At 42.4% G+C, this 72089-nt stretch overlaps 5 protein-coding genes across 5 annotated transcripts in view; 2 read left to right on the top strand and 3 right to left on the bottom strand.

The window, feature by feature from the left end:
* Positions 1 to 18603: 18603 nt before the first annotated feature.
* Positions 18604 to 33755, bottom strand: sec62 (SEC62 homolog, preprotein translocation factor). The gene is made up of 8 exons (XM_083782589.1): positions 33681 to 33755; positions 30022 to 30130; positions 24554 to 24659; positions 24129 to 24354; positions 23708 to 23803; positions 23547 to 23607; positions 23309 to 23428; positions 18604 to 22390 (listed from the first exon to the last, which is right to left on the bottom strand). The coding sequence occupies exons 1-8, from the start codon at positions 33714 to 33716 to the stop codon at positions 21810 to 21812; spliced, it is 1335 nt and encodes a 444-aa protein (XP_083638715.1). The 5' UTR covers positions 33717 to 33755; the 3' UTR covers positions 18604 to 21809.
* Positions 33756 to 36302: 2547 nt separating this feature from the next.
* samd7 (sterile alpha motif domain containing 7) lies at positions 36303 to 41680 on the bottom strand (the record flags this gene model as incomplete). Its single annotated transcript, XM_083781546.1, has 8 exons — positions 36303 to 36542; positions 37031 to 37141; positions 37329 to 37444; positions 37541 to 38214; positions 39159 to 39240; positions 39516 to 39625; positions 40494 to 40617; positions 41578 to 41680. 8 exons carry the CDS (start codon positions 41678 to 41680, stop codon positions 36303 to 36305), a joined length of 1560 nt encoding a protein of 519 aa, XP_083637672.1.
* A 21448-nt stretch (positions 41681 to 63128) lies between these two features.
* Positions 63129 to 64464, top strand: LOC310871320 (apolipoprotein D-like; the record flags this gene model as incomplete). The annotated part of the gene is made up of 4 exons (XM_083782806.1): positions 63129 to 63248; positions 63622 to 63743; positions 63882 to 63967; positions 64223 to 64464. The coding sequence occupies 4 exons, from the start codon at positions 63129 to 63131 to the stop codon at positions 64462 to 64464; spliced, it is 570 nt and encodes a 189-aa protein (XP_083638932.1).
* Positions 64465 to 65929: 1465 nt separating this feature from the next.
* Positions 65930 to 67964, bottom strand: LOC310871318 (apolipoprotein D-like; the record flags this gene model as incomplete). The annotated part of the gene is made up of 4 exons (XM_083782804.1): positions 65930 to 66168; positions 66485 to 66573; positions 67129 to 67250; positions 67845 to 67964. 4 exons carry the CDS (start codon positions 67962 to 67964, stop codon positions 65930 to 65932), a joined length of 570 nt encoding a protein of 189 aa, XP_083638930.1.
* A 3076-nt stretch (positions 67965 to 71040) lies between these two features.
* Positions 71041 to 72089, top strand: part of apoda.1 (apolipoprotein Da, duplicate 1) — a 2051-nt gene continuing 1002 nt past the window's right edge. Inside the window, exons 1-2 of the mRNA XM_083782972.1 lie at positions 71041 to 71118; positions 71734 to 71870. Coding sequence (XP_083639098.1) covers positions 71754 to 71870 — 117 coding nt within the window. The 5' untranslated portion in view covers positions 71041 to 71118; positions 71734 to 71753. The remainder of the gene's footprint in view (positions 71119 to 71733; positions 71871 to 72089) is intronic.

Raw genomic sequence — 72089 nt, 5'->3', positions numbered from 1 at the left:
AATAATAACTGCAAAGAGCTGAACAGTTTGAAGTTTGAACTAAATTTCTAGCATAAAGTATGTGGAAGTAGTAGGGTGCCAAAAAAAGTGGCGGAAATTGGAATAATAAATATAAACTGAGAGTAACTAGTGTGTGCTCGCTGTGGCGAGCCCACAATAACTCATAAACTACAAAACATAAAAATAAAAAAAAGTTCCAGCATGTGTCTCCACAGTAAGCTGAATAATAAAAAGTGTGAATGGAGTTTCTAGGTGAAAGTGACTTTTGACGTGCCTATAGAGCTGCCATTGAGCCCTATGTTAAATGTCTCAAATTTGAAAGCACTATATTTCTAAAACTATGAAACATTTCAAAGATTCCTTTTCAGGCAAACATGTCCACCGTAAGATGAACCTAAGTAGGCTAGAATGGGGTTGCTAGGTGTAAGTATGTAGGACTAATAGCATGCCAAAGTTTGTGCTATTGCCATAGAGAATGCATTGGGAGTTTAAGTTAAATAACTCATAAACTACAAAACATAAAAATAAAAAAAAGTTCCAGCATGTGTCTCCACAGTAAGCTGAATAATAAAAAGTGTGAATGGAGTTTCTAGGTGAAAGTGACTTTTGACGTGCCTATAGAGCTGCCATTGAGCCCTATGTTAAATGTCTCAAATTTGAAAGCACTATATTTCTAAAACTATGAAACATTTCAAAGATTCCTTTTCAGGCAAACATGTCCACCGTAAGATGAACCTAAGTAGGCTAGAATGGGGTTGCTAGGTGTAAGTATGTAGGACTAGTAGCATGCCAAAGTTTGTGCTATTGCCATAGAGAATGCATTGTGTTGCGGAGGATGAGAGGAATGCTCTCATCCTCCGCAACACCCATTCTCATACACCGCTATACACCGCAAGGATATGGGCTATAGCCCATATCGTACGGCATACTATACTGTAGCACGCCGTTTTTCATCATTTTTGAGGATTTGGAAAAAATTCAAAAATTCAAAAAACGATGGGTTATAGCCCATTGTTTTTTTTAATTTTTGAAAAATAAAATTTACCTCGTTTTTCATCATTTTTGACCATGGGCTATGGCCCATACCGTACGGCATACTATAGCACGCCGTTTTTCATCATTTTTGAGGATTTGAAAAAAAGAAAAAAAACATGGGTTATAGCCCATCGTTTTTTGAATTTTTGAAAAAAATAATTAACCTCGTTTTTCATCATTTTTGAACATGGGCTATAGCCCATACCGTACGGCATACTATAGCACGCCGTTTTTCATCATTTTTGAGGATTTGAAAAAAAAGAAAGAAAAAAAAAACATGGGTTATAGCCCATCGTTTTTAGAATTTTTGAAAAATAGAATTTACCTCGTTTTTCATCATTTTTGACCATGGGCTATGGCCCATACCGTACGGCATACTATAGCACGCCGTTTTCATCATTTTTGAGGATTTGAAAAAAACAAAAAAAACATGGGTTATAGCCCATCGTTTTTTTAATTTTTGAAAAAAAGAATTAACCTCGTTTTTCATCATTTTTGAACATGGGCTATAGCCCATACCGTACGGCATACTATAGCACGCCGTTTTTCATAATTTTTGAGCATTAAAAAAAAAAAAAAAAAAAAAAACATGGGTTATAGCCCATCGTTTTTTGAATTAAAAAAAGAAATTAACCTCGTTTTTCATCATTTTTCATCATTTTTGACCAGAGAGAGAGAGCGATAGAGAGAGAGAGCGATAGAGAGAGAGCTATAGAGAGCGATAGAGAGAGAGAGCGATAGAGAGAGAGCGATAGAGAGAGAGCGATAGAGAGAGAGAGCGATAGAGAGAGAGAGCGATAGAGAGCGATAGAGAGAGAGAGCGATAGAGAGAGAGAGCGATAGAGAGAGAGAGCGATAGAGAGAGAGCGATAGAGAGAGAGCGATAGAGAGCGATAGAGAGAGAGAGAGATAGAGAGAGAGAGCGATAGAGAGCGATAGAGAGAGAGCGATAGAGAGAGAGAGCGATAGAGAGCGATAGAGAGCGATAGAGAGAGAGAGCGATAGAGAGAGAGAGCGATAGAGAGAGAGAGCGATAGAGAGCGATAGAGAGAGAGCGATAGAGAGAGAGCGATAGAGAGAGAGAGCGATAGAGAGAGAGCGATAGAGAGAGAGCGATAGAGAGAGAGAGCGATAGAGAGAGAGAGAGCGATAGAGAGCGATAGAGAGAGAGCGATAGAGAGCGATAGAGAGAGAGCGATAGAGAGCGATAGAGAGAGAGCGATAGAGAGAGAGAGCGATAGAGAGAGAGAGCGATAGAGAGAGAGAGCGATAGAGAGAGAGAGCGATAGAGAGAGAGAGCGATAGAGAGCGATAGAGAGAGAGAGCGATAGAGAGAGAGAGCGATAGAGAGAGAGAGCGATAGAGAGAGAGCGATAGAGAGAGAGCGATAGAGAGAGAGAGCGATAGAGAGCGATAGAGAGAGAGAGCGATAGAGAGAGAGAGCGATAGAGAGCGATAGAGAGAGAGCGATAGAGAGAGAGCGATAGAGAGCGATAGAGAGAGAGAGCGATAGAGAGCGATAGAGAGAGCGATAGAGAGCGATAGAGAGAGAGCGATAGAGAGCGATAGAGAGAGAGCGATAGAGAGCGATAGAGAGAGAGAGAGCGATAGAGAGAGAGAGCGATAGAGAGCGATAGAGAGAGAGCGATAGAGAGAGAGAGCGATAGAGAGAGAGAGCGATAGAGAGAGAGCGATAGAGAGAGAGAGCGATAGAGAGAGAGCGATAGAGAGAGAGCGATAGAGAGAGAGCGATAGAGAGCGATAGAGAGAGAGCGATAGAGAGCGATAGAGAGAGAGCGATAGAGAGAGAGAGCGATAGAGAGAGAGAGCGATAGAGAGAGAGAGTGATAGAGAGAGAGAGCGATAGAGAGCGATAGAGAGAGAGAGCGATAGAGAGAGAGCGATAGAGAGAGAGAGCGATAGAGAGAGAGCGATAGAGAGAGAGAGCGATAGAGAGAGAGCGATAGAGAGAGAGCGATAGAGAGAGAGCGATAGAGAGAGAGAGCGATAGAGAGCGATAGAGAGAGAGCGATAGAGAGCGATAGAGAGAGAGAGCGATAGAGAGAGAGAGCGATAGAGAGAGAGAGCGATAGAGAGAGAGCGATAGAGAGAGAGCGATAGAGAGAGAGAGCGATAGAGAGAGAGAGAGCGATAAAGAGCGATAGAGAGAGAGAGCGATAGAGAGAGAGCGATAGAGAGAGAGAGTGATAGAGAGAGAGAGCGATAGAGAGAGAGAGAGCGATAGAGAGCGATAGAGAGAGAGCGATAGAGAGCGATAGAGAGCGATAGAGAGAGAGCGATAGAGAGAGAGAGCGATAGAGAGCGATAGAGAGAGAGAGCGATAGAGAGAGAGCGATAGAGAGAGAGCGATAGAGAGAGAGAGCGATAGAGAGAGAGCGCGATAGAGAGAGAGAGCGATAGAGAGAGAGCGATAGAGAGAGAGCGATAGAGAGAGAGCGATAGAGAGAGAGAGCGATAGAGAGAGAGAGCGATAGAGAGAGAGCGATAGAGAGAGAGCGATAGAGAGAGAGAGCGATAGAGAGAGAGAAAGCGATAGAGAGCGATAGAGAGAGAGCGATAGAGAGAGAGAGTGATAGAGAGAGAGAGCGATAGAGAGAGAGAGAGCGATAGAGAGCGATAGAGAGAGAGCGATAGAGAGCGATAGAGAGCGATAGAGAGAGAGCGATAGAGAGAGAGAGCGATAGAGAGCGATAGAGAGAGAGAGCGATAGAGAGAGAGCGATAGAGAGAGAGCGATAGAGAGAGAGAGCGATAGAGAGAGAGCGCGATAGAGAGAGAGAGCGATAGAGAGAGAGCGATAGAGAGAGAGCGATAGAGAGAGAGCGATAGAGAGAGAGAGCGATAGAGAGAGAGAGCGATAGAGAGAGAGCGATAGAGAGAGAGCGATAGAGAGAGAGAGCGATAGAGAGAGAGAAAGCGATAGAGAGCGATAGAGAGAGAGAGCGATAGAGAGAGAGCGATAGAGAGAGAGAGCGATAGAGAGAGAGAGCGATAGAGAGAGAGCGATGGAGAGAGAGAGCGATAGAGAGAGAGAGCGATAGAGAGAGAGAGCGATAGAGAGATAGAGCGATAGAGAGCGATAGAGAGAGAGAGCGATAGAGAGAGAGCGATAGAGAGAGAGAGAGAGCGATAGAGAGAGAGAGCGATAGAGAGCGATAGAGAGAGAGAGAGAGCGATAGAGAGAGAGAGAGAGCGATAGAGAGCGATAGAGAGAGAGAGCGATAGAGAGAGAGAGCGATAGAGAGAGAGAGCGATAGAGAGCGATAGAAAAGAAAAAAAAAACATAAGTTATAGCCCATCGTTTTTTGAATTTTTTATATATTTTTTAATCCTCGTTTTTCGTCATTTTTGAACATCCCACTGAGCAATAGCCGGCTATTAGACGTGCGTCTAAAAATGGGATAAAAAACGTCTAAAAATAGACGTCTAAAAATAGACGTCTAAAACACGTCTAAAAATAGACGTGTTTTAGACTTCTATTTTTAGACGTTTTTTATCCCATTTTTAGACGCTCGTCTAATAGCCCATATCGTACGGCATACTTTAGCACGCCGTTTTTCATAATTTTTGAGGATTTGAAAAAAAAAAAAAAAACATGGGTTATAGCCCATCGTTTTTTGAATTATTGATAAAAAACATTATCCTCGTTTTTCATCATTTTTGACCCTGGGCTATAGCCAATACCATACGGCATACTATAGCACGCCGTTTTTCATCATTTTTGATGATTTGAAAAAAATGAAGAAAAAAAAAACATGGGTTATAGCTTATCGTTTTTTGAATTTTTTAATTTTTTTAAATCCTCGTTTTTCGTCATTTTTGAACATCCCACTGAGCAATAGCCGGCTATTAGACGTGCGTCTAAAAATGGGATAAAAAACATCAAAAAATAGACGTCTAAAAAACGTCAAAAAATAGACGTATAAAAAACGTCTAAAAATAGACGTCTATTTTTAGACGGTTTTTATCCCATTTTTAGACGCTCGTCTAATAGCCCATATCGTACGGCATACTGTAGCACGCCGTTTTTCATCATTTTTGAGGATTTGAAACAAAAGGAAAAGAAAAAAAAACATGGGTTATAGCCCATTGTTTTTTTAATTTTTGATAAAAAAAAGTATCCTCGTTTTTCATCATTTTTCACCATGGGCTATAGCCCATACCGTACGGCATACTATAGCACGCCGTTTTTCATCATTTTTGAGGATTCAAAAAAAAAAAAAAAAAAACATAAGTTATAGCCCATCGTTTTTTGAATTTTTTATATATTTTTTAATCCTCGTTTTTCGTCATTTTTGAACATCCCACTGAGCAATAGCCGGCTATTAGACGTGCGTCTAAAAATGGGATAAAAAACGTCTAGCGATAGAGAGAGAGAGCGATAGAGAGAGAGAGCGATAGAGAGAGAGAGCGATAGAGAGAGCGATAGAGAGCGATAGAGAGAGAGAGCGATAGAGAGAGAGAGCGATAGAGAGAGAGCGATAGAGAGAGATAGCGATAGAGAGCGATAGAGAGAGAGAGCGATAGAGAGAGAGAGCGATAGAGAGCGATAGAGAGAGAGAGCGATAGAGAGAGAGAGCGATAGAGAGAGAGAGCGATAGAGAGAGAGCGATAGAGAGAGAGAGCGATAGAGAGAGAGAGCGATAGAGAGAGAGAGCGATAGAGAGAGAGAGCGATAGAGAGAGAGAGCGATAGAGAGAGAGAGCGATAGAGAGCGATAGAGAGAGAGAGCGATAGAGAGAGAGCGATAGAGAGAGAGAGCGATAGAGAGAGAGAGCGATAGAGAGAGAGCGATAGAGAGAGAGAGCGATATAGAGAGAGAGCGATAGAGAGAGAGAGCGATAGAGAGAGAGCGATAGAGAGAGAGCGATAGAGAGAGAGCGATAGAGAGAGAGAGCGATAGAGAGAGAGAGAGCGATAGAGAGAGAGAGCGATAGAGAGCGATAGAGAGCGATAGAGAGCGATAGAGAGAGAGAGAGAGAGAGAGAGAGAGCGATAGAGAGAGAGAGCGATAGAGAGCGATAGAGAGAGAGAGAGAGCGATAGAGAGAGAGAGAGAGCGATAGAGAGAGAGAGCGATAGAGAGAGAGAGCGATAGAGAGAGAGAGCGATAGAGAGCGATAGAGAGAGAGAGCGATAGAGAGAGAGAGCGATAGAGAGCGATAGAGAGAGAGCGATAGAGAGCGATAGAGAGAGAGAGAGAGCGATAGAGAGAGAGAGCGATAGAGAGCGATAGAGAGAGAGAGAGAGCGATAGAGAGAGAGAGAGAGCGATAGAGAGAGAGAGCGATAGAGAGAGAGAGCGATAGAGAGAGAGAGCGATAGAGAGCGATAGAGAGAGAGAGCGATAGAGAGAGAGCGATAGAGAGAGAGCGATAGAGAGAGAGAGCGATAGAGAGAGAGAGCGATAGAGAGCGATAGAGAGCGATAGAGAGAGAGAGAGAGAGAGAGAGAGAGCGATAGAGAGAGAGAGAGAGAGAGAGAGAGAGAGAGAGCGATGGAGAGAGAGAGCGATAGAGAGCGATAGAGAGAGAGAGAGAGCGATAGAGAGAGAGAGAGAGCGATAGAGAGAGAGAGAGAGCGATAGAGAGAGAGAGCGATAGAGAGAGAGAGCGATAGAGAGAGAGAGCGATAGAGAGCGATAGAGAGAGAGAGCGATAGAGAGAGAGAGCGATAGAGAGCGATAGAGAGAGAGCGATAGAGAGCGATAGAGAGAGAGAGAGAGCGATAGAGAGAGAGAGCGATAGAGAGCGATAGAGAGAGAGAGAGAGCGATAGAGAGAGAGAGCGATAGAGAGAGAGAGCGATAGAGAGAGAGAGCGATAGAGAGAGAGAGCGATAGAGAGCGATAGAGAGAGAGAGCGATAGAGAGAGAGCGATAGAGAGAGAGCGATAGAGAGAGAGCGATAGAGAGAGAGCGATAGAGAGAGAGAGCGATAGAGAGAGAGAGCGATAGAGAGCGATAGAGAGAGAGAGCGATAGAGAGAGAGAGCGATAGAGAGCGATAGAGAGAGAGAGCGATAGAGAGAGAGAGCGATAGAGAGAGAGAGAGAGAGCGATAGAGAGAGAGAGTGATAGAGAGCGATAGAGAGAGAGCGATAGAGAGAGAGCGATAGAGAGAGAGAGCGATAGAGAGAGAGCGATAGAGAGAGAGAGCGATAGAGAGAGAGAGCGATAGAGAGAGAGAGCGATAGAGAGCGATAGAGAGAGAGCGATAGAGAGCGATAGAGAGAGAGCGATAGAGAGCGATAGAGAGAGAGAGCGATAGAGAGAGAGCGATAGAGAGAGAGAGCGATAGAGAGAGAGAGCGATAGAGAGAGAGAGCGATAGAGAGCGATAGAGAGAGAGAGCGATAGAGAGAGAGAGCGATAGAGAGAGAGCGATAGAGAGAGAGAGCGATAGAGAGAGCGAGCGATAGAGAGAGAGATCGATAGAGAGCGATAGAGAGAGAGAGCGATAGAGAGAGAGAGCGATAGAGAGCGATAGAGAGAGAGCGATAGAGAGAGAGCGATAGAGAGAGAGAGCGATAGAGAGCGATAGAGAGAGCGATAGAGAGCGATAGAGAGAGAGCGATAGAGAGCGATAGAGAGAGAGCGATAGAGAGCGATAGAGAGAGAGAGCGATAGAGAGAGAGAGCGATAGAGAGCGATAGAGAGAGAGCGATAGAGAGAGAGAGCGATAGAGAGAGAGAGCGATAGAGAGAGAGCGATAGAGAGAGAGAGCGATAGAGAGCGATAGAGAGAGAGCGATAGAGAGAGAGAGCGATAGAGAGCGATAGAGAGAGAGCGATAGAGAGCGATAGAGAGCGAGCGATAGAGAGTGATAGAGAGAGAGCGATAGAGAGAGAGAGCGATAGAGAGCGATAGAGAGAGAGCGATAGAGAGCGATAGAGAGAGAGCGATAGAGAGCGATAGAGAGAGAGCGATAGAGAGAGAGAGCGATAGAGAGAGAGAGCGATAGAGAGAGAGAGCGATAGAGAGAGAGAGCGATAGAGAGCGATAGAGAGAGAGAGCGATAGAGAGAGCGATAGAGAGAGAGCGATAGAGAGAGAGAGCGATAGAGAGAGATAGCGATAGAGAGAGAGAGCAATAGAGAGCGATAGAGAGAGAGCGATAGAGAGCGATAGAGAGAGAGAGCGATAGAGAGAGAGCGATAGAGAGAGAGAGCGATAGAGAGAGAGAGCGATAGAGAGAGAGAGCGATAGAGAGAGAGAGCGATAGAGAGAGAGAGCGATAGAGAGAGAGCGATAGAGAGAGAGCGATAGAGAGAGAGCGATAGAGAGCGATAGAGAGAGAGAGCGATAGAGAGCGATAGAGAGAGAGCGATAGAGAGCGATAGAGAGAGAGAGCGATAGAGAGAGAGAGCGATAGAGAGAGAGCGATAGAGAGAGAGCGATAGAGAGAGAGAGCGATAGAGAGAGATAGCGATAGAGAGAGAGAGCGATAGAGAGAGAGCGATAGAGAGAGAGAGCGATAGAGAGCGATAGAGAGAGAGCGATAGAGAGAGAGAGCGATAGAGAGAGAGAGCGATAGAGAGAGAGAGCGATAGAGAGAGAGCGATAGAGAGAGAGAGCGATAGAGAGAGAGAGCGATAGAGAGAGAGAGCGATAGAAAGAGAGCGATAGAGAGAGAGAGCGATAGAGAGAGAGAGCGATAGAGAGAGAGAGCGATAGAGAGCGATAGAGAGAGAGAGCGATAGAGAGCGATAGAGAGCGATAGAGAGAGAGAGAGAGCGATAGAGAGAGAGAGAGCGATAGAGAGCGATAGAGAGAGAGAGAGAGCGATAGAGAGAGAGAGCGATAGAGAGCGATAGAGAGAGAGAGCGATAGAGAGAGAGAGCGATAGAGAGCGATAGAGAGCGATAGAGAGCGATAGAGAGAGAGAGAGAGAGATAGAGAGAGAGCGCGATAGAGAGCGATAGAGAGAGAGAGAGCGATAGAGAGAGAGAGCGATAGAGAGAGAGAGCGATAGAGAGAGAGAGCGATAGAGAGAGAGAGCGATAGAGAGAGAGAGCGATAGAGAGAGAGAGCGATAGAGAGCGATAGAGAGAGAGCGATAGAGAGCGATAGAGAGAGAGAGCGATAGAGAGAGAGAGCGATAGAGAGAGAGAGCGATAGAGAGAGAGACAGGCAAAAGACAGGCAAAAGAAGGGGCAAAAGACAGGCAAAAGAAGGGGCAAAAGAAGGGCAAAAGAAGGGGCAAAAGACAGGCAAAAGAAGGGCAAAAGAAGGGGCAAAAGAAGGGCAAAAGAAGGGCAAAAGAAGGGCAAAAGACAGGCAAAAGAAGGGCAAAAGACAGGCAAAAGACAGGCAAAAGAAGGGGCAAAAGACAGGCAAAAGAAGGGGCAAGAGACAGGCAAAAGAAGGGCAAAAGACAGGCAAAAGAAGGGCAAAAGAAGGGCAAAAGACAGGCAAAAGAAGGGGCAAAAGAAGGGCAAAAGAAGGGGCAAAAGACAGGCAAAAGAAGGGGCAAAAGACAGGCAAAAGAAGGGGCAAAAGAAGGGCAAAAGAAGGGCAAAAGACAAGCAAAAGAAGGGCAAAAGAAGGGGCAAAAGACAGGCAAAAGAAGGGCAAAAGACAGGCAAAAGAAAGGGCAAAAGAAGGGCAAAAGAAGGGCAAAATACGGGCAAAAGACAGGCAAAAGAAGGGGCAAAAGAAGGCAAAAGAAGGGCAAAAGACAGGCAAAAGAAGGGCAAAAGAAGGGGCAAAAGACAGGCAAAAGAAGGGCAAAAGACAGGCAAAAGAAGGGGCAAAAGACAGGCAAAAGAAGGGCAAAAGACAGGCAAAAGAAGGGTAAAAGACAGGCAAAAGAAGGGGCAAAAGAAGGGCAAAAGAAGGGCAAAAGACAGGCAAAAGAAGGGCAAAAGAAGGGGCAAAAGACAGGCAAAAGAAGGGCAAAAGACAGGCAAAAGACAGGCAAAAGACAGGCAAAAGAAGGGGCAAAAGACAGGCAAAAGAAGGGCAAAAGACAGGCAAAAGACAGGCAAAAGAAGGGGCAAAAGACAGGCAAAAGAAGGGCAAAAGACAGGCAAAAGAAGGGCAAAAGACAGGCAAAAGACAGGCAAAAAAAGGGGCAAAAGAAGGGCAAAAGAAGGGCAAAGGACAGGCAAAAGAAGGGCAAAAGACAGGCAAAAGACAGGCAAAAGAAGGGGCAAAAGAAGGGCAAAAGGCAGCCAAAAGAAGGGGCAAAAGACAGGCAAAAGAAGTGCAAAAGACAGGCAAAAGAAGGGGCAAAAGACAGGCAAAAGAAGGGCAAAAGACAGGCAAAAGAAGGGCAAAAGAAAGGCAAAAGACAGGCAAAAGACAGGCAAAAGAAGGGGCAAAAGACAGGCAAAAGAAGGGCAAAAGACAGGCAAAAGAAGGGGCAAAAGACAGGCAAAAGAAGGGCAAAAGACAGGCAAAAGAAGGGCAAAAGACAGGCAAAAGACAGGCAAAAGAAGGGGCAAAAGACAGGCAAAAGAAGGGCAAAGGACAGGCAAAAGAAGGGCAAAAGAAGGGCAAAAGAAAGGCAAAAGACAGGCAAAAGACGGGCAAAAGACAGACAAAAGAAGGGCAAAAGAAGGGGCAAAAGACAGGCAAAAGAAGGGCAAAAGACAGGCAAAAGACAGGCAAAAGAAGGGCAAAAGAAGGGAAAAAGAAGGGCAAAAGACGGGCAAAAGAAGGGCAAAAGAAGGGGCAAAAGAAGGGCAAAAGACAGGCAAAAGAAGGGCAAAAGAAGGGGCAAAAGACAGGCAAAAGAAGGGCAAAAGAAGGGGCAAAAGAAGGGCAAAAGAAGGGCAAAAGAAGGACAAGGGAAGGGGCAAAAGACAGGCAAAAGACAGGCAAAAGACAGGCAAAATACAGGCAAAGGACAGGCAAAAGAAGGGCAAAAGAAGGGCAAAAGAAAGGCAAAAGACAGGCAAAAGAAGGGGCAAAAGAAGGGCAAAAGACAGCCAAAAGCAGGGCAAAAGACAGGCAAAAGACAGGCAAAAGAAGGGGCAAAAGAAGGGGCAAAAGACAGGCAAAAGCAGGGCAAAAGACAGGCAAAAGACAGGCAAAAGACAGGCAAAAGAAGGGGCAAAAGACAGGCAAAAGAAGGGCAAAAGACAGGCAAAAGAAGGGCAAAAGACAGGCAAAAGACAGGCAAAAGAAGGGGCAAAAGACAGGCAAAAGAAGGGCAAAAGACAGGCAAAAGACAGGCAAAAGAAGGGGCAAAAGAAGGGGCAAAAGACAGGCAAAAGCAGGGCAAAAGACAGGCAAAAGACAGGCAAAAGACAGGCAAAAGAAGGGGCAAAAGACAGGCAAAAGAAGGGCAAAAGACAGGCAAAAGAAGGGCAAAAGACAGGCAAAAGACAGGCAAAAGAAGGGGCAAAAGACAGGCAAAAGAAGGGCAAAAGACAGGCAAAAGACAGGCAAAAGAAGGGGCAAAAGACAGGCAAAAGAAGGGCAAAAGACAGGCAAAAGAAGGGCAAAAGACAGGCAAAAGACAGGCAAAAGAAGGGGCAAAAGAAAGGCAAAAGAAGGGCAAAGGACAGGCAAAAGAAGGGCAAAAGAAGGGCAAAAGACAGGCAAAAGACAGGCAAAAGAAGGGGCAAAAGAAGGGCAAAAGACAGCCAAAAGAAGGGGCAAAAGAACGGCAAAAGACGGGCAAAAGACAGGCAAAAGACAGGCAAAAGACAGGCAAAAGAAGGGGCAAAAGACAGGCAAAAGAAGGGCAAAAGACAGGCAAAAGACAGGCAAAAGAAGGGGCAAAAGACAGGCAAAAGAAGGGCAAAAGACAGGCAAAAGAAGGGCAAAAGACAGGCAAAAGACAGGCAAAAGAAGGGGCAAATGACAGGCAAAAGAAGGGCAAAGGACAGGCAAAAGAAGGGCAAAAGAAGGGAAAAAGACAGGCAAAAAGACCCATACCGTACGGCATACTATAGCATGCCGTTTTTCATCATTTTTGAGGATTTCGTTTTACGAGGTCCATTCGTTAAAATGTAAATTTAGCATTTCAACGGTAAAGTAATTTCACAATTTACATTGTAGGCAATAATTAATAACGGTATGGCACCAGGCCAAAGCCATGGGGAGAGAGTATGTTTTGCACTCTGAGTGTGTGTGTGTGTGTGTGTGTGTGTCCGTCAGTTTGTTAACAGCTAATCTCCAGCACCATTAACCCAGTCGATGCCAAATTTTGCACACACACTCCCTGGATGCCAATGATGAACCTCTGCCCCAAATTTTCTAGGACGGCCTGTATACTGTAGCACCACACATTTTTGTATGCCCTCCGAGACTATGGACTATAGCCTTTTGCTTTTCCGTGATTTTCACCTTTTTTTCAAATCCTCCGAAATCGTGAAAAACAACATACTATATAGTATGCCCTCCGTGACCATGGACTATAGCCTTTCGCTTTTCCGCGATTTCACCTTTTTTCAAATCCTAAACAATGATGAAGAATCGCGCACTATAGCATGCCACTATAGCATGCCACTTAATGACCTTGACCAATAGCAATGACCTTGAGCAGTATAAATGACCTTCAATAAGACTAGTAAATGACCTTGACCAGTACAAATGACCTTGACCAGTATAAATGACCTTCACCAGTATAAATGGCCGTGACCAGTATATGACTGTGACCAGTATAAATTACCTTCATGAGACTAGTAAATGACCTTGACCAGTATAAATTACCTTCATAAGACTAGTAAATGATCTTCACCAGTATAAATGACCTTGACCAGTATGCGGTCCGTGACCATGGAATATAGCCTTTTGCTTTTCCTTGATTTTCACCTTTTTTTTAAATCCTCAACAATGATGAAGAATCGCGCACTATAGCGCGCCGCTCAATGACCTGAGACCATGGACCAATGAACCATGTAAATACAACACATTGAGCAGGGCACTGCAGGGAGTTGAATCCCGTTCCGGTAAACCAGAAGTCCGACACCAGTGCCTTAGTTTTTGTGTTGTTGTTCATTTACAGGTCCAGGTGTGCATACGCATGTGCGCCTGTGCGTGTGTAGGTGCATGTGTGCATGTGTGTGTGCACGCTTCAATGACCACTGTTGGACCCCATGGGGATCAAGGACCTCTGGGAGCCAACCATAATTCACAACAGTCACAGCGAACTCTGTTGCATCACAACTGGTGGCCAACAGTCGTAACCAACACCGCCACCGACCCACAGGAGAATACCATCACACAGTGGTATCAGACCAACCACAATCAGCCAGCCCTCAAACCAAACAATTCGACCTAGAAGAACTCGAAACTGCAATGGGAAAGTTGAAACCCGGAAAAGCAGCAGGGATTGATGACATACTGGCAGAAATTATACAGCACCTGGAACCTAACGCAAAGACCTGGCTCGTGGGGATGCTGAATACATGCATGGCACAGAAAACCATCCCTTCTGTCTGGAGAAAGGCCAAAGTGGTTGCAATCCCCAAACCTGGCAAAGACCCATCATCCCCAAAGAGCTACCGACCCATTTCCCTCCTCTGCATCACCTACAAGAGAGGCTGCTACTCCAACGCCTCATGCCACTCATAGACACCAAGCTGACTAAAGACCAAGCTGGTTTCCGTCCCGGCCGCTCCTGTGCTGGACAGAGCTCAACCTCACCCAACACATTGAGGATGGGTTTGAGGGAAAAAAAAATAACTGGAGCAGCAACTGGAGGGCGAAGCAAGCACGCAGGCAGCTTGTGCCTGCCTGCCTTCCTGCCTGCCTCCCTCATGTGGAAGCTGCGTAGTTGAGTTTGTGTGTGTCTTTCTTTTTCTGTCTTTCTTTCTTAGGACGAAGATCAAGGTAGACGCCGTTGGAAGGCTCAACACAAGCCGATGCCCCTAGAGATCCATCCCAAAGCTTCCCTCAGGGAGCCCAGCAAGCCAGCTAGCCAGCAAGCCCGCCCAGTCAGCCAACGCAGCCAGCCAACTCCGCCAGTCAGCCAGTGTAGAAAGTCAGGCTGCTAACCCAGCGCACATCAGCCCTTGCAGTCAACCATTGTAGCCATACCAGCCTTGCTCAGTCAGCTCAGCCAGGCCTCTCTCGAGGCCTGGCTCTCTGTCTGCCTGGCCCGGTCTGCCCCGCCCTGCCTTGCAGCAACAGAACCAGCCGGGCTGGCAAGCCAGCCAGCTCAGAATACGAGCTCAGCAAGCCAGCGCAGCTGGCAAGCACGCAGTTAGTCTTAACCAGTTTCAGACCGGCAGGCCAGGGCAGACAGACAGAAGACAGAGGCGCCTAGGCAGGAAGACAGGCCAGGAAGGCAACAAAGTGCAGGCAGGGGGACTATCCGGCCTAAGGCTGCGCTGCAAGGGTTGGAGCCTGGCTTGCTCCTGCTGGTCTGGGCTGAGTGGCTGTGGCTGCACAGTAAGGCTGCAGTAACCTAGTCTGGGCTTGCTGCACTGGCTTGCTCAGCTCGCATTCTGAGCTGGCTGGCTTGCCAGAAAGGCTAGTTCTGTTGCTGCAAGGCAGGGCAGACCGGGCCAGGCAGACAGAGAGCCAGGCCTCGAGAGAGGCCTGGCTGAGCTGACTGAGCAAGGCTGGTATGGCTGCAATGGCTGACTGCAAGGGCTGATATGCTCTGGCTTGGCAGCCTGACTTTCTACACTGGCTGATTGGCGGAGCTGACTGGCTGCGTTGGCTGACTGGGCAGGCTTGCTGGCTAGCTGGCTTGCTGGGCTCCCTGAGGGAAGCTTTGGGATGGATCTCTAGGGGCATCGGCTTGTGTTGAGCCTTCCAAAGGCGTCTACCTTGATCTCCGTCCTAAGAAAGAAAGACAGAAAAAGAAAGACACACACAAACCCAACTATGCAGCTTCCACCTGAGGAACCGAGACGCGAAAAAAGAACTGAGCATCACTTGGGATGGTCACAAACTCTCCAACCATACCCACCCCATGTATCTTGGAGTTACACTGGACAGGACACTCTTCTTCAAAAAACACCTGGAGAACACAAAAGCCACGGTCAACACCCACAATAACATCCTGTGAAAACTAGTGAACTCCAAGTGGGGCGCAGACCCACAAACAATCCGTGCAACTGCCATGGCCCTGTCCTGTCACAACGGTCACAGCAAACTCTGTTGCATCACAACTGGTGTAGGCATTGGATGGAGCCCGCACACCACAGGTATAAGAAAGACGTTCTTTATTGAAATACTGACAACATTTCGATCCATTTGATCTTCATCAGGTCATGTGTACACAAAACACACACTTTTATACTAAGGGAGTGCCCCCATTAACCAATCAAAACACCACATTTTGGTGCCCCTCCCATCACTGCAGGTGTGACACGTCAACCCTGAGCGAGTAGGTGGGGACCCAGACATATTGATGTAAATATAGTCTGTACATCAGTAGCATTACAAAGTTATTGTGACAGTAATAATTGCTATAGTGTGTGTTCAGTAACAGTGTTAAGTGTTCAGTAACAGGAATATTCCTGTCTCTCCAGCTCTTTAATAAATAGAAAAGGGTTTAATCAGGAGTTGTAGTAGCCACAGGATAATCTAAGCGGTGGATATTGCTCTTGTCTTCATGTCTTTATGTATGTCAATTGTCTTGTTGTTTGTGTTATGTCAAATGCGTGTATATGTGTTCTGCATACTTGGCTGCTGTGTTGCAAGATAAATTTCAGTGTGAACTGACAATAAAGTACCATATCATATATATCATATCGTCACCTTATTAAACTAATGGCCTAAGTAATTATTGGCCTAAATCACCACCTGGTGATGCTGGACACCTCTGGTAAAATAGCCCAAGCCCTAATGTAAAAGGCCTTCCGTTACACCCTATTAAAACAATGGCCTATGTCAAGAGGGAGACTTAGGCCATATTATTTTGCCTAAGTCATAATAAAATGTGACTTAGGCCATTTTAACACACCTTTCAAAATGGGACTGAATGGGAGGTACTGTTACTATGGGACTGATATAATGGGAGTGAATGGGACTGAATAGGAGTGAAAGGGAGGTACTGTTAGTATGGGACTGATAGAATGGGACTGAATGGGACTGAATGGGAGTGAAAGGGAAGTACTGTTACTATGGGACTGATACTATGGGAGTGCATGGGACTGAATGGGAGGTACTGTTACTATGGGTAACAGTACCCGGCCAGGAGACAACCCACAGAGCCTAGTCCCTCCATGTGCCAGAAGTGTACCTCCCAGCCCTGGCAGAGTAGTTCTGGAATAGTTCCAACGGATTGTGTGCCCCTGGCTTTTCCCTAGTGGGACTGATTGAGGGTAGCTACTGGGACGTAAGTCGGGACTTGATCAACCCCGGCTGGGTCGCCTGAGTGAGGGGTATGATGTTGAGAGACCCGAAACCCTGTTGACCTCAGGATACATCACTGAGGATACGTTCCAGGTGCATCCATGCAATGTTTTTTAGTGATGGGACTGATACTATGGGAGTGCATGGGACTGAATGGGATTGAATGGGAGTGAATGGGAGGTACTGTTACTATGGGACTCATACTATGGGAGTGAATGGGAGTGAATGGGAGTGAATGGGAGTGAATGGGAGTGAAAGGGAGGTACTGTTACTATGGGACTGATACTATGGGAGTGAATGGGAGTTACTGATACTATGGGAGTGAATGGGAGTGAAAGGGAGGTACTGTTACTATGGGACTGATACTATGGGAGTGCATGGGAGTGAATGCGAGGTATTGTTACTATGGGACTGATACTATGGGAGTGAATGGGACTGAATGGGAGGTACTGTTACTATGGGATGATATGATGGGAGTGAATGGGAGTGAATGGGAGTGAATGGGGTGTACTGTTACTATGTGACTGAATGGGAGTGAATAAAAGTGAATGGGAGTGAATGGGGGAGTGAATGGGACTGAATTGGAGTGAATGAGAGGTACTGTTACTATGGGACTGTCACTCCCATTCACTCCCATTCAGAATGAAAGGGAGTGAATGGGAGGTACTGTTACTATGGGACTGTCACTCCCACTCACTCCCATTCAGAGTGAAAGGGAGTGAATGGGACTGAATGGGAGTGAATGGGAGGTACTGTTACTATGGGACTGTCACTCCCATAGTATCAGTCCCATAGTAACAGTACCTCCCATTCAGTCCCATTCAGTCCCATTAACTCCCAATCACTCCCATTCAGTCCCATAGTATCAGTCCCATAGTAACAGTACCTCCCATTCAGTCCCATTCACTCCAAATTCACTCCCCTTCAGTGTCAAATGTCTTTGTGCTCTGATATTATTTTAAACACTCTGTGACTGACCCTAAACCATGGTCTATTAAACATAATTGGAATAAAACATTTTGCCTAAGTCACTTACTGCAGAAGTAATTTGGCCTAAATAACGTTTATAATTGTCATTTTATCCTTACATGTTACATGATTGACATACACCTTTATTTGTATGTCAATAGTCATATTTTTAAATATTTTTTGGAATTGAAATAATTAAGAAATATAATATATTCTACATTTGGCACAGTTTTTTGTGTTTCCTGAAAACCTTGAAAAAATGACTTAGGCAATTAGTTTAATAAGGTGACTATATTTAAAATAAAATCAGGTAAGTGACACATTTTCAGCCAATCAGATGAAGGTAGCTATTTATGAGCTTAATGTTCCAGTTCTAATTTTGTCTGTTACACTCATTACAATTCCACTTGTTTAATCTGTATCCTGACTGCGTTCCTGATTGGATAAAATTGCAGTTTCAGAAAATGCTTTTTCTGTTGAACAAAAAGCTTGAGAGACCGGGAGACCTCTGTTACTGAACAAACACAATAGCAATGATTACTGTCACAATATCTATTTAACACTGTTAATGAACACACACTATAGCAATGATTATACTGTCACACTATAGAGCTATTTAACACTGTTACTGAACACACTATAGCAATGATTACTGTCACAATACAGAGCAATTTAATTTAGGTAACCAAATAAACCCCAATAGTAGATCTTTACACTCTCAATAGTTCAATTGTTGTTAAACATCTGCTTAATTTCCAAAAAACTACACAATTAGAGAATGTAGAAGATTGCTACTTTTGATCCTTTGATTTTATAATGCTGATTGTAGCATAGCCACATAGTGGTTAGTGACTGAGCTTTGTTAACATGAGTGCCCGGGATCGTTTCCCGCCTATTTCAAAGAATGTTTGTTGCTTCCCGCCAATTTTCACAGAATGTACCAAACAATACTCTTTTCACCTCTAGTCGATTATTTATTCAGCATTTGAGCCACGGACCATGAATGGGGTTTCTAGGTGTAAGTATGTAGGACTATAGTAGCATGCCGAAGTTTGTGCTATTGCCATTGAGAATGCATTGGGCGTTTAAGTTAAATAACTCCAAATTAAAAGTTCCAGTATGTGCCCACAGTAATCTGAATTATAAAAAGTGTAATTGGAGTTTCTAGGTGAAAGTGATTTTTTATCCTGCCATTGACGCAATGATTACTATCAGAATATAGTGCTTTAAACTTATCACTTCACATACGATATCCTACCTTACTTGATTTGAGTACATGTACTTAGTTACTTTCCACCACTGGACAAAATTCCACAAAACTTTATGCTTTCTATAATTTTATTGCAATGATAAGTTACAATTATATTTCCAGACATCCAGTTCATTAAATTATACTCCATGATGCGATCATCAAAATATCAATCCAAACATGGACGACTAGGTGGTTGAAATACTTTGTTTTGACCAGAGATAAAACATGAAGGGTTTTATTTCTTCCCCAAATGTGTGATGAGAAGCAGCAGCGTAAAGAGCAATACTATAATACAACAGACTTATACTGTGTGACACGCAACAATTTGATAGGTTTTTTTTTTTTTTTTTTTCGTTTTTCTCTTTAATGAAAAATAGTTTTGCCAATATTCAAGAGTACAGCTACTGGCACACTGGCAACTTTTGCCAGAAGACAAAGGAACACAGATGCAATTCACCTGTTGGGGGGGGATGGGGGTTAAAAAAATAAAAAGACTGTCATAACATGAGCAAAGAGCTAAGCCTCAGTGGGAACAGTCTGGGAGACTAGAGAACAAAGTTGGATGTCTAGAAAACGAAAAGGACTTGCAAACTCTTTCAAGAGTGAAAAAACAAACAGGCGGGACAATCAAGTGACTTAAAGCACAAGGTCAATTCTTGACCAGCAAACTGTGCGAAGTTAATTATCTTGCATACAAAACCATTGTAACCCAACGTAAGCTTGCCATATTAGGCACAATTTTGGGAAATTGAAGAGAACTCAACTAGTTTGTCAGTGTTATGCAACCCATGAGTTTCCCAAATCTCAGGTTAATGATTGACCACTTTACATGAGACATAGCCATGGTGTACAATTGTGTACTGTAATCCAGGTGCTGTGAATTAACTAGTCACATCACGTTTCTCACATTCAACACCATCATTTAACATGTAAAAAACAAAGAATGCAGAAGTCACCCTCTGTATTTCCACTGTTTAATGACACATCACCGTTTTCTAACAGGGGTGATGTCTTGGTAATGACTCATACACTCTTGAGTTGACAGTTTTCCAATGATGATTATACAGAAACGAAAATTGCAATTAACTGAAGAAAAGAACATCTCATAACAAAAAAATTAAAACGAAACAGAAAACGTTGTTCAAGTTGAACAAGTTGTTTCACAATTTATTGGACTGTTATGTATATATTTGATATATCAATAGAATTCATATATAAATGATACATTTCTTTGTGTTTACTTAAATATTATCCTCACTATGAGTAAAATGAGCTTCTAAAACAATTCTAGCCAGAAGATACTGTGAACATACGTAGAAGGGACAGCGTTGGACCATGACACCCCAACCAGTGCACTGATCCCACCTCCAGGGCAGTATTTGACTGCGGTCATGTTGGCTTTTGTTTTGAATGAGTGTGGCGTTTGTTTAACCGTAGGACTTGATGCTAGTCGACAGGCCCTGACCAGAATTCCAAAGATAGCATTGCAACAAAGCAATGAAGTTCCATTCACTAAGCAAAGAGCCCACTGTTTTCATATATGACAAGCTTGTGCAAGAAAGGTGCGTTCACACCGGACACAATACAAATTATTGCATCACTCTATTCACTTTTTGTCAATTTGGTTGGGGCAGTATCGGCACCATGTATGTAAAACAAGCAAGTACAATGTGATAACCAGAGACAATTATCTCTCTCTCACTAGCAGTAGCCAGCCCATTCATATAGCTCAGAAAATCCACACTCTGCAACAACAAACTACTTGGATCCCGTCATTTTGTTCCCTTCAGCGAAAATCAAGCTGCTAAAAAAAGAAAAGAAGAAATGTGTGGCAGCCAATGTGAACGCACCTTTAAATGGGACATTCTCATTCCGCTTTCGGATGGCTTCCATATCTTGAGCCTAGTGTCAATGGTTTCATTGAGACCAAGAGCACGTATTTAGCTAGATACCCAACACTCTGTTGCTGTGCTTTTCTTGTAGGACTTTGCAAAGGGTTTGGTGTTTGACACTGTTATTACAAAACAAATGGAAAATGTAATAAAAATCCATCACTGAAACCTTTTTCTGTGTATTTTGTGTGTATGAAATCAGCATGCATACAATAACATTGTAGTGTGTTTTTTGGCACTGGAATTTGTCTTAACTTTATATCTGGTTCTGTGTAAATAGAAACATTGAACTGTACATTTTGCAGCTTCAGTTGTACAGCTTTGCTGAAAAGAAATGGCCACCTCCCATTGCTGAGTTTTACAGTAAAAATAAAACGTCCCGCTGTTTGAACATGAACTATAAATCTACATTTGAGACTGTGTTTAGGATTGCACAATGATAATCATATCAGCCATACAAAAAAGATTTCTCACTGAAAATAGCAATTACCTCAGAGAGCCACTGGCTGCTCACAAGCTCTACCCAGCCACGGATCTCTGGATTCCGCAGGTAAACTAATGGGTTTGGTCCATCCAGATTAGCTTAGGTTCATTGAGAAAGTGGACGAAGTTGGTCAATTTCGTTAAGTTTTTAGTGCTGCCTGAGAATGCTACCAGGCCGACTGGCATTCCGACAGTAACAAGTGTACCCCTTCGGCATGCACAATGCCAACCTTGACAGGGTCAAGGGAAGGACGCTTAGCGACTGCATGGCTTAAAACACTGGGCCCCCCTGCCCGAAAAAGCACCACTACTACTTTGATTGTACCAATTCACAAAGAGCTCTCAAAGAGGACAACAGACCAACAAGGATAGCAGGGGGCAGAGGAAGAACTATGCCTGTGTGTGTCTGACAAATCTACTCCGTCATCTGTAATAGAGATGTGGCCCTTTTGGCTTCACATACCCCTGAAAACATCCAAAGAAAACTCAAAACAGTTTAAGTGAAATGACATGGGAAAGCAACACAAGACAAATATAGATAAAATCTAAAATGTGGTTGTGACACAATATAGCCGCAAGGGGGGCATGTCTGGTGGCAGTTTTAAATTCTAAATTCTTCTTTTTGAATCAACAGCAGGGAAGGAGGTATTCTGATCCACAATAAGGCTTCTTTCTCACCTCCCACCCCCACCCCACACAACCCCCATCATTGTCAGAGCCATCTTCCCCGCTGGGCTTGTCTATGGGTACCGTATTGAATGTAAGATCTCAACGGAGAATAAAGACATGTCTCCACAGCCTCAGCACGGACAGTAGAGGAGTCCAGGGAGCACAGGAGAGTGAAGGAAAGAGAGGGAGACAATGAGAGAGAGAGACAGAGAGATGGGATTCAAAAGAGTTTATGTTTCAACCGTCTGTTGCTTAGTCTCGCTCACTCGCTCCTCTTCCCTCTCCTCTGTCTCCTCCTGCTCTTCCTCCTGCTCTTCTTCCTCCTCCTCCTCCTCCTCCTCCTCCGTGTGTTGCTCCAGCTCTTCTCTGGTGATCATCTCAAAGTCGTTGCCATTGCTGTGCTGTGATCCTTCGTCCTCCCGCCGCTCGCTATCTGTGTCCGAGTGGCGCTCTGCCCCTGTACCGGACGCTCCCGCCTCCTCCTCCTTGGCTTGATTCTTCTCACCAGGCTCTACCTCCCTGTTCTCCTCATCTTCTTCTTCCTCCTCCTCCTCCTCACCGTCCCTCTTTTCACCGTCAGACTTCTCGTCACTGTCTGACTTGTGGCCCTTGGCTGAAGCGTCACCATCGTCCTTGTCCTCGGTCTTGTCTGAGCCCTTCTTGGACGCTCCCCGCGGGCCCTTGTAGTCGTGCGTGTAGAGGGGCCTGAACGAGTCAATGAAGCCCACGTCGGCAGTCAGGTTGGGGAGGAACCAGAAGTGGTGGCGGCCGCCCGTCACCACCCAGATAATCAAGAACAGGATGCAGCGAGCTGGAGGGAAGAAACGACATGACAAAATGACTCGACTGCTCAACTGATTTTGTCATTATATCTGTAACCCAACGGGTGTACCACATTACAGTCCAGTTATTTATTTATTTTATATGTGTGTGTGTATATATATATATATATATATATATATATATATATGTGAAAATCTTTCTCTTTTATCTCTGCCAGGACGGAATTGTGTTTCCGCCCCTCTCTGTCTGTCTGTCATGTAATCTTGGCCACCACTGGACCGGTGAAACTTTGTACGCACAATCCCAGTAGGCCAAGGAATAACAAAGGCCACACAAATGCCATTTCCCCCCGTAGTTTCCTTGTGTTCTGATTTGAACCGAAAAAATAAATAAACATTGCATTACCTTTATATGAGACACCTGACACTCAATTAAAATGAGCGGTTAGGTTCATTCTTTTCATCAAAAGTAACAATGAACATTTTGTGACATCAAATTCTAAATTTGGTTTTATTGGGAGTACTTACTGTTATAATTAGTCCATGCACAGTACATCTTAGTCTATGTACTTGAACTTGAGATACAGTGTACTTGTGTATGTATTGTGTACTGCCTGAACTGTAGCATACTTTATAGATAGGCTACGAGAGATATCTCAGCACCAGCAAGGTCAGCCTTGCTGCAGTAGGCACGTTATTTTGTCTCATATCTTATTGTCACGTCATTATGATCCAGCACTATATATGTTCCCTGTTGTGTAATAAACTTTGTGAACCTTTAGCGTGATACTGTCATGTGTCGCGTTATTGTTCTCCCGGGCCCGCTGCCGCAGTCGCCGTACCGAAGGAATACTTCAACCGGATTATCACACACCACCCAGCCTGCACACACTACCTGTCTGTCAGAACCAGACGAGGGTCCAGTAATTAGAGTTTACAACACTTACCAACTGCTAGAAGAAGTATGCTGGCCACGAAGCAGCCTGCTGCCACACTGAGATAGTACACTCCTACACGCATCTCAGCTGGCCAGAGAGGGAACAGGGTGGCTGCTATCACTGCAATTACTGTACAGAAAGAAACACACACAAAATGGCCTCGTGAATTGGCGAAATAAATTGTGATGATGATTAACAAAACAACCCAGGGCTTTAATTATTTGTTTGGACATTCTAAACAACTCACCCAATATCAGCCCCATGGCAAACGTTTTGAAATGGACCGGATCGTAAATCCACACGTACACCTGACAAACAGAGGAGACACACACGTTTAGGCATCTTTTGAGGGCTGTGTTGTTTACGATACGCTGCTGGTGACAGGAGCAATGCTCTCTGCTCGCTCACCTCGTTTCCGTCCAGAAAGACCTGGTCCTCGTGGGGCTCCAGTTTAAACTTCTTTTTCGCCTCTTTCTTCTTCTTGGGAGATCCAGGGCTGTCATCCTGTGGAAATAAGTTTGTTCTTTATTTTTTTGGTAGGAGACAACATCATATATCTCAAACGAACAGCTGTTCAGGTGGCGAGATATGGCGATATCACGGTGTGATTCAGTTTCAGCAATCAAAACAAATACTGTTGGAAGTGTGATTACTTACACTACTAAAACTATAAAATGTTACGGTACAGCTGTGCAAAATATGAATCCTAAGTGTGATTACTTTATCTAAGGAATGTAACTTTTCATTGTTACATTCATGAGCATAACGTCTCTGCAAGTACCGTTCTAATCTACTGTGTTGTCACTGCTGCCAGTGACTGATAACGTACGTTCTTCTCTTTTTTCGCATCGGCACAGTCGGAATCCTTTTTCTTCTCCTTTTCTTTCTTCCCCTTCTTCTCGTCCTCCTTGCTGCTGTCGCTCTTGGCTTTCTCTTTGTCTTTTTCCTTCTCTTTCTTGATCTCCTCTTTCTTGATCTCCTCTTTCTTGATCTCCTTCTCTGGCTTCTTCTTCATGACCTTGAGGGCCCGGTGGTAGAACTGCTTCTTCAGGAGTCTGGAAAAGAAAAACACACCTCAGCTCTCGGTTTGTCACTCCTGGAACTTGTTTGCGATATTAGATGCGGAAGGACACACATGGACAGACACAAACAGGGCTGAATGCATGAATCTTGAGCAGAGATTAATTCCATCCATATCTACAGTATATTATAACCAAGAGGTATGGTAGAGGCTGGTAAAGTAAAGTGACTGACCTGTTGCAGTAATCCACTACAGACTCCCTGGTGGTGAAAAGGGCCTCCTCTCCCTTCTTGGCCTTAGCCCACTTCGAGTCCAGCAGACAGTCGACCGCCTTGGAGGCTAGAATACAAACACAAAGGCACACATTCATGCATGTTGACTTTAGTAGGGACATCCACAAATATCCTTCTATAAATCCTTAATCCTACTACAAAACTGGGAAAAAGAGTCTGCATCCGTTTTCTTGGCCAATCAATCCGAAATTGCACATGGGTATGGAGAATTGGCAATGGCATAGGCAAGGATTAACAAAACACATTTCAAACTTTTCTCAAAAGTAAGCCATTTATTAGCATTTCTGACAGGCCTGCACTCTGCACAGACTCAGAGTGGGGCGGCAGTGGAATGTAGAGCAGCCATCTGGGAAATGGGAATTGGAAGGTCCCCGGTTCGATCCTAGGATCCTCCAGGCTTTTGTCGCTAGGTTTAGTATTGCTGGACAAGACACCCAACTCATCAAAATGCTCTCCGTGTGCACATTTTGAACACCACTGCTGGGTCAAAGCAGACAAGTAATTACCCCTCAGGGATCACTACCAATTACTTTTTTACCAGCTGCTGTGTAAGCACAGCTGGTCAATGTTCTCTCTTGCGGCGGTGCTTTCACGCACGCTGTAGTTGAGACCTATGTTGAGACCTATGTTTCTCATTGGCTGTACTGACAACCTATCATACTGATTTACTGCCTCGTCTCTAGGCCAGTGTTTCTCAACCTTTTTTGTCCCAGGGCACACTTTTCATAGCCTAAAAATCTCAGGGCACACCTAGATATACGGTTTGTGTATATACTGTATATATACCGGTGTGTATATATAGTAAATATATATATAGTAAATATATATATTATATATATATATATATATAAATATTAGTGGTCCATGACATGAAAATGTTTGAGAACCACTGCTCTAAAACAACATTGGACAATGATGTTTGACAGTCAGCAATATTGTTGCTTATTCTAGATTTATTTTCTGACTTTTTCGGATTTTCTGACTTGATCTGGCCTGTTAACATTTTCATAGACCTGGTTGCTTGTTTCCCTCTCAGTCAATGTGGCAACCCTGGTCAATGCCGTGTTGACTGTTGTGGTTCTGTATGATAATTTAGCTTAGCACACAACAGCTAGGAGGATGCAGCAAGCTGATGCAGTCATGTTTAACAGTTGCGATGCGATGCGATGCGAGGTGTGATGCGAGGCCAGCAGTGACTCATGAATGAATTTGGCTTAAACAACGATATAGCAGAGAGAAATGCATGCTTGGATTGGTCTCATTTATTTTAAACGATAAGCAACAACTGTTGCTTTCGCCCAATTGTAGCAGCCTTCATGAAAGCTGTCACACAAATAATTAGGCTTACAATAAAACATCCGACCGTAACAAGTCAACATTAAATAAAACTGCCTGACACAGGCATTACCTCTCAAATAAAAAAATGTATAATCCAGACATTGTAAACGAAAGGCTTTTTGCTTCTCTTCAGATTGAAACTGAAGATGTGAAAAAACACCACCCGATCGTAACTCTTAAATCAATCAAACCCTCTAGGCTCTCTATGGAACAAAAAACTAAAGAAACTTAATAAAAGTAACAGTTTGGCTACCATTCAAAACAACACACGCTGTCAAGTGTAAACGAAGTAACCAACGGATTTTTTTTCTTCTCCTCTTGCCGTAACATTAACTGAAATAAAGCGTCATTTAATCGAGGCTTTATGACAGCAGCGAGACGAGTGCTTGCATGCGAGGCGCACGCATGGCTCGCAATCATAGCTGCCTGGGAGAAATGCGAGGCCCTGTGCTTTAATAATTAATTTGTTAATATCCAAAACTATACAAAAATCATCACATTTCTATCTATAAGGACAAACCTTATTAGAAAAAATATTAATAGCATATGAAAGCCTTTTGAAATGTGTATATGTTACTGAATTGCAGGTGCTGCCAAATAAGTATAATTACTAGGCTACCTCATGCCAGTCAGTTGCGCAAATATATATAGGTCAGATCAATTAGCAGAGCGGAGCTTCTCACTCTGCAGCACAGACCAGCTCTTATACTTTCTTTAGTAATATGACAGTGTTGGATCTCCATTCTCCAGACAAACAAACCTTGGATTATATTTATTGGATTTACTTCATTCTTCTTTCTTCAAACCATGGCACGAGCCACGAGGTAAGAAACTATATCATTATTCACTGTTCGCACAGCACCCATGCAGGCAGGTGTTCTTAATCTCATTCCCATCAAAGTAGCCTATAGCCTATACCACACTAACTTTGTGATCAACCTTCTTAATGTGCATATTTTATTTGTAAAAAGGAACACTGTATTAATAATTTAATACATGGCAGTAGGCCTATAATATTGGTGCAAAATGAAAATATGTAATTAAATACCGGTAGTTGAGAGAGAGAGAGAGAGAGAGAGAGAGAGAGAGAGAGAGAGAGAGAGAGAGAAAGAAATGCGTTGAGGGAGAGACAATTGCTATTGCTTAGAGAGAGAGAGATAGAGAGAGAGAGAGAGAGAGAGAGAGAGACGTAAAAGCCGTTCCATTTCAAAGACATCACCGTCTCGCAGGCGCGTTCGCACAACCAAAAAAGCGGCTCCGTCTCTGAGAGTGCAATATTATAGTTAGTTACCGTAGGCTACAATAAATCCCGCTTTGGAGAAGATGCGCTCCGAAGGGGTTGTAGTGGCAGGGAATAAGGGATGGATAGAAGCTAGACGGCATGACTGTAGCTGCTTGACTTCCTTGTTAACACGTGACGTGAGGACGGAGGAGGCTCTGCGAGGCACGAGCATGGCTCGCGGACCAAAATGGGCCGTCTCGCGGACCAAAAGGGGCCGCTTTTTTTTAATGACTATTCGATTCAAAATTTCAAAATCGATTCCCGTGCGTATCGATTGAACGTCGATTCATCGATTTTTTTGGGTCAGCCGAAAATCGACGTGTCTAACCACTTTTTTCCTTTTTTTCATTATTTTTATATTTTTGTTGTTGCTGCGCAGCAGTTGAGGAGAACGCAACTATGCATTCCTTTAAGCAACACAACTTCTGCAGCTGCATCCATATGTTTAGAATTTGCATCAATAATAAAAAATAAACTTTATTTTGTAAACAACGAAACTGAAGGAGCAACGGCGCTATCGGCTAGCCGCTAGTCCCAACTCTCAAGTTTCTGCAGCCTGTCACGACCCCCGTAATGAACTGATACGGGACGCAAACGATTTTTCGACTCATACGTTTTGAGTCGCAGGAGGCATGAGTCGATAATCGAGTCGATTTTCAACATCCCTAGTTTATATGCTTATTTATATGTATGTTTATATATATGAATATGTGTAGATTAATGTATATATCTAAGGACAACATGAATGTATGCACTGTGTAGGCAGATAGATGTCCCATCAGTCTGCTACACGTGCACCTACAGTAAATAGGCCCAACAAGCCTATGGCTTCTCCCTAGCCCTTTTTCGGATATCGGACAGGACATAAGCAACGGACAATCAAAAGGAGTAGAAAAAAAAAGGAATGTGAAAGGAAAAATATTGCACTTTCAGAAGATCTGGGGTCGGGCAATGGATTACATACCAAATATGGGAAGCGAACTGGAGAGAGCTAATTGAAGCATAACGGAGATTGTTGATGTTGTCATTGTTGTTATATTTGTCTGCTTGTCATACTTTTTTATTCATGTTGTAGCACAGACGATCATGGTCAAAAGAAAATCAGGCATTGGATAGTTTCTTGTACTAGGAAGGGTCGGGGAAGGGTTGGGGTTGTTTAGTTAGGAAAAGTATTTATTTATTTATTTATAGGTTGCATTTTACAACTGTATGCAAATGAAATATTAAAAGTGAATAAAAGATAATTTGAATAAAAGGGGAAAAAAAGGAAATGGAAATTATGTGTGCTATGTATGAACTGTCCACCATTCCGAAAATACTGAACTGAACTGATCGGCCTGTTGATGGGCTCGCAGTGTTGAAAATATGATGGTCTCAGTAAAACAACTTGGTAGACCTGGCACAACCACATTATAACCACATTTGACATGTTGACACTGTTTTCTTGCACCATAAACCCACAGTTGGTTATAAATATAGTCTGCCACAAGGCTTTTGCACTGAACATGCAGCTGCCGGACCTAATACGGCCTTTAAAGCAGCACTGTGCAATATTCACACAAGGCCTGAAAAGAATATAGACTGTATGTCATTGAGACCGCCGTCCTTTCTAAAGAATATAGACTGTATGTCATTGAGACCGCCGTCCTTTATAAAGAATATAGACTGTATGTCATTGAGACCGCCGTCCTTTCTAAAGAATATAGACTGGATGTCATTGAGACCGCCGTCCTTTATAAATAATATAGACTGGATGTCATTGAGACCGCCGTCCTTTATAAAGAATATAGACTGTATGTCATTGAGACCGCCGTCCTTTATAAAGAATATAGACTGTATGTCATTGAGACCGCCGTCCTTTATAAAGAATATAGACTGGATGTCATTGAGACCGCCGTCCTTTATAAAGAATATAGACTGTATGTCATTGAGACCGCCGTCCTTTATAAAGAATATAGACTGGATGTCATTGAGACCGCCGTCCTTTATAAAGAATATAGACTGGATGTCATTGAGACCGCCGTCCTTTATAAAGAATATAGACTGGATGTCATTGAGACCGCCGTCCTTTCTAAAGAATATAGACTGTATGTCATTGAGACCGCCGTCCTTTATAAAGAATATAGACTGTATGTCATTGAGACCGCCGTCCTTTATAAAGAATATAGACTGGATGTCATGAGACCGCCGTCCTTTCTAAAGAATATAGACTGTATGTCATTGAGACCGCCGTCCTTTATAAAGAATATAGACTGGATGTCATGAGACCGCCGTCCTTTTAAAGAATATAGACTGGATGTCATTGAGACCACCGTCCTTTCTAAAGTGTGTCGTTAAAATCTGAGTCACACTTTAACGAAACAAATATTCATATTAGTTCACTACTTGAGTAGGTACACCCATTTTATCACAGCAATCAGGGTAGTCATGGTAACAGAAATGGAAGAAGCCTTGATACAGATCTCTCCCTCTCTCTCTCTCTCTCATCAGCATAGGGCTGTTAACATTTCCCAGAAATTACATTTGAATATTGTTCTTAAAAATTGGCCCGCTCAGAATATCTAATATATTTTATTATTATAATAATAATAATATTACACACACACACACACACACACACACACACACACACACACACACACACACACACACACACACACACACACACACACACACACACACACACACACACACACACACACACACACACACACACACACACACACACACACACAGAAGCAACATAAATTGTACAAATCTGAAAGGTGAAAGAAAGTGCAGCACTGACCGGTAAAGTAGTCCACTCTGTGGCCCATCATGTTAGTGGACTTGGTGGGGGTGTTGAAGCGGAGGTACTTGGCCACTGCCTTCTCATCCTTGGTGGGCTCACTCACCTCCTGCAGTGCATGAACACACAGATAAAGGTTGATTTATTTTACAGTGAGAAGAAAATTAAAATTAAAAAAACGCAATAACACCCAACATCACTGCACAATTGTATTTGTGGCTCGTGCAGTGTTCAAAAACAGTGCACAGGTCTTAGCCTGGCTGTTATTTAGCCCACTGACTCATGCCACGTTTTTGTTTGATTTTCAAAGAAGTCACTGAAATGTGTTCATTTTCAGTCGTATGAAAATCAACTTGCAGAGACTTCAAACTTGCTTGAAATAGATAATAAAACAAGGCAAATATCACTGATTCTTAGTTAGTGTTACTGTGGGGTTTTTTTTAAAGCCTGCATGCTCATTATCCATGAGGGAATAGGACTGTGGTACTTTTTAACCCATTTAGACCCGAGTTAAAAACATTCACTTTGAAAGAATATATATTCAAAGATTTGCGCCACATTCTTATGATTTTTCAAAAATAGCAGACCTACAAGCTCGTAGCGCGCCACTCGGTGGCACGCTATGAGCTTGTAGATCTGCTATTTTTCAATAGCTAAATTATAACATAATGTTTAAAACACCAAAAGGGGTTCCCGCCCAAAATGGGTTGGGGAACTTAACACAAACACACTGTACATGCTACAATGTACACAGGACTAGAATGCCGAAATGAGAAACAAACCTAAAGACGGACCATGTGTTTGAGGATTCTTGGGAAATCTGGCAATGTGCTTTCACAAAGACCATTTCATCAGTGAATGTGCTCGTGTTGAGAATCTATTAATAAAAGAACGTATCACCCACATGTTTCTTGTAGATCTGCTATTTTCACCTAATGTTCCCTCCGCAATAGGGACACTAGGGTTCATGATGTGGTAATACTGCAGAGGACTGGAGTTGCACTTTCCTTCCCGACTTCTGCTGTGATTATGGGAGATACATGGTCTTGATACGTCAGAATTTCAAGTTCTATACTAGGATCCCTACCAATACCACGTATCTTTGCTGAAAATAGACAATCCACAAACTCACAACGCATCCTGCCTTGTGAGCTTGTAGATTGGCTATTTTTTGCAGAATGTTCAACCCAGAATAGGGATGCTAAAGTTCAAGTGGCCACATAGTGCAGTGTACAATAGCAGTAATGTTAATGTGCAATCCAAAGACAAATTAAAACCAAAAAAAGTAACAAAATCGTCGCACTTCCTCCCATAACCTGAAGCTGATTCTAAAAAACGTCCACTTGAACGGTATAATAACATACAATATGTGTTCCGGGTTAAATAAGATCAGCAGACACTTCTGTTGGAGATTAACTAAAGAGTCAAACAACTCTGATGTGGTTTCCACCAGAGTTGACTTGACACATCTCATTTTTATGGCTTTAATATAAATTCAGTGATTCACCACATTCGGTGAGTAGAGCAGCCAAATCCTCTGCCACCTTTTTATCCGTTTTCAACAATATATGTTCAGTTTTTGCTTTTTTGCACGGCCTGGCTGGTAGTCTGTCTGCCAGAGGCAAGGGGACAGCATGCCAACACAGAGGAGAATGAGAGCATCAGCACAATGAGACCCAACGCCGCTGTCTCCTGCTCAGCTGGCTCTAGCTGCGACGGAGCAACAACACGGGGAAGGCACGGCCTTCAAATGTCCCTTTGTTTCAAGCACCAGGTTATCTCTATTCACTTAAGCAACTTTGTTATATGAGACCTCCACGATATGATCTCCCATGGCTGGTGGGGCAGAGTGACTTAGCTCTTCTCACTGTAAGACTAGTAACCGACCTAAAAGAAACATCCTCTATGGGAAACTCACTGGCCACACTTTGAGCTTAGCTTCTTGGATTTTGGATGAGGCCTACTTTATTACTGCTAGTAGTAATACTATTATCTACTATATTACTAAATATTTAGCAATAGCATCTGAATAATAACAAATTAAAGTGCCCAAAGAAATAAGAATGAGCCAAGAGTTGCATAACAAATAGGAGTATGCTTTGGGACAGACTGACCGCATCCAGGAACAGATAACCTGTTTACATATTGTCACACGCAGTTGGGTCACCGAAACCTTCTATGTCCAAAACAGTTACTTTTCAGAAAAGCTGTCTAATGGATCCATAAAACCACAGACGGACATAACCACTTTAATTTATTTATAAAAATAGCAGATCTACAAGCCCACAAGTGATGCATTGGCTAGCTATTGTAGAGTGGCTATTTTTGATACCTTTGTACTGACACTGTAGTATGACGAATTAGGGTACCGGAAATTCACAAAAAAGCATAAAAAAGTTTAAATATGGAGATACAAGGTTTACTGGCAACAGCAACTATATGGCCATTAAGAAATAAGATAAGCATCCATGCTGCTATTATGCAACAGAACAGTTTCACAGGAATCTTTAATAATGGTCAACTGTAGTGCAATGCTGGCTTGTTGCAACTAAACTATGCTCGATAAAGAGTTCCCAGAACTAATTCATTAAATATTTCCATTGCCAAAGAAACAGTGAAAACAGTTTAGCACATGCGGTTCCTTGTTTATCTAAATACTGTCCGTGACAAAGGAAAACAATAACTGTACGTGTTGGCGGACTATGGACTCAATCAAGAATGACTCCAATCTATGTTGCCTGCACACAGGTGGTTCCTCAGAAAACCGATACCCCACTTTGAACCATTATACTCAACACAATCCGGACATAAGCCAGACAGCAATGGATCAAATATCAATTCTTCTTCATCATCATCTTTTGTTCTACTTCCTAGTTCTACCACCATCTCTCACGACAGATTCCCTAATCAAGTGATGGCAAAATGTTTTTTGAAAGCTGACGTTATTCTTTGTAGCTTATATATATATATATATATATAAAACTAATATCTTTGCTGAAAAAAGACCATGGCCCACACAGGAAAAGACTTGTAAATTGTCTGCCATTCACAAGACAGAGACAAATCAAAGAAAGGTAGCTAAGCTTATTGCCATTTATTTTCAAATGCTTTCCACTGGAACCTCTGCTCTTTAAATGTCCGACATGGAATTATACTGTACACACACAAACACACACTAGACTACACAATGTGCAAACATAGCTCCGGTGCCCTCTGCACTCATAACATAGGCAGTTTGGGGATGTAAATTAAGTTTAGAGCGGATATGGTGAGAGCTGACGCAGCTTAGCAAGCCGATGTTAGTTAGCAACTAAATTAGCCTGGAAAATGTGTGATTTTGTAAGCCAACCTGACAGACTCATGTCACCTACCTAAATACAACGAGAATATAATTACATATTGATTGACGTCGGCGAAACGTGTTCGTGTTCTGCACAAACAACTGTGGAAAACGGCTTACGAACAATCTTTGAGAATGAAAATATTGACATCTGTTTCGCCTGGCCAGCTAACGCTAGCTTGTGATTATAGCCATGGTGTTTTCAGTTGTAACTGCTGCCGTGGCTGGGAATTGTCCTCTAACAAAGCACACAGCAGTACAGCGTCCATTGTCTGTCTTCGTATTTCCACGAGCGACATTCTGTGAAACAATTGTTTACCTGGATCCGTTTCTTGTGCCTCCTGCGCTCCGCCATGATCCTCCAACTCAGCTCTTCCGAGACCCAGACACGTAATGCGCCTGCGCAGAGAGCCCGATGAGGAAAGCCTACGTTGTACTTCGTCGTATGCCGGTGTCACGCAGATCTGGGGGCCTGTCTGCCACACACATTTTGTAGATGTGCTATTAAAAAACAAAAAAAAACACACAACAACATTTTCAGATGGAGGTTATATTAGGGGCAAATATTAGGGGGTCCATCATATATATTTAATAGCTGTTGTTCGTTTGTTCAAAACGGACCACGGCCACGAGCACCTTCAAACTTTAGATGTCAATCTTAGCCAGATAGAATAAAAAAATCACACCTGTGTGAACTGAGCGGTGCGCCGGTGAAACTATGCTACTATACTGTACTGTACTGAAACTCTAATTGGAATTTGGACCCTCGTCTGGTTCTGGCAGACAGGTAGTGTGTGCAGGCTGGGTGGTGTGTGACATTAATACAGTTGAATTATTCCTTTGGTACGACGACTGCGGCGGGAGTGCAAATAACGGGACACGAGACAGTAGGCCTATCACGCTAAAGGTTCACAAAGTTGAACAGGGAACATATATAGTGCTGGATCATAATGACGTGACAATAAGATATGAGACAAAATAACGTGCCTACTGCAGAAGGCTGAACTTGCTGGTGCTGAGATGTCTCTCGTAGCCTATCTATAAAGTATGCTACAGATCAGGCAGTACACAATACATATCAAGTAGGCTACACTGTGTCTCAAGTTCAAGAACACAGACATGGGCATCTCATGATTATTATAACACTGTACTGTAGGCCTATAGTGCTCTGTACGGTAACAGGTCATCTCGCCCCTTTGCCAACTCGCCCCCGCGATGGCTCTCCCCGGAATTTCGAAAAGTGAAGACAGCTCGCCCCGGAATTTCGAAAAGTGAAGACGGCTCTCCCCGGAATTTCGAAAAGACGGCTCGCCCCCAAAGCGTGGATATCTCGCCCCACAGCGTGGATATCTCACCCCAAAGAACGGATATCTCGCCCCATGTTAATTTCATGTTAATTTGACCTTATTTCTCATATTAGAACATTTAGAATCAATGTTGTTGTTGGTCAAATGAAAATGATGCATGGATAATGAATGGCTCACCCCCCTCCATTGTTCTGGAAATTCCATTCTGGAAAGGTGTTCCATTCCTCCATTGTTACTGAAATTAGTTGTTGTTGTACTATTCTGCTATGTCTGCCTAAAAGTACAGTACTTGAAATTCCATTCTGGAAAGGTGTTCCAAGTCATCGGTAACATAGCTTTAAATGCACTAGAGCTATGGACCATAGCTTTAATTGTACTCTGTACTACTCGTACTCTACTGTGCTGTACTGTACTAATCATACTGTACTCTTACTGTACTGTACTCTGTACTGTACTGTACTCCTCGTACTGTACTGTACTACTCGTACTGTACTACTCGTACTGTGCTGTACTGTACTCTGTACTGTAGTCTGTTCTGCACTGTGGTGGACACGAATCCTATTCTTTATTATTATTTACTATAGTCCTATACTAGACCCCAGGCAATTACATCTGGCCACAACAAAAGATCACAGGATCTATTGAATGTGAAGGGGGAGGTGACAAACTGACATATTGAGCCTACGACACACAGTATGGCATGATTGGCATCCCCCAGCTGTATCCCCCTTCACATTCAGTATATCCCATGATCTTTTGTGGCCACAGTAAAATCTGAAACTAACACAACTAAGCCTTTTTTTAACTAAAAACGAAACTAGCAAATCTGTTTCAACTAAAAGTAAAACCGAAATCAAAATAAAAACTATATGAAAAATGCAAAACTATAAAATAGAAACCTTGGCGTGTGTGTGTGACTGGAGTGGAATGTCCAGACTCTAGTGGTGCACGTACCCACATAGTCCAGAAAATCTCTAGCAGGTATTAGTGGACAGGTGTCTAAAACAAACACTTCCCGTTAATAGAAAAAGTCTTTATTTAAAACCCACAACATTAACAAACTTACAAATGTTTCTTTCAAGCTTGTTCATCTTTGATAAGTAGAAAACATATCAAACATTATTTTCTCAAACATAACTGTCATACAAAAATACTTATCCTTTGTTGAAATTAAACACTGTACACATCATGCACTACACAGCAAAGAGACACTTAGCAGCTTAAAAAGGGTAATTTACCCAAACAGAATTATTTTCTAAATTCCACGCTTGTTCTTGTAAAAAGTCTCTTTGATGAAAAAACAAGTCTTTGCAGAGATTTCTCAAAAACGGATTTCTCCATTGTTTTATATACATTTCAACATTTTACAGCCTCGAAATACTGTCTGTATAATATGCTGTCACATACAATACTAGGCCTATAGTAGTCCTTATATCAAAGCTCAAACAATACATTCCTGTATGAGGAAAAAACAAAACAAAAAAACAGCAAACTATTTAAACAACGTCAATTATTAGTATCTCAACAAATGGTGTTTTCATTTTTGCTCCATCGCAGGTGCAGGCAGCAAAGATGACCGAACATGACATGCGTATTTTGGGAAACCTAGGCCAGCACAGATAGCTTCACGTAGCTCAGGCGGTCTCACTGCTGGCATCTGGAGGGGAGTTGTTGTTATCTGTGTCATGGAGGTGCTCTGTAGATTTGAGAACATCAGCGTCTCTGGGACTCCCCATCGTCTCTTCGCTGTTACAGTTGACAGGCGAGCCGGTCTCAGAGGAGCGCTCCCCTGGCTTCTCAGGGGTCGCCTGTAGGCCGGGATTGGGCAGCGGTATGTTCATCATGTAGAACATATTGCCCATGCGCCTAGACACCTTGAAAAGACAGAACGAGGAAAAAACATGATACAGGCCTGTAGACAGCAAAGACTGTCTGTCTGTCTGTCTGTCTGTCTGGTCACAAGGAGGTCCTGATTCTGGAGGTGGGTTGTGTCTTTGATTTGTACATGGACCAGGCATTCCAAGATAAATATTCTATCAACCATTACTTGGAAGTACTGTATAACAAACTTGGGGTATCGCTGTAGATTTGCCATACTGATATTCGGAAACCTGGGCCACGTGCATAAACTGACCATGAGTGGTCTAAGAATTGCTGGCATGACAAAAAGTAAAGCCAAACAACTTGCCAAATACTGTTCTGTTTCGGCTGTTATAGGCAGTTTGTCTGTGTGGAGAAGGATCGGGTGCCATGTGTATCCTTAAGTGAACATGAACTGTCAACCCCGTTATATTGGTTTCCTTGTAAAAGTAATTGTAATTTGTGGATTCAAATAAAGAAATGGTAATGTGTATTTTCATACCTGTGAGCGGAGCTTTAGTGCAGGCCCCAGCTTGAGTCCCAAGGTATCCAGTAGATGCTCTTCTGAGAGGAGGGGCAGTGTCTCTCCGTCTATCATGTGGTCCTTGAATGTCTGAGTACAGTCACCGCCATCAGCAAGAGCACAAAAATAAATAAAAATAAAAATATAACTCCCGACATGAGCTTAATTTATACTCCATCACACAACGGTACAGTGCACTGAAATGTTCCACTTTAATTTAAATTGGCTAAGTTCTTCTCTCGACACCGTTGTCTATAGACACATTTGCGGGGCATACCTGAGCATATTCAGAGCAGGTGGGTATACTGTTGACAAAGTTGTAAACATCTTCCACTGTCCACTTCCTGACGTCCTCTGAGACGTCCTCCCCGTTCAGGAACAGATTAGGTGTGCCTGTTCAAAAACAAAAGATAAACGATTCAATGCACATTTTGCCTAAATAACCGATTTTAAAATTTTGCAGCAAGCCCTATTGTCTTTTGAACGCACCAGGTGGTAGAATGCCATTCCCGGGCACTGGTAACATGTAAGGCATGCCTGTGAGAGGCCCTCCTGAGGAGGGATACATGAACTTGTCCTGGAAAGCAGAGCACTGGCTCGGCATGTCTTTGTCACCACCGCCGCTGCCGGCCACATCTGAGCAGCCATCTTGACCGCTGACGCACACTTTACGCAGCCCTGGCTCCCCGTCCTTGTAGTTCTTCCTGTTTCCTGCGGCGAGCTCCGACTCCATTTTGGCTTGGTGAAGCATCTTGCAGCTAGCCGACTCGTCTCCCATGTCCCCCTTCACTTCGGCCTCCTTCTCCTCCCCCGAGGCGGCTCCGGGACTCTGTTCCACGCCCTTATCCTCTGACGGGCCCTTCAGGTTGGACACGTGGGCCTCTGCGCTCTTGTGAGAGGCTACTCTCCTGCCAGCCCTGCGGCCCCTCTCCCTGTGCAGCGTGCTGATCTGCGGGTAGGGGCTGGCGGACATGAGGAGACTGCTGTTGTGCAGGTCCTCCAGGGTGGGGCGGTGGACGAAGACGTCGTGTCCGTCGGGCATCCGCTGGCGACCCCGGAAGGCCATGGCGTTGGCCTGGTACATCTGGCTCTCCATCCCCATCAGTCCCTTCTGGTGGGCGTTCTCCAGCTCCTTCTGATGGAGAATGGCATTCATCTCCATTCTGAAATATACCGTGTGCACAAAAACATGTCTGAGATGTGAACCACAATCACATGCAGTAATGGACACGTCATATAAAGATAATGAGGATATAGCATTGGTGTTCTTTGGATAACTCTCGACACTTGAGAGAAGTAAAGCGTTGGAGTGCCTCTTTCATGGTGTCTCATGGCCATGGTCATCCCCAAACAGAGGTTGGTGCATTAAAGACTGTTATATAATACGGGCCATTTCTGGACGAATGAACTTCTATGTAAAGCGCTTTGGCACTATAAAAATGCACGATTATGTATAAATGTGCCACATCTCTGTATGTCTGTAATCCACGACACGTAGCTCAAGAGCCGTTCGCCCCAACCGACTTCAAATTTGACACACACGTTCCACACCACCACAGGGAGTGCAGTGCCCAGTGTCGAGTCCGTCGGACCCACGGTTGTCCAGAACCAGCACAAAAGCCTCTGCCCAGGCTCTGGACAGGGCCTAAATCCAGATCACCCCTAAATCTCCATATACTGTATGGAGCTGGCGTGTTCTCACATCACAATGATGTTCTGACATCACAATGATGCGCAACATCACCCTTTATTAGCCTTAATTGATCACCCCCCAACGGGCACTGTTGTCTCACACATTTCTTTCACATACGTTTTATACTTTGACATATTTAATTTTATAATGGAAGTCAATGAGGCTCGGACAGGGCTGAAACCTTGTCCAAATGTCTTACGTTGGATTGCCATCTTGGCATTAGACTGCAAAGCCACAATGATGCCACAGTCCAGGATGAAAGTGAGGGCACTGAATGAACACTGGGGACAATGCAGACATCTCTCTGATATTCAGATGTATTCAGCTGTGTATTCAAGCAGTCCTTGCTACATCACTGATGTGAAACAACAGTTCAGCTGTGTGACAGTCCACTGTTTTTTTTTAGTACAGTACCTGGCTATATTCTGCTTGTGAATGAGCTCCTGTCGCCGGGCAACTGTTTCCATAGGCTCAGAAGGCATGAAACCATAGCCAGCTGGAAGAGAGACAGTAGAAATGGTCAGATAGAGAAATGATGTGAGGGTGGGTGAGTGTGTGTGTGTGTGTGTGTGTGTGTGTGTGTGTGTGTGTGTGTGTGTGTGTGTGTGTGTGTGTGTGTGTGTGTGTGTGTGTGTGTGTGTGTGTGTGTGTGTGTGTGTGTGTGTGTGTGTGTGTGTGTGTGTGTGTGTGTGTGTGCATGCTCTCCTCTGAGACAACCAGGCAGTTCTCTCAGGATGTGAGCGTGCAGTGGTTCCTCTGATTGGTGCCTACCTGCTCCGGGGAAGCCTCTCCCAGGGATACCATGTTGGGGCATGGGTGGACCCAGGTGGGCCCCCATGTGAATCTGTCTGGCCTCAGAAGATACCATCTCATTGGGGTCCCTAAAGAGATTTTATAGCCTTATTTATTCTGGTGTCCCTATTTGGGGCAAATTCTCAAAACGTAAAAAACTAAAAAGCATAATAATGCACAGAAATAGCTGAAGGACCATTGGAAACGTGTAATAAATACATTATTTTTCATTTATGGTTTCTGTAGGAGGCCAAACGTGACAAGCATTCTTAATATTTATTCTACACATTTTTACAAAATTGGAAAATGTGCGTCATAGCATGCGACACACTCAGTGCCGTGCCAGCCAGGTGTCTATTATAAACAAACCGGTGGGTGTGTGAGGCTGCTGCCTGCTACGCTATGGCTTCTACAGGGAGAGAAATAAAGATAGCCGACGAAAAACAGAGGATTTAACAGTTCGTGGACAGAGGCTTTTGCCTTCACAGCCAATGCAGATTGACTGCCTGTATGTTTAATCTGCAGTGAGAAGCTATCAAACAACAAAAAAAGTAATGTTGAACGACATTTCCATGGAAAGCATGCTAAATTCTGCTAGTTTCGTTGCAACCCGGGAGATAATAAAGCTTGGCAAGCTGCATTATAATGCGTAATTTTCTTTGTGGCTCCAGATAGATTTTGAATTTATTTTTGGTCGAAAATGGCTCTTTCAACATCTTGGGTTGCAGACCCCTGCTCTACCTTGTATGACTAGCTATTGAGTTGACTCATAATCTGTTGCTGGCATCATCATTAGCCTAATCACTAGGCTAATCAGCTCTATATAGGCCCTATATAGAGCTGATACTCTGCCTAGCATAATCCTTGGTAACTATACCTGAAGCAATTCACAAGGAGCTTTCTTTCCCTGGAAAAATGCATTCTGGTTTAAATTTGAGGATGGAGATAAATGCAGACCTGTCCATGAAGCGGGGTTCAAACTGCGTGGGGACCCCCTGTAGTCGTTGTTGTCCCTGGGCCAGGATCTGAGGAGCCATGGCCATCTGGTTTCTCATCATCATCTCTTGTCTCTGCCTCAGCTCTGGAAAACAACACCATCCATTACACATCGTATTGTCAATGTACAGTTGGAATGAAACACAGTATCTTATTCCCTGTGAAAGGGTGGGTTTTTAGGTGTATGGACACATTCTGCCGCTTGTATTCTCGACCTAGTTCTTTTGGTCATGACCCACACTTCATGACCATATAGGTCAGAGTAGGAATGAAGATTGCTCGGTAGACAGAGAGCTCTGCCTTTGGCTCAGCTCTCTTTTCGTCACAACAGTGCGGTACAGCTATACTGCAATACCGCCCCTGCTTCTCAGATTCTCTGGCGGATCTCCTTCTCCGTCCTCCCCTCACTCGTGAACAAGACCCCGAGATACTTGAACTCCTTCACCTGGGGTATAATGTCTCATTCCCTACACAGCAATCATTTAGTTACAAATTACTAACTGACACTTATCACAGCTGTGTCAAATAATATCTGCAAATATTTGGTAGTACTCTTTTAACGTAACACAGAGGCCTGGATGGATGGCGAGTTAATGTGTTTAACCCTGATAAATTCTGATAAGTCAGATAAGACTTATTTGTATTAACTTACCACTGTATATAGAACTAATCTTTGCACAATGTTTCAAAGGTAAATAAAGATATCATTATAAGACTTCCAAGTTATTTTCTTTTTGTAACAATTGAGAGGAGCCACAGAGACAGAGAGCCTATTTTCTCAACAGATTTATTCTAAAATGGAATAAAGTTGGATAAAGAGCATCACACCCGACGAGTGGCCCGGAACATATTATTTTGGGGGGTCCCCAGATAAAAAAAACAACAACATTAGTTTTTTCTTTTTTTGGCAACTGAATGGCTGGAAAATGGAAATTAAGACTTTACATAGTACACATAGTACTTATATTTATGAATTGTCTCTATTATTAAGGTTACTGTAGCCAAATATGTTTAGTAGTAATGGTGAATCCCCTCCATTCCTCACCTCCGGCTGACATACCGTTCACCAGACGGTACCAGTGCTTCTCATCCAGTGATCCCTGTTCTCCAAGCGCTGTCATCTTCCTCAGCTGTTCCCGTGGGGTCATGACAGGACCTATATGACCTCTGGATAAACTCTGTGGAGGTAAAGAAAGAAAAGAAAAGAAAAAAGTTAAATACTGATATGCTGGCTCAGTCAGAATCAGAATCACTTTATTTGTCATTTTCCTATGTACTGAAATACCGTTTCAACCTCAGTTACTGGCAGTGCAACATAAAACATAGAGCCTATTTAAAAACATGCTGGCTCAGCATACAGTATGTGACTGGATTTAGCATATCTAATGGATGATTTTTGAAACATTTTTGAAACTGGAGATGATGGCTACAGTCAGCCCCCAGTCAGTCAGTCAGTCAGTCATCTTTCCCTCCCTATAGCAGTGAAATATATAATGAGTTGCAAATCTTCATTCTACCCATTCTTCCATTTACTACCACTAGAGTGCAGTATGGGACTGTCAGTGCACACTGCATAAGTACACACCTTTCAGTGGCCTACATTAAATATTCCTGATAGGTATAGAATATTATAGGCATCTAGAGTTTGCCTTCAAAAACATAGAAAAGAAAGAATAAAAAATGGAACTGAAGCCCACAGGGTCTATAATGCCTAATTTATGCCTCATCGTCAGATGTGTTTCAATTTAGGCAGGTATCATTTGGAGATTTCATCTTTGAATATTCTCCCTATAAAATAAAAATCACACCCGTGTGAAGTGAGGGGCGCTAATATATTAAAGTCTAACTCATGTTGATTAGGTGATGTAAACAAACGGTGTTAACACAAACCTTAAATGCCATTAACAATAAAAAAGAGACAATATGACGTAATGAGGGACAATATGACGTAAATGTCCCCTTCATGGCGTTAAAAAAAATAAACATTGAAAAAACTATACAACACATCAAATCTACCTGGTAGAGAGTTTATACGGTATATATAATACAACAATTTAACTTGTGAACTTCAAATAGTTTCAGACAAATTCCAATAAGGATAGCTGATATAATTGTCCTTGGTTCAAAAGCAGAAAGACTGAAAGTTGGTTCTCATCTTGATTTTATATGAAGCCTAAAATCTGAACCAGAAATATCTGTGTAATTTTTTGAGTAGGCAACTCGATCGGCCTGGCGGAGAGTGCACTTTTCTAGTTTAGAATACTGGTGCCAGAGTTACACAGCAGGGAGCAGACAGGGAGCAGGCAAATCATTATATTTTCTTTTCTTAAAATATTTGTATCTGTTTTATGTGACGCACTTTGAATTGCCTCTGTGTATGAAATGTGAACTAAAACGTTTTATAATTCATCTTTACTGCCATCTTTACTGTGCAGGTGTAAACTTAGAAATGGTAAATCTGCTTATTCGAGTGGCATAACAGCAACAGCAGTACATTCAATGTAGAAGGCCATGAAATGTGTTGACGGTGATTAAGAAGAATTGGCAGAAAAACACTTGTTTGTCAGAAGAACAGAGGGACTTTATTCCTCAGAAAAGCAGAACTCTGAGGACAGTAAGCTGGCCAATATCGCGCGAGCACACACACGCACGCACGCACGCACACACGCACGCACGCACGCACACACACACACACACACACACACACACACACACACACACACACACACACACACACACACACACACACACACACACACACACACACACACACACACACACACACACCACACACATGTATTGGCTAAGCCAAGAAGTTCTTGTCTAAGCCAAGAACAGTATGTGATGTGTATTCATAAGCACACAATCGACTTAGACACCTCCAATTAGCCCTCTACACTGCAGAAATCCCATTAGCATATATGATACTGTAAATGACAGCATAATCCAACTCTGCTAATCCAAGTCCAGTGAAACAATGCTTATGAATCGAGAAATATTAAAGTCACATAGACAGACACTTGGTGGGCCGTGAGGGTATTGCAAATGGGCCCCCAAATAATTTCCAAAAAACTAAGATTTTAATGATAATATTTTGAAGTTATGGAATCTTTTTATTTTCTTTAAAACCTTGACAAATTTTGTTTTCTTTGTGATACCAATAAATACGAACTATGCTATGTTAGTTCCATTAATCCAAGCCGGAACATAATTGATTGACCATGAAATAAAAGTGCTCTGAAAATGCATGTGTCCCACCCATCTGAGCACTTAACATGGCAGCCGAAAGGCTGAGAGGGAAGATGTATAAGATAACGAGATTCAGTCACTCTGTATGGCTTGGAAATGGTGGCACTAATAAGACAGGAGGCAGAGCCAGAGGTGTCAGAATTGAGGATGCTACGATTCTCATCAGGAGTAACACTCGGCTCACATTCGTGCAGTGGTATAAAGTATCCGCAACCACCACCGCAGAGTCTAGGGGTTCAAACCTCGAACCCACCGCATCCGGCTTTGTCGAGTGTCACACAATTGGTTCGTGTTCGGGAGAGGGAAGCAGGAGGGTGATATTTTGTCTCTACACATACTCCTACCTACGGGCTGGGGCAGCACCTGTCAAAAGGGAGTGTTGGGTGGGATGAGTAGGACGACGAAGACTCTAGGGAGGTCCTCCCGGTGGAGGCTCCTCACTGACAGATGAGCCAGTAGGATACTACAGCAGTGACAACTCACCGAACAGTGTGTGGGGAGGAATGAATTGGCATAATGAATACAATAACTTTATTTGTGCACTGCCATTGGGTCTTTAAAGGCAACCACTGTTCACAAAATTAATGTAAGTATTATGTGCTTGAAATAAGCGCCTGATATGATACCAATGCTTACTTGGATTAATTCTTCGGACTGTCCCCTCCCTCATTCATATGTCCCCAAGGTGCTGTGTGCATTACCAAAAGTCCATCATGTTCACTTAGAATCCCATCTAATCTGAAGGCTGTAATCCCCTGTTAGTCTGCAGCAGTCTGCTAGCAACATCTGTGGACCTAAGTGACCTTCTTGTGGAGCCCGCCTGTTAGCCTGGTCAACACATACCCAACCACCCACAAGTCCCCCACAGGGCCCCTGCTACCCCCACGATCCTATTAGATAAGTCCTGGCTATACAGCACTTTAAAGGGATGTGTTGGAGGTAATCCTGGCATTTAGAGTTTTACCCCCAGCAAACCTTGCCTGTAAGCATCCTGGACAATACGCCCTGAGTGCTAAGCCTATTAGCCTCCATTAGCCCCAGAGATGTCCTAAAAACACCTTGGGGGGGTACAGGCTGTACACTGACTCTCCGTCTCCTTCCCTCTCAATGTCATGATAGCCAGTGTCAGCAAATAGGAGGATATAATAAATGTGTTGTAATGTCTGTGGCCTTGTAATTCCCAGGTGCATTCTGACCTCTGTGTTTAATGTTCTAATGATATCCCTAACATTCTGACACGCCAACACACATCAACTAGTATTCTAGTAGGTCATATAGGTTTTCCCCACTTCAAAACATGATTATATAACTAGAGCCAATCTTACAAAACTATCTGTGACACCAAATCGGTGTGTATGATGGAGGATTCGAACACATGACATGGTCATCTAACCTATGATAGTAGTGACATTTTTTGTTTTGTAGAAATATTCATAGAATATCCACGCAAGGCTCATAATGAATGCGCTGGGGTGAACTGTCATTCAAATCATGAGAGGGGTGATAGGTCAGGTCTGACAAGAGATGTTAACTCCTTGAGCTCTGGGTGAAGACCAATGTCTGACAGTATACTGACAGTCCGTTCACCAAAATATTTTTTGGATTACAGTAAGAGTTACTAAGTTACTAAGAAATATATATGAACCTTTATTGAGAAAAGGATATCCCCTTGAGATGTATCATCTCGTTTTCGAGGGGGTCCAGCAACATACAGCAAATACAAGACATACAAGTACATTCATACATAATCGAGGACAAAACAAACAACAAAGCTCTCCTAAAACTAGCCGCTCCCATCCCACCTATTCACCCGCAACATTGTATCAATAAGTCAATATAGTAATGATACAAGTATACAAGATGATGAACATACACCGGAAGAACAACAGGCCGAGCATCATGACAGACATGCGAATGCATTGACAACATTGTCAATACACCGTGACCGAGTACAAACATGCACTTGAAAATAGTAAATAGTAAATAGTAGATAGTAAGTAGTAAATAGTAAATTTGCCGCATGATGTAAGGAAAGAGAGAACAATCAGAGCAATCGGAGGCATTTAGAAACAGGAGCATGGTGTTTGGAGATGAGTATTGATAGACACTTTAAAAATATTGAAGGAGTTAATGGATTTGAGGGAACTGGGGAGATTGTTCCAGTCGACAGGAGCTTTAAATTTAAAAGACACGCCGACCAACTACTTTTCTGATGTTGGTGGGGACTGTAAACTAAAGATGGTCTGTGTGCCTCAGGTTGTATGGTGAGCTGAAGGGACGTAGATGTTGTTTTAGACATTCCGGGTAATTAAAGTATATGCATTTAAAAAGAATAGCCAAATGTCAAAGCTTGGAAACAAATCATATCAGTTAGCCAGTGGACGCCCTACTTCTCTTATAGCGCCATTGCTCAAATCACATCTTTGGTCCTTCATTATTGCGACTGCAGGTCGCATTTACTATGAAGTTGTGCATTTCCCGTCAGTTGTTTGTTTGTTTGGTCACGCCCCATATATGGCCATGCCGTAACATCACGTGATGTCATCAATATTAATCAGTGCAAGTGGTGCAGTGCAAGAGTCAATACTTTTCAAGCTGTTCTCCGCAACTTAATGCATAGATTCATGTGACGCTTGGATGAGTCTGTGAATAGCATCATCGTCAGTATAAATAACCCTGTCAAAAGTTGCACTCCTCTAGCCTTAGAAGACATTGGCTTAAAAGCCTGTATTTAAAACTGTCACAAATGCCTGTCTAACATGTACATTTGGACAGTTTTTTTATTGGATGTATATTGTATTTTGTGTTTTGTATGTTTTTCTATAAACTGTTACATGCATAGTAGTAGTCGTGGCGGAGAGGGTATTCGGCTTGGTGAGCTGAGGGTTGCATCACTGCTTTTTGCAGATGATGTGGTCCTGATGGCACCATCGGTCCAAGACCTTCAGCTCTCACTGGACCGGTTCGCAGCCGAGTGTACGCCGAGATCAGTGTCTCCAAATCTGAGGCCATGGTTCTCAGCAGGAAACCGGTGGATTGTGCAGTCCGGGTAGGGAATGAGGCATTAACCCAGGTGAAGGAGTTCAAGTATCTCGGGGTCTTGTTCACGAGTGAGGGGAGGACGGAGAAGGAGATCAGCCGGAGAATCGGAGCGGCAGGGGCGGTATTGCAGTTGCTGTAGCCTGTACCGCACTGTTGTGACGAAAAGAGAGTTGAGCCAGAAGGAAAAGCTCTCTGTCTACCGAGCAATCTTCGTTCCTACTCTCACCTATGGTCATGAAGTGTGGGTCATGACCGAAAGAATAAGGTCGCGAATACAAGTGGCCGAAATGAGTTGGCTGGCATCTCCCTTAGAGATAGGGTGAGAAGTTCAGCCACACGAGTCACACGTTCAATTGTAAGTATAAACTCCACACAGTTGGTAATCCCTGCAAGGTGAGAGGCCTGTCTGAACTTGAAATTTAAGAGTATAATGTTGCAAGCCAAGGCTGGAGTATTAGCCTACACAGCAAGCCATTCTAAACCCATCAACAAAGCAACATTGTTCATTCAGCTCAATTTTTTGCATACTGTAAACTTGACTCCATTGTAAAAGTCAAGGAGAGGTATAAGACATGGACCACTTTGGAAATGTGTGTATTATATATAATGACAAAACTTCTGAGGCATTACAACATTACATTTGAATGAAATGTGAATTTTGGGAGAAAAAACAAAACCAGTTCAACATAATTATCATCAGTATTGAGTCTGGCAGCTCATGTGTCCACAGCAATTATGGGTCATTTACTGCAGTGGCCAAGTACAGGGATTATTTTGCTTGGATTAGTTGTTGCCACTTGCTAATCTCATTACAAGATGAATTAAAGGGGAAAATTGCTGACCGTTTAGTAGAGCCTCAAGGAGGTCATATCAGACAAGACAGAAGCATTGTCTAGACATGCTAATCCCCTGAAAACATATGAATGCAATACCATATTATCCCCCTTATTTTCAAAATATTAATGTTATTTGATTTGATTGCACAGATTTCAGTCACTCCATTAATCGAATAAACCAGATTGAATTTTTGTAGCAACCTATATATATAGGCTAAAATAGGTATCAAATATAGGCTATATAGGTTAATCAATTACATTTGTACTAGTCATAATATGAATTGTGGATATCCATAATTAGATTTTTACTAGTCACAATGTATTTTTGGATATACAAAATGTAGTTATGGATGTCTGGAATGTTTTTTTTTATTTTGGATATCTGAAATGGCAGTTTCTCCTAGTAAGAATTGTATTGTAGATATATTAAATGGTAGTTTCTCCTAGTATGATTGTATTGTAGATATCTGAAATGGTAGTTTCTCCTAGTAAGAATTAAATTGTAGTATCCAGAATGTGGATTTTAGATATCCAGAACGCAGTTATGGATCTCTGAAACGAATACACATGCAAGCCGTTTTAACATTTAATAGCTAGACTGGATATGTATTCCAGATATCTGTAATTCAGTTCTTCCTAGTCAAAACTAACATTTCAGATATCCACAATGACATTCCTCCTATCCACAACTGTCATTTCAGATATCCATTCTTCCTAGGAGAAATGACATCACTTTTGTATTGGGCTGTTAGTTTCAGATATCCATAATTGCGTTCTGGATATCTAAAATCCACATTCTGGATATCTACAATTGAATTCTTACTAGGAGAAACTACCATTTCAGATATCTACAATACAATCAATACAATTCTTACTAGGAGAAATCTACAATGCAATTCTTGCATCAGATCCAGTTTTGACTAGGATAAACTTGGTTTTGGATATCTAAAACATATATTACATATAGGAGGGTGGTTCTATTAAAAGTTAAAATGGCTTGTCATAAAAGTGACGTCATCTCTCCTAGGAAGAATCGCGTTATGGATATCTGAAATGGCAATTTTGGATAGGAAGAATTTCATTGTGGATATCTGAAATGTTAGTTTTGACTAGGAAGAACTGAATTACAGATATCTGGAATACATATCCAGTCTAGCTATTGAATGTTAAAACGGCTTGCCATAATATGTGAGGGATGCAGAGGGACAGAAGGATGAAGGATGCGTAATTGACTCACCTTCAAGTTCCTATCTGGAAGAAGGGGCTTTAAAAATTAGTTGTCCCAATGCAGATGAAAGACCAAACTAAACAAACAAAATCTAATTTCACAGAGCTACTCTCTCTGGGGCTTTTCAGTGAGTTTCTTCCTCCTTGACTGACTCCCAAGTGATTGGCGCTGGTGCTATAGCTAACTGCCTTAACTAAAAAAATACCTTTTAAACACTGATTCATTTCATCTCCATTAGCTGGCCTAATCTCTTGAAGTAAGCCCTCCCTTTCCTGACATCACGGTGTGATCTGCCGTCCAACTGCCCGCCTCACCTCACAACCAATGTGTAATTACTGGCTCCACGACTGGCCCTAAGCGTAGACTGCTAAACCTCTTTCAACGTTTACCTCACTAATCCCTTGTTAGCACTTTAGGCCGTTGTTAAGACACCTAAACGCTTATAGCTTCCTTTTGACGATGGCAAGATGGATGCCCCCCACACAGTTGCAAGTTGCAACCAACCCCTTGTCCCCTCCACACCTTGCCAATTGCCAATGCAGAGAAGATCCTCCACCATGATGCTAGTTGTAGAAGAAAACAAATAAGCATCCTTGTTATTGTTTGAGGCTGCACTGCCAAAGGGGTTGGCCGAAACATGCTTGGTGGTAATTTGTTAGAAATCTGTCTTGATGCGTTGGCCTGATCATCCTCTCAGACCTCTTAAGCTGACAGTTTGTTCTGCTCTGCAGTCGCTTACACAGCCCATGCAGGCCTGCATGCACTTCCTTGATGTTTTTTGAAGGATAAAGGGTATTAGTTAACAGCAAGGTGTGCACAATTGGTGGTCCTGTGGGTGTGTTTGTGCTAAACAGCTGAGCAGGAGGACGGGTTTCTGTCTGCCTCATCCTGAATCTGGATCTGCTGCAAGGCTAAGCAGGCTCAGGGCTCAGAACACTGATGGGCTTCACGTGCACGCTCGCACACACGCACACGCACACACACACGCACACGCACACGCACACACACACACACACACACACACACACACACACACACACACACACACACACACACACACACACACACACACACACACACACACACACACACACACACACACATGGATGCACATGCATACATGCATACATGGATTGATTGATTGCTTTGTTAGGCAGAAATGTAAACAGTACAGAGTACAGACAAAAACTTAGTCTAAAAGGACATCACCGAAGAAAAAAAATCTTGTTTCCATTCAGGTCCTGGGTATTCAATTAATACAAAAATAACAAAATTCAAATCATCATAAAAAATAACAGGTGGATAAAGAGGTGGGGTTATAGTCACTTCAGGCTTGTTTTAAAGGACGCCAGTGATTTGCATTGTTTTAGGGAAGGGGTCAGGGCATTCCACAATTGGGTGGCAGTGCAGTAGAATAATTTACCTATATTGTTTTAAAAGTGGGTGGTACCAGATCGTTGTTCTCTGGAACATGCAGGATCCTCAAGATGGGTACATTATTAGTTATACAGTATGAATGCACTGATACTTACATTTGCACTGAATCCTGCATGTTGGTGAACACTTACAAAGAGCATGAACTGTACTGAGAACTGTAGACCTACATACTGTACAAGGGGATGTGCACAGGCATGTGGACTAATTAGTTGGTTAGTCAAAGCCTAACTATCTTATTATCACATGGGCGCTTAGTCGGTGTAATGACATTATCTTATGGCAATGGCAAACATTGATCTGGTCACTGGCCTCTTTCTTGGACTATGGTGATACCATTTATAGGTTTGCTTGCTCCTCCACCTTGGTCAAACTAGATCCCCTGTACTGTACCATGCTGCACTGAGATTCATAACTAAATCACCTTTTAGAACACATCGTTGTTCATGTATGCTGCAGGTGGTTGGTTCTCTTTGACTTCTCGCAGGCTGCATCATTGGTATATTTTCATTTACAAAGCCATTCTTGGTGATTTCCCCCCCTTACATTTCCTCCAAATTTAATTTGGTAAAAAATGGTCTAAACCTCAGATCAAATGTCTGGCTATGGTGTGTACTACCTTGTAGTACCAGCCTTTAAATCTGAGGGGGGTAAAAAGTGTCTTACTTTCTTTGGCCCCTGGTCGTGGAATGACCTGCAAGCCAGATTAAAATTGGCCTTGCAAGTTCCCTTGAGAAGTTTCAAAAGGATCGTCTTAACTGTACAATCCAACACCTGCACATGTTCGGATGTGTACTAACCTTTGCATATGCCCATATATTAGTTTTTTGGTTCCCGTCCATAAATGTACTTAAAGGTATATTCAGTGATTTCACTTAATTCAAATATCACTTATTTTTTTGTTTTGTTGTGATAATCCTCCCTACTATAGAGTGTGCTGACCATATAAGGAGTTCCTCCCTGTCCCCAGTTAACCCCTGGGGGTCAAAAAACCTTAGGTTTCGTTTTTGACTCTCTATCCTGATTGGACGAAAGGCTGGGTCCCACAGCCAAAAAGGTTTTTTGAGTGAAATCACTGAATATACCTTTAAGGTTATTGTTAGTGTACTGTGGGTATTGTTGTATTGTTACTTGATGTATTGTTGTATAGGCTTCTGGAGGTATTTTTCATGGATTTATTATTTGGCTGTTGTATAACTTGTACATGCACGATGTAGCGTTGAAACTGTAATTATGTGTTCTGCCGCTTGGCCAGTTCCCACTTGAAAAAGAGACGCAGTCTCAATGTGTTTTTATGTGGCTTTCGCCTTTATTTAATATTCTTTATAGAGGGACAGACAGTAGCCTACTCAATGTGTTTTTACTGGTTAAATAAAGTTAAAAAATAAATAAAATTGACATGCTGGCCTGTATAGTGTTTTGAGTACAGCTTGGCTCTATGACACAAGCTCATCTCTTATCTTTGTGTTTACTGTTTAAGTATGTCTTGATCCCTGCTTCTGGCAGACAACTACTTGACCACCATGCTTAATGTACTTCTCCTGTGAGCTCATCTAATAAGCTTCTGTTTGCTTCAACATCCTGATTGCTTCACAATTCTTTGACAATACCCATGTTGTAAGATGCATCCTTTGTGCTTTGTCTCTAAAGTATAGGGATGATCGAGGTTCATTTCTGCACCCACAGATGGCTAAATGGTATGAAACACTAGGCTGATTTTGCAGTTTGTTTAAAAAATCACACCCGTGTGAAGTGAGTGGTGCAACTCCGTGTGTGGGTCCCCAGGGGGTCCCCGGAACTTCCAAACCCACAGGAACGAGCCCAGGGCGCTGGCCCGGTTCCGGCGGGCCGCCCGCGTCCGAAACAGTTGAGAAACAGAGTTACCGTGTGGGGGTCCCCAGGGGTTCACTGTACTGTACTGTACTGTACTGTACTGTACTGTACTGTACTGTACTGTACTGTACTGTACTGTACTGTACTGTACTGTACTGTACTGTACTGTACTGTACTGTACTGTACTGTACCACCCGAGGACATGTGTGTTACCCATCTTCTCCATAAGGAGCTTGAGTCCAGCAGTGGTGTTTTAGTGGATTTCAGACTGGATGGAAACCTTTTTAATATCAGGAGGCTACAGGCAAAGACCAAACTGTCCACAGAGCAGGTCATTGAGTTGCAGTATGCAGATGACTGTGCTCTTGTGGCACACTCCCCACAGGACCTCCAGTCACACCATTGCTGTGGTTGTCAAGGCCTACAGCAGGATGGGGCTGTCTGTCAACACCACCAAGACAGAAGTGGTCTGCCAATGGAGCTCCAGTACCCACACACCCTGCCTGCGGCCTAGGGTTGGGATTCGTTAGGGTTTTAACGGTTCCGGATCCTTCCCGGATCCCTCTTAACGGTTCCGGTTTCTAACGGTTCCCTTAACGGATCCTAATATTATTTTTTCCCCTTTTTATCTGATATAAATTATGCTTATATTATAACTAACCAAGTACATAATAAAAACAAATTAATTAATTCAATTATTGAAAATGCACTTTACAATTATGAGGTGGCACTATTATTTAAACTTCACCACCACCAGCTAGCCACCACAACAATATCATTGTTGCAATTTGTACTGTATATTGCAATTTGCTGTATATTAAATACAGTACACATTGCAATAATGATATTGTTGTGGTGTGACAAATGTTGTCTTTAATGTTCAGATTAATTTAATATGAAGGACCCCTTACCCTAATGGAAACAAATTGGATGGATTATGAAATCCTTTTAGCAGACCTTGTATTGAACTGTAGGCTACGTTCCTGTGCTTTTTTCTGCAAACTGTTTATAAAGTAGGCTAATCAATCTATGGAGGTATATGCACCTAAACGCTGGGCTCTCAACAGTCACGCGATTAATTTAGAGCCAAATCAAAAGCAGTTGAGTTGCTTATAAGTTGTAAAAAATAAGTGCAGACAAATTGATTTGGCGTGATTCATAAAATATCAGACAGAAAGATGTCGAGACATTGGCGTTCTGAATTAACACCATTAACAACAGTTGTACAATACACCTAATGAAAAGCTCTGTAGACATTAGTAGTTTTTATTTTCTATTACGTTACTAGCCTGTGGAAAGTGAACCAGCCTTGCATCATCCTCATCCCCCGCCGGCTGTGGTGTTGCTGCGGGGAGTGCTGGCTTTCCGCATGGCTCTCAAATGCGATTTGCCTAGATTATTCTCCTGAGTTGTGGACTCGTGTAGGCGTATTGATTTTGAGTTGTTTCATCAATGTGGACGTGCAACTGGTACAAGTTGCAACAACCTTTGCAGGGAACTATAGCATAACATTTATTCCACTTTGCGTGCTCAGCCTCAGAGTCATTTCCCTCTCTGTTAACCACACTTTGGAGATCTCTTCGACATCACTCGCTCCGCGGCGGTGAGCGGTCGCTGAATGCACAGAACAGTGGGCGTATCCTCCCAGACCCCACACACTCCTTTAGGTGGGGTGACGTCACCTCAGGCTCTGCTTGCATGCATGCACATTGCACAGACACAGCGGAGCTAAATGACGACTGATGAGAACCGTTTGGGGAACCGTTAATAAAACACTACACACACACACGTGCGACTACACACACACACGTGCAATACCGCACGCAGCATGGCACGCGCATTGTACACACACGCGTGGACATTGCTGGCCATTGTTGGTTTCACGCATGCGCACACCACTCGTGCTCACGGATACATACATACATACAGGTACACACATACACACACAGGTACATGGACATTGCTGGATGTAGGAGTGGTTGCACCACTCAAAAGTAGGAAGTAGTACAGCAGGTTCAATCTGTGGCAGGCTGCATCATGATAAGCAACACAGCTGCATCTTATCAAATTAATAATGAGTATGTATACAAATTAATTATGGGACAGTACAGTGCGGCGCGGGCCGCAGGCATGGTGGTCCGGGGACCCTTATGCTATAATGCAGCAGCGTGTCGAGGGTTCGAGTCAGAATCCCGACGACCTTCGCTGCGTGTCACTCCCCATCTCTCTCCCCATTTCCTGTCAGTCGACTGTCCTATCAATGAAGGCATAAAAGCCCAAAAATAAATCTCAGTACTGTCTGCACACCCATGGCTCTGAGTCTGGAGTCTGGACACACCTCTATCTTTCAAGTCTATCTGTCTTGGTCTTATTTTATTAGCTGCAGCTGCGATGCTTACTAGCCTGATGTGCAGGTTGACAATAGGCATGTTGCTTAATAAAACAACCGTCTTAATTACACACACTGCAACTCAGGCACTTTTCCAAATGCAATATAATATAATATAATATAATATAATATAATATAATATAATATAATATAATAATACTACCCATAAACTGAAGCGAAAACAAATGACAGAATCAGCCTGCATGGTCAGACAACATATTGCCACTGCAGGGTTCCACCAGAAAAAAAGATGAGTAAGAAATCACCATTTGAGGATTTAGGATTTAAGTGAACAGATTATTTGGACATGTAAACCGCTAATTTAAGAATCTGCTGGGTGTAAGCTTTTTAGAAGGGATTTCTACCCGGCTTGTTTGCACCCAGCATTATGGAGTCTCAGAGAGGCAATGGGATAAGAGCAGGTTTAACCTCAGGAGGCAGGTCTGGCTATAAATGCCATGGGACAGTGTGAGCATGCTCACAGATCTGTCATCTAATTATAGTAACAATCTGGTCTCAATTCATCATTCCCAGTATTCATTACTGTTGAAATACACGTTCAACCTGGTAAATACCTCTTCCTTATAATTAATTACTTCCTTTACAGGTCTTACCAATTAATTCCATTTGTACAGTGTACTGAGAACCACTGTGCTACACTGAATGGATTATAAATTAATATAATTGGTAAGACCTGTGAAGGAAATAAGGAAGCACCTTCCGAATAAACGATTAATTTATCCCAGAGTCAATCCTATGTTTATGAAATTTCATTATTTAATTATTTTATATCTGTTATGTAAGGTATCTGGCAAAAACCTCTGTATATTTCACATTTTTCTCACAAGTGAATGGCTTATTTTCTACTTTGTCCTATCGACTCGTATTTGTATAACATAAAAATAATGATCTGAACAGGTGCCAGTTCTCACACACAATTCATCACTAAAGCATTGTAAGTAAACAAGGTACGGAACGAAAGAAAGCAATCAGGTACTGTAACAGGCCACCTTGTCTACAGTACTGGTGCAGATTTGAACCTCTGGCCTTTCACCTTTAACCTCCCTCCAGTACACAACAACAATCTGTGTTAATTGAACTCTGACAGTATACAAATGGTGACAGGTCAATTTGGTCCATATACTCTCAGAGCTAAATGAACAATAAGGATTTGACTATGTTACCAAAAACTCTGACCACTTCTGAAACCAGTAGGAAGCATGGAATAATTTATTATACTGTAGTTGAGGTACTTGACTGTCTTTCCAGTCACGTGTAGGGGGCCATGACAGGAAAAACAGATACCACAATCGAGAGTAAGTTTGGTAAACAAGATAAATATGATGACTTAGCGTCCTCTATCTATATATTATAAATGAAGGTACTTGGATAAGGCAAGCAAAGAGTGGAAGTACAAACAGTGGCAGTACAAACAGTGCAGTACAAAATATATATATATCTTTCTGACAATCTGAATATTCTATCCTCAAGATACCACTTGACCACGTACTATGTGACATTTATTGCTAAGAGTACAGCTTGTGATTATGATAACATAAGGTTCATCTCTGTCTACTCTACTGTACGGGTGTATAAATTTGGTCTGATCTCTCTTTCGGGAGAGAGAACAACATGATTACGGACATATGTGTTTAAAGTACTCTAGCTCAAACTTTTTAACTTGGAAATACTCCATCTGCCTCAACATCCTGACTGATCCAGAATTACCTCTCTACAGACTGCGTACAAGTAAGTACAGTCACGCCTACCGTTACCCAGTGGTGGAAAAAGTAGTCAAATTTCTCACATAAGTAAAAGTATAAATACTGCAATATAGACATACTTTGTTACAAGTAGAAGTGTAACAAAGTGGTAATGTAGGCCTACTTCAGTAAAAGTACAAAAGTATCGGTATCAATTTTTTAAAATTTAAAGTACCACAAGTGAAAGTACTAATTGTGCAGAATGTCTCATTTCAAGTTTTCAAATGTATAATAATCTTTTGAAAATAGCAGATCTACAAGCTCATAATGCATTGCACCAGATGACCGAAATGTGTATAGGGCTGAAGTGGTTAATGTATGTTTTGTAATAATCAAAATCTACAAAGCAACTAGTAACTAAAGCTGTCAGATATTTGTAGTGGAGTAAAAGTACAATATTTACCTCTAAAAATGTAATGTAGTCGAGTAGAAGTAAAAGTACTGGAAACTGGAAATACTCATGTAAAATTGTACACAAGTACAGTACTTAAGTAAAATGTACTTTCCACCACTGACTGTCACTTCACCCGACAGTATGCAACTTATCATATTTATGATGCTAATTGTGCTGAATAACAAACCTGCAGTACACTTGAAGTCTGTGTAAATGATTCTCTACAGATTCTTGAGGAAAGATGAAGGCCGTTCTTCTCATTACTCTGACAGTGCTGTACCTTCTGGCAGCCAGCAGCGTTCAGGGAAAGCTTTCGCATGGACCATGCCCCAATCCCGCAGTTGAGAAGAACTTTGATCTTTCCAAGGTGAATACTGAAATCCTTTTTGAAATTTCCCCCAAATGTTTTAATTAGCTTTTGGTACTAGTTGGTGCAGTCTATTGTTGAGACCTACAGCTAGGTTCACTGGAGCAGTTTGTAAATAACAGCAATGCAACAATAACTAAAAATACATCCATGCGATGTATTTTTTGTTATTGTTCTACAAGGTTTATTCAAAGATACACATAATCATATATGCTGCTTTCTCATAGTCTTGGTGTTGATAATCTACTGTACCTCGTTGATAACAAAGTGCCCACCCCTGTGTCATATTTTTCAAGTGTACCATAACCTTACATAATCTCCATTACCAATTACCATTACTCCAATCTCCATTACCTCTAGATAGGTTCACTGGAGCAGTTTGTAAATAACAGCAATGCAACAATAACTAAAAATACATCCATGCGATGTATTTTTTGTTATTGTTCTACAAGGTTTATTCAAACATATACATAATCATATATGCTGCTTTCTCATAGTCTTGGTGTTGATAATCTACTGTACCTCGTTGATAACAAAGTGCCCACCCCTGTGTCATATTTTTCAAGTGTACCATAACCTTACATAATCTCCATTACCTCTATAGTTCCTGGGTAAGTGGTATGAAATCCAGAGTCTGTCCAATATGTTCCTGATGGGTGTGTGCAGCGCTGCCAACTTCAGCATGCAGACGTTGCAGAGCCGTGAAGTTGTTCTCGTCCAGGGGGAGATGCTGTAAGTAGATGGCCGTTGTTGTTAGACTCAATTGAAGCGTGCAATTTCTATCAAATATCTCCACTTTTCCACGAGGTTCACACGGACGACATTCACTCCGGGGCCGGGCTGAGGGGCCCGGAATGACAGCTGGACTTCATTTATCAAAACTTCCTCTGATCATCACAAACGTCACCACCAACTGACCAGGGAAACCACAAATGTTGGGGCACTAAATTGGCAGGTGGTGTGATTAATTACCAAGCACCTATCGCAATGCACCTGCCAATTGTGTGCCCCAAACATTTGTGTTTCCCTGGTCAATTGGTAACCGTGTGATCTATGGCTGTGATTCGTGGAATATATGTAACATCACAGACATTCTAGGGATGCCTATAGCCCTTGCTAAATATATAAAAAGAAGATCAGCCACCCTACTGCAATTAACCATGTTAACCCTGGCATCCCTATTTTGAGCATGTAATTTCCCCAAAATGTCTAAAGATTTCAATATTTTCCAAAGAATTTCACAAGAACTCCATGAAATTAAAAGTTCAGTCAGATAAGTACGAATATATTTTATTATAGAATGAGAATGTGTGCATATTAGGCTATATTTTATCCTGGCATTCATGCTCTGCTACATTTTTCCGCAGGGAGATACAATAACAACCCCCCATGGGGAATAGAACTAATAGCAGAACCCACTGGTGCATGGTGCTGGGGAGGCAGTCAGCTTATTGCCATGTCAGCCTATGACGTATGGGTCATGTGTAGTACTGTGGTAATAAGCAACCGTATGCACCCACATAAGCGCAGCATGTAACCTCTCGATTATATGACTGAATTAACCTTGCATTTTTCATTTTCTTGGCCAACAGAACATCAAAGCTATTTTCGCTATTCATTGTATCACGAAGTAGGCTACGGGGTTAAGTAGTTAAGGAAGCAATCTGATGAATAAAACAACTGTCTTTTTTATTCTCTCGTTCTCTCTGCACCCCCCCCCCCCAACACACACACAGCAATGCCAATGGAAACATTGCAACAATCACTGTCACAGCCAGACCCCTAAACCATTCTGAGCCTGCTAAGATGGAAGTCTCTGTGATGAACCCAGCTGGACATGAAGGTGAGGATCGACTGATGAGTCGGCCATTTTATTTGTTGCCTCAACGTGAAAACTCTAACAAAAAACATACAATACATAAATCAAACATCCAATCCACTTTATTTATAAAGCACATTTTACAACTCAGAGTTTACAAAATGCTGTACAGAAGAATAAAACTAAATACACTGTAGCTAAACACAGAGAACAACAGCAAACATATGAAGAATACAAAACAGGTACAAAACAAAACACAAAACATGGACCATGGAAACTCAACCGGGGTTAAAAGCCAAGGTGTAGAGTAGAGGTGGGTCTTTAGGTGGGATTTAAAGGTCTCAATGGAGGGGGCCAGTTTGACATTGGGGGGGGGGGGGGAGCGCATTCCATAATTTGGGGGCTATGATGGAAAAGGCTCTATCCCCTCTGGTCTTTAAGCGGGTCTTCTTTTTTACCTGAAGGTTTAGCTGGCCTGCGGACCGCAGTGACCTTGGGGGATTATACACCTCAATAAGATCCGCCAAATACTGAGGTGCCATTGATTGACATCAATCAATAAACATCATTGCATCAATAAACCTGACAATACATATCTGTAAATTTCATATGAACACTTATAGATACAGTAGAGTGGTATCTGGAATTAGAGAGACATAGATGCATCACAGTGTTCTCATGGAATACCAAAACACTCGCCTCAAAACACAGTCACCTAAAGTGTACAGCCGGCGTAACTGCTCTGCCTGGTATTCCTAAACGTAATCAGTAAACTATGCCTAAACGGTTACACCTAACCTTACCCTCAGGAAAATGGTGCCAAAACCTAACCCTATTCCTAAACTAAACCCAGGTACAACTATGCCTCCTCTAAACGTATTTCTAGGTAAGTAAGTTAAAGATGGAGTGCCGTGATTTTTTTCCACCCTAATACTTGATCATCAGGTATTATTATTTTTTTTTTTATATATTTTTTTTTCTCAAAAAAGGTGTACAGTATTTGGTAAAATGTTTTATGCGGACATGCCCACCAGTTCATTAAGTATGCCTGGTTTGCCTGGTGGGTGGTGAGCGACATGAACTGAACCCACAGCTCTTGTTGTATGACACAGGGGGAGGGGTTAGGGGAGGGGATGTTATTGTGATGTCACCATATCACCATTTCTTTCATTGGCACATTTGACTGTCAAGGTTTCAGCCTCCAGGAAGAAACCCTAAATACAAAGGGAAGACATCATTGCACATAATAACCACACCAAGGGGTCTAATGAAGTACTGTCACCTCATAAACACATGAAAAACTGGAAGAAATAAAAAAATCGTGGCACACCATCTTTATGTAAAACAATGTGAGTACTTTTCCCACCACTGCTGACTTGTGCATTCATGTCTTCTGCAGACCTTCCCCAGGTTCTCTACTGGGTGCTGTCCACCGACTATGACACTTACGCTCTGGTATACAGCTGCATTGGAGCACTTGGATACCACTTGGAGTTTGCCTGGATCATGAGCAGGGAGCCGACACTGTGTGAGGACACTACTACGCTGCTGCGCAACGACCTGAGTGGCATTGGAGTCGATGTGGCCCAGATGACATTCACCAATCAAAATGATATCTGCTGTCAACGGCTCAGGCTGTGACGTTGTTAGGATTTTGAAACATTAATCGGGGGCTTAGCCCGGTCGAGAAATCTGTTGCAGCAGTGTTAAGTGTATGCGTATAATGACTAATGAGACACACAGAAGATGACACACACAGAAGATGACCACACACGCACATGAAGATTATACAAGTGAGAGTGATGACAAATAAACTCCCCCCCCCCCCCCCCCCCCCCCCCCCCCCCCCCACACACACACACACACACACACAGAGAGAGAGAGAGAGAGAGAGAGAGAGAGAGAAAGCAATGCTGCAAACCAACTTAAAACACTAGCAGTTAAAACTATGAACACATTCAGCAGCATTTCAAGCCACAAGCATGTAAATAAAAAACAATTTCACTGACCATTGGTATCTTTGGATTGAACCTGCAAGTAGATCTTGAAGCTTCTCTCTGGTGTTTGACTATGTTTTCAGTCATTGTTGTTTGTGCAGCTGAATTGTGGGAAGTGTAGTTATTTGAGGCGGCAATAATGCTCCATTCCTGAGTTTTGACCTTAGAGCTCTTTGGTTTTGACTCTGCTGTTCCTTCATTTGGAGAAATCTAGTGTAAGCGGAACGTGCAAAAGAATCATTCATACCAAGACATGAATAGAGTTGTTGTGTTTTTAAATGTAATGCAAATGTAGGCCTACCTCACAACAGGACATGCAGATCCACCATCACACTGCAAGACTCAAGCTACCTGCACACGGTTTGCCACCACGCCTGTAGGAAAAGCTCACTGTGTCTTTGTTGATTTTGTTGCAAAATTATCACTGCATAAACAAACCATGTACCACCAGAGAACATAACATTTGTGCTAAAAAATAAAGACAACAAAACAATAACACCAGATTGTACTGTTCTGAAGGAATTTGGAGCAATTACAGTGTACATGACAGCATGACATGCAGAATGGATAGCATGCTTGACCTTTACAGAAAGGGTTTAGATGGCATGGTTTGTTGTAACTTGTGTGCATGATTTAATCTTCAAATGTTAAAATTTACACATTTCACTGTGACCTGTGTGTGAAAGCTAGTAATTCAGGCAACACATATACACATATGATTAGAATACATAATTCCTACTACTTCTATATCATTTATGAGCATTAAAATGAGCTCCTATGTCATCTTTCTCCCTTTTCTGTGTCCCGGCAGTCAGTTAAAGTTCAGCTGGAGCTGCAGGAATGAAACCAAACACAGGCAAATGATGGCAGACAAACTCACACAATAGCGCCCCACTTCCAATAACAGGGCATTTTGGTATTGCAGCTAAAATGCCTTTACAGGGAATGTGGCCATAGTGGGCGAGTCAGAGGTGTACTGCAGCAATAATTTATATAATTCTCTAATAAGAATTCTCCGATCCTTCCTGTAATTCCAATCAATAAATCTATTCAAGTTGAAAGTACCATGGATGGAACATATGTCTACCAAGTATATACATCAGTATACAATACAGTTATTTGTTTTCGAGCTATGCTGCGAACAAGATCTGTCCACATCTGTACAGTAGTCAGTGTACACACACACACACACACACACACACACACACACACACACACACACACACACACACACACACACACACACACACACACACACACACACACACACACACACACACACACACACACACACACACACACACACACACACACACACAGTACTATCTCATCTTGATTGGCAGAAATATTGCAACTCTGAAAATATATTTTATTTATTTATTAAAGAGCTTTTTGACCAAAAAAGATATCACTTACACTACCTTTAAGTGGTTGGTTCTGGGATTTGCAAATCCCTGGCCACCACCACTACTACTACTACCTATTTTCTTTTAGAAGTTAACGTAAGCTATTATTTCTTGGCGTAAAAAACATGAATGTGAATGTGATGTAACTGTTTAAATAACGTCAGAAAACAATCATTTGAACAGGTGCCAGTTCCCATGAACATTCCACTCCTCCATCATGGGCGCCGGCGCCTATATGTAAACAAGGACACGCATGGGGTCAAATGTGATGCAACAGAAGCAGGGGTCTATAAAGGTGCAGAACGTCCAAAAACGCTGAACATCACTGAAACCTGCCAGGCAATACTGATTATAGGTACAGTACGTATGTACAACTGATTATTTCTCCTTCTCCCCGTGTGTTTTTCTCCATTATATGTCAATAGTGGGGCGGTGGTGGCTCAGGGGTGGCTGGATGGGAACCGTCTGCAAGGTTCCCAGTTCGACTATGGTTCGAACCCGGGCTCCCCCAGAGTTAGTGTCAAAGTGTCCCTGAGCAAGACACTGAACCCCTAATTGCTCCCGATGTGCTGGTTGGTGCCTTGCATGCTTTCCTCCGCCATCGGTGTATAAATGTGTGTGTGAATGGGTGAATGTAATGCACAATCTATGTGAAGCGCCTTGGATAAAGGTGCTATATAACCATTGCACCATTTACCATAGCCTTTGTATGAAATTCTCTAAAATGTAGGATTTGTGATACTCTGCTGTATTATTCACTCAGATCATATAGAAGTGTGTAACAAAAATAAACAGATTAACTCATCTACGTTGTTGTCTACAGGACCTGCTGATATAGGATGAAGCCCACCCAGGTGATTTTTCTAACTCTGCTGTGTATTCTGGCAGCCAACGCTCAGGTCTTCAAGCCTGGAAGATGCCCCGAGCCTGCTGTTCAGCAGAACTTTGATGCAGCCAGGGTGAATATGGAGATTCTCTGTTTCCTTTTTTAAGATACATGTTTGGGCTTTTATGCCTTTATTGATAGAACAGTAGGCGGACAGGAAATGGGGAGAGAAAGGATGAGGGGTGATAACGCCTAAGCAAAGCAAAGGTCGTCGAGATCAGGATTTGCGCAACACGCTGTCAGGCATCAGCAGCTTGGTGCCCGGACCACTACCCCTAGCCATCCGGGCCATGTTTGCCTTTCTTATTGCTACAATTCACCATAGGACTAGGACACATGCCGTTTTCTCTTTAGTATATAGAGCAAAGACTTCTGGAGCCATTCTAATCAGTGAACATTTCAAGATGGCTGTGTAATGTTATGGCTGTGTTATATGACCTCTGCAGTATCTTGGCAAGTGGTTTGAGATCCAGAAGTTGCCTAACATATTCCAGAAGGGTCAGTGCTGCACTGCCACCTATAGCCTGCAGAGCCCTGGAGTTGTCGGAGTCCTCAATGCAGAACTGCTGTGAGTAGATATTGTTCAGGACCGCGGAAAGGGAAGACTATAGAAGCACATTCAGGTGCTCCTAAAGGGGAACTTAGCATTATAACATGCTGATAATTTGTCTTTTCCTTTTACCTTTAATTATTATTGTTTATTCAGTGCCGATGGAACCGCTAGCTCGATATCTGGCACAGCCAAACCAGACCCTGCTGAACCTGCCAAACTAGAAGTCACCTTCTTTCAGAGTAAGGATAATCTTAATACATCACAACCATATTTGGTGGTTTAGATGGTTTAGGTTTACCAAATCCCAATGTCTAATTTCTTGTTGTGTATTGTATTTTCAATAATACCGGTATACAAAATGCAGAAATGTATTGTACAAAACAGTGAACAAAGCGTCCTTTTCTAAGAGGAATATACCACAACATGCTTTTAATTTGTGGTTTACAAATGAGTCTATTCAAACTATGCTCGTTATGCTGTCCCCTCTCCTACAGACAAACCCCCATCTCCGTACTGGGTGCTGTCCACCGACTATGACTCTCACTCTCTTATATACAGCTGCAATGACTTTGGCCTGTTCCATGTCGAATTTACCTGGATTATGAGCAGGGAACCTACACTGCCTGAGGAGACTATTGAAGATCTGCACAGCCTCCTGACTTCCTTTGGAGCCAGTGTGGACAAGATGTCCGTCACCAACCAAGATGAGGCTTACTGTCAGAGCAAGAAACAGTAAACACACGTGGAGAACGAGGTTCAAGGTAGACCTTGTAACATCTTGTTGCCAATTCAAACCCCCAGCTCTGGGTGAGGAAATTGAATGGCGAAGAACTGTGACAAAGAACAGCTTTTGTTATAAATGTGCCATTGCTCAATAGCACATACCGGTATATAGTATTAGACAGGTTCCAGTGAGAACTGCCCATTGTGTTTTGTACTATGAAAGAGCAAATGGTGCCAAGATAAATAAAGCTTAAAAGTATTAAATTGACTTTTTATTGTCTTGATGTTCTGATTAAATCATCAAACATTTAATATTAGTGCAAGTCTTTAGTCTTGTTGCATGCTTGCTCATGTGAATTTCAATGGCATGAACCAATGTAAAGTATTACAAAGCGCTTCTGTTCTGACTAATCATCCTAACTCCATTGGATCCACAAAACTGTCGGTCAAACCACCTAACTCCAGTTGTTTTTTCAACTCAGTCTGTCAGACAGAAAAGAATACCTATCTCCACATTAATGGTCAAAAACCTAATTCCACTTGAGCTGTATTTGGGTAAAGTAATAATATAAAGTCACCGTACCAACTTTGATGAGGCAGTATTTGACAGTGGTCAAAGGATCCATCCCTGCTTATAATTATTGCTATGTTTCTAAGCCTGGCCCCAAAGATAGATTGAAAAATATGCGAAACCCAACTTATGTCCAATGATTTTCCCTTTTAGTACTTTAGTAAATGTTATGTTAAATGAGTTTCCTGTGAAAGAAACTGCATTTAAAATTTTTTTTTTTTTTTTTTTTTTTTTTTACTGGTAAAATGAGCTGTAAATGTATACAGAATCAAAGGCATTACTTTATTTTAAACTGCTTCAGGTAAATGGTGGTAAATGCCTTAAATGTATTTTAACAGTCTAGTAACTTCTAATGTATATTGTATTAGACATAGACACCACAAGGTCTTAGACTCATTAGATAAAGGAGAACATGACACATGCATTTATTTTCTACAGGTTTATTGCATTGTCTAGATTTCACAGACAAGGACGTCACAGGCAGACTCATAAGGCATGCAACACTCTGCAGCAGGCCAGAATCTGAGTCATGCTGTATCTCAGAGGCCTGTAGGCTGAATCAGGAGTCTCTCTCTCTCTCTCTCTGTGCGAGTAAATGGTAAATGGTAAATGGTGCATTTATATAGCGCCTTTATCCAAGGCGCTTTACAGAGATTGTGCATTACATTCACCCATTCACACACACATTCATACACCGATGGCAGCGGAAACCATGCAAGGCACCAACTAGCACATCGGGAGCAATTAGGGGTTCAGTGTCTTGCTCAAGGACACTTCGACAGTAACTCTGGGGGAGACCGGGTTCGAACTGGCAACCTTACGGTTACCATCCAGGCACTCTACCCCTGAGCCACCGCCGCCCCGAGTATGTGTGTGTGTGTGTGTGTGTGTGTGTGTGTGTGTTTGTTTACTCGAACATGGGGCGACAGTAAACCTCATCGTGGTTTGTGGCGAGCAGCTTGTCCACGCTGCCTCCGAAGGAAGTCAGGATGCTGTGCAGCTCCTCAAGGGTCTCCTCGGGCATGACAGGCTCTCTGTACAGGATCCAGGTGTACTCCGAGTAGAAGGCACCATAGTCCCTGCAGCCGTACACCAGGGAGTGATTGTAGTCGCTGGAAAGCACCCAGTAGGGACCAGTGGGAGAGTCTGGGGGAGATGGGTGATAGTCATGGACTGATTGAATATCTCTGGACTCAAGAGTAGCGTGCAAATGCATTTTTCTATGATTAACCCACGTTTTGTGAGCTTGTAGATCAGTTATTTATTATTTTTTGAAAAACCTTTGTTTATGAAAAAACATCGAATAATTTAGAAAAATATTGAAAATATGCGCCCATAATGCCCAAAAAAAGAGGTAAAAGAATTTCCACACTATCTGCACTGATAATATTTGACAGCAAAATAGTTGCTGTAAATTGAAAATGTTACAGATTGTGGTGCGTGACGCATTTGAGGTCCTTACTTTCAAAGAAGGAGACCTCCAGCTTGGCCGGCTCAGATGGGTCAACAACCTTGGCAGTTCCAGTGGCGGTGCTAATGGTTCCATCAGCACTGAGAGCGGTAGAGATGTTAAAAACATATAAGAGGGAAAGAAAAGATCAAGCACCATAAAACAAAGTGGCTTGGACATTTGACTCCTTTAAAAGACCTTTTTTTTATTCATACTTGTGACATGATGGTTGAAAATATTACTGGAAGTGATTTATTTGAGGACCTTTTCCACTGTGGAGGCTGAACATGGACAGTACTCACTATTTATGCTAAAGACGACTTGTTGAGGCCATTTTGCATTTTCTGCATGTTGACACGAGTGATGATAGGTTAAGAATATCCCAGAAAGTGTATTTTACACCACTTAGTCAAGACTCAAGCTTTATCTGAGCCAAATAAAACCTAATAATTATTGCCTTTGTAAAGAAGTCTAATTTAAACTTCAGAAAGAAGTGCAAACATGACAGATGGTCACGTGTTTCACATGAAGGTCAGTAATTTGTGTGTTAACTGATCAATTTGTGGCTCAAAGAGTGTATAATATTGTACAAATTACACTCTCAGAGTTGAATTATAGGGTCATATTGTTCTAACTGTAGATGGTACAGTACTCACATCAGCTCACTGTTGAGCACGCCAACAACGTTGGGGCCTTTCAGATGGTACTCGGCAGTGCCACACTCTCCCCGCTGGAAGATGTTGTTCAGCTTCTGGATCTCGTACCACTTACCCATGTACTGGGCACAGCACACAACACAGAAGGTCAGGTACAGTACAGGAAACTTCAAAAATAAGTGATATTAGCTATACAGCATGTTTTGGTAGATGAGATTATTAAAGCTACAATCCAAAAGTAGTTGGAGGTTGTCTCCCTCTTCATTTGAGAAATGTAGACCCTGTTGGCCACCTATTGGTTGATAAAGAGTACTGCCTGTAGCTCATACTTCAGGAATATCTCGGATATCTCCCCTGGATAAACTTGTGGAGGTACTCTCCCATGCGGGATACGGAGGTTCAAGTCCCGGGTAGTACATGAAACCTACAGATTGCAGCTTTAAATAGTACAAAAGGACCCCAATGGAAACAATTAAGCCATACGCTTTCTTGGGTTTAAATCCTCTTAGCAGACCTGGTATTGAACTGTACTTCCCTGTGCTTTTTTCTGCAAACTGCTAATAAAGTAGCCTGTTCAATCAATCAAAATGTATTTTACAGTATTCATGTACATTTTAATTAGTAAAGAAATGTTTGTGTTGCTCCGTAGAAGATATCAGATAGTAGCAAACACGAAAACCAAGGGCAGATATGTAATACACTATTTCCATATTCACCCTGGTGGGATCAAAGTTCTGCTGAACAGCAGGCTGGGGGCATTTGCCAGGCTTGAGGACCTGAGCATTGGCTGCCAGAACGCACAGCAGAGTCACAGAAATCACCTGGATGGCCTTCATCTTCTCACAGAACCTGCAGAGGATATCAGAGGTTTGTACTTGTGAAGGCTAAATATAACAGAGCATAATTCATGATGTCGATAATGCAGAAATTATTTCGGACAAAGAATTATAGCTGAGGAATTTAGGAAAGAGAGGATTTATATTCATACTTGCTCAGTGAAAATAACATTTAGTTAGCTATCCATTATTGGTCAGCTTGATTTTTTTTTCAAGATAACCAATTGTTAGCTTGAAAATGTTAAGGAATATAGGATAGAGAGAGAGAGAGAGAGAGAGAGAGAGAGAGAGAGAGACTGAGAGAGTGAGTGAGAGGGAGAGAGAGAGAGAGAGAGAGAGAGAGAGAGAAACGTAAAAATAAGAGAGATAGTTGGAGCCTTTACCTGTATGTGTTCAGGAGAACTACCTGGTTTCAGTTCACTGTATTTTATATATACGTAAGTATAGGGGTTTGCAGATGACGTCACTGATTGCTTCCCTTCCCTCCTCCTCGTTGACATAATGTTGGTGTGAGAGTTGGCACCTGTTCAAAATTCAAATGGTGTTATTCAAACAATGCCACAGATTAAAGGTTATTGGATCAATCAGGTTATTATTTAGCTCTGTAACAATGCTTGTGACAAAGATTTGCATGTGGAATATTATATATCGTTTTTTTGTTTTCACAATTTACTTTCACTCCATATTCTCAGTAGGCTAGGTCTAAATTGAGGTTGCAAAATACAGTAGGCACAGATTTATTCATATTGGACAATCAAATAGTTTTAGTTACTAAAATACCAGTAATTCTGAAGATATCTGATGGTACTGTAATGTAAACAGAATAAATGATGAACACAAGAATACAAAAATACAAAGGAAAAATGTGTATTTAAAGGGATATTTCATTTTCAAACATGTATGGGGTCATTTTAATCTACTGAGAGCCCAGACATTTTTATTTATTTTGTTTTCGGAAAATGAAAACGAAAAGCAAAAAAGTGTATTAATGGAACCAAATTGATCTGTAAAGGTTCGAAGTGCACTCTCAAAGTTACAGAACCATAAATGTCCACTTACTGTATAGTTCCCAAGCAGCAAAGGTCATTGGGATTGGCACTTGATCCTGCTGTCAAACTGGATTACCAGCCTATAGGTGCCCAGACAGCTACACCAGGCGCCCAGCCCTTCTCAGGCCAGTTTGACCACATGTGGATTGTTGTTAAAGGATAACCACTCACGCTATACAGTAGCCTACTGTATGTGACGGAAATACTCTGGCTAGCCACACGTTCACCTCAGTTGAGATTTGTTGAAAATGAATCTTACTTACCTGTATTCTTCATTGTGTGACTGTTTGATTCATTGAATACTTTTAACAATTTGCAAAAAAGAGCACAGGAAAGTACAGTTCAATGCAAGGTCTGCTAAGAGGATTTTAGGTAGGCTTTGACTTTTACTGGGACCAGTTTTCGAATAGGCATCCATCTGTATTCCTCTTTGAGAGTGGTCTATGCATGGCTCTATAAAGTGTAGAATGGGCCTCATTATTCTAGCTAAGTAGTTGGAATTCACGAAACAATTGTGATAAATGAGTTTCTCTGATGAATGCTGTAAATATTTACCGGTAATAGGTTTTTACTTAATTGATACACTTCAAGGCTAGCTAAAATAGACCAATAGAACATGGCCTTGCGGCACAGTAGTTGGCATGCTAATTCTATCACTGTATTCTAATATGACCATTATGTCCCTCAACAGCAGGCACTATTCCCAAGCGAAACACACACAACATATCCTGCACAGTGCACACATGTTTACATGACTTAACCTATGCGTGACCCCCATGACCCCTGTGTGTACACAGGTAGCAGCAGCCTAGATTAAAGGCTGTTTGTAGTAGTAGCTTGTCCATCTCAGCTGTATCAGCTGTTTTAGGTTTTGTATGTTAAATAATAATTTAGAAACGTGTTCATACAGTATGTCTTTTTATGAATTAAATGTCTGTCTGGAAGACACATCATCAGCGTGAAGTTCAAGGTGGTAGACTGTCTGATGTACCAGACTGAGCTAAGCTTGAGGTCATATTATTTGAAGTAAGTCGTAATTGCAAATATAGCATTCAAAAATGTTTTTCATCAAATGTGTTCACATACTGTACTGTACTTCTCGGGTTAAGCACTAATTAGCTCAAACACTAATATGTGCTTTCCCACACTTTTCACACCCGACATATCATAGCTATTATTATTATTATTATATGTGGGATGCGCCTGGACCACAAGGCCAACGGGCACCCCATAGCTTATAATTTAAACCTGCATCAACTTGCACATGGGCAAAAAGTTGCCTTTTCCTTTAGCACTTAATTTAATTTGAATTGAATATACGCTCCCCTGGACAATAGCCAGTGAGGTTGTTGCCGTGGTTTCCCTGTTGGCTAGGAAGCCCATATATATGAATATGCATTAAATTCACATGGCCCCGTAAGTGTCCATTTTTCCTTTTGTACATTTGTACTGTATGGAGTCAACTCAATCATTTAGGTGGGGACCCCTGGAAACCCCTCAATGACCTCTAGGGGTCCCCAGACCCCACATTGAGAACTAGTGCCCTAGTAGTGAACTCATAGAAATCACAGATTCCTCCATGTGTGTATGGGAGGTGGAATGACCATTGATATCAATATTTAATAACAAAGAAAAAGTGGTCAATCTTGTGGTCAATTCTTTCTAAACGGAACAGGAACCTATGTGACAGTTGACAAAATGTTTTTGTTTTGGTCAACTGAAACTCACCGGAGAGTAGACAGTCCAACAGATCTTGGCTCTAAATATTCACTTTCAATCAGGGTTCTGCAATTTGTAGCAATTTAAATAATAACTTTTGTAGACAAACATTTTCTGGAACCGTGCCCAGCGAACACATCAGAAATCAAAAGGACTGTGCATCTAAGAGAAGGGACTTTTGTTGTTTTGTTTTTTGTTTTATAACGTTTCTACTGGTATGCGGCCCATGACTCCAATTTGCTAATGCTTTACTTCATGTCCTAAATAAGGCCAGCTCTAAACAAAGGCGGCAATTGATGACACAGGGAAGCAGAACCTTGCAGAGAGAACTGCTCTGCTCTTGTTTCTCAAGGAATAGACCACATCTTTACCATCGCTCCACATCGGTAAGGTGTACTTTTTGTTGATGTTTGTAGAGATTTATGGTAAAATGGTCCAATGACTGGATATAATCAGGAAAGCTTTATTTGTCAAAATTGACAGCGTGTTAGTTATACTATGTTTCACTTATTAGCCAAGGCACTGTGTGAACTTTGAAACAGCTCTTCTAGAAAGCCAGTAGAACTGCCACTCTGAAACATTCTTATTTATTTGGTCTATTCTATTTATTGCTTAGTAAAGATGGCACAAGATGGCACATCTTTGATAATCTCCAGTTGCTACTGCTACCACGAACAAATACCTAATCCATTTTCTATTTTCCTGCAATTCTCACTGGTAAATGTTTTGGAAAGACAACTGCTTGTTTAGCTCAAGCCTGATTTATGCAACAGTATCACATTCTTGTGAAGTTTCACTCAACAAAAATACAAATTTCAACTGCAATAAGTGAAAATATGACACTTTTGTCGCTGAAGAATAATTTATACACCGTTGTATGACTATGTATAAATCATTCTTCGGTGACAACAGTTTCACATTTTCACTTAATACAGCTGAAAATGGTTTAGCTTTACAGTTTGGTGATTGTTTTGTATCCTGTGGGTTCTAATCCTTTCCAGCAGACCAAAGCCCTGTGACTATGAGTCCGTCATTTGCTCTATTACTTCCACTCCTCCTCCCCCTCATCCGTGCCCAGACGCCACACTGGGGCCCATGCCCAGAGCCATCTGTTCAAGCTACCTTCAACATTAAACAGGTACCACCTGAGTTACGTCATTACGTTGATTCATTTTGTGGACCTTTTCTAACTTGAATCATAATTGCAAACCAACAAACATTCTTCCAACGGTGGCTTGCAACTTAGAAATACATACAGTAGGCCTAGGCTAAACACAATCAAACCATAACGATAATTTGTAGATCGTTTTGGTTTGTCATTTTAATATTCATTGTTGAATGGTTAGATGGAACATTA

The sequence above is a fragment of the Protomyctophum parallelum genome (genome assembly GCF_964188405.1).
Source record: "Protomyctophum parallelum genome assembly, chromosome: 14".
NCBI lineage: Eukaryota > Metazoa > Chordata > Actinopteri > Myctophiformes > Myctophidae > Protomyctophum > Protomyctophum parallelum.
The sequence above is the reverse complement of the archived record's forward strand: the minus strand, read 5'-3'. Positions and strand labels throughout refer to the sequence as shown.

Bases quoted from the DNA above. Each gene is read 5' to 3' on its own strand.
- sec62 (XM_083782589.1), bottom strand. From the start codon at position 33,716: ATGGCGGAGCGCAGGAGGCACAAGAAACGGATCCAG. The intron at 23,804-24,128 runs GTACGTTATCAG...TTATTTCCACAG, and splicing joins ATGCGAAAAAAGAGAAGAAC to GATGACAGCCCTGGATCTCC. The intron at 22,391-23,308 runs GTAAGTGTTGTA...TCTTCCCTCCAG, and splicing joins CATACTTCTTCTAGCAGTTG to CTCGCTGCATCCTGTTCTTG.